Here is a 71,546-nt window from a genome sequence, read left to right as displayed (position 1 = left end):
CAAACTGTTCAAACTGTGAAACAATCATTTAATTAATATTAACTCAAACAGGGATCTACTTGCAGTGACGACTCTGGTATAATCTTTCAGCAGATTCATGAGATTTTTTTCTCAACTATAAACCACTAACATAATTCAAAAAGAAAAAAAAATGTTTTTAGATCAAAGTGTCTGGTTTAATTCCCATTTTGGACATAATCTCCAGTATATTTATGATTCACGTTGGGAGGTTCAGTTGTTTGTTTATATCTGTAAACAAATGCTTTTTCTCAAGAACAGAATATTCTGTGGCCTAAAGCCAACAAATATTCTCAATGGATCCTTGATGCCTCTAGATGTTCCCAACACATTTACATTCCAGTGGTCTATGGTAAATGGAAAAATGTCAATCCTGTGTTGGAAACTTATGAATGAAAGGATGCCGAAGCAATCAGAAGTTAGAAAGCAGGAATTTCACAATGCAGGTGCAAACTGTTTTAGATGAGGTGCAATTCACAAAAGCCTGTTTTGAGTGTTGTCCTACAGTAGGTACTGTATACTGTACGTACTCCACATAGGATTACGTCTGGATGCATGTTGTTACTTGTGTTTAAAAATTGCAGGGCTGCATGGACTGACAGCGACCTGTAACTGCTAAGCCACTTGGAGCAGCTCCAGTCTACATTGTTGAGTAACTCCACGCAAAGCCTTGAAATAACCTCAGGCATGCTTAGTGCCAGTGCAGAAGAAAGGAAGTTAACCTGTATCTTCATCCCATTTTGTAAAATAATCTATTTAGAACAAGGAGGAACTGGTCAGTATGTCCTGACAAGAATTATTAACGCTTCTGGAGCTAATGTAAGGTATCAGAAACTATACATTATACATACCCCTGTAATGTTACTGTAGCACAGAAGATGGGGTGGTTATTGTTGGGGACATTCTAAGCAACAGGTCTAGAGAAGCTGAAGATAAGCAGACAAAGCTAACTAATGGCCGTGCCCAAGTCAAGCAAAGCTACATAATTTGAAGAGCTCTAATTTTGGGGGAATAACTACAAAATAATTCCCATAGCAACGGTAATTCATTGTAATAAGCCAATCAGAAACACTGCATCTTGTCTAGAACAACACACATGAATTGCACAAATATGAGAATAAAACCTGCTTTGCACGTTTCAACATAAGTCTTCATGTGGCTGCAAAAACAAATGCCCTGTATGCAGAAAAGATCACACCTACAGATTGTTTAAATTGTCTGAACTTTTGTGAGTGAAAGCCACGTACTGTTCCTCCTCATCACTGTTTGGAATTCAAGAGTGTTCTACTTTAAACACAATAGCTACTATGACTATACAAAGCATGGTACATCATCCCTGGGAAAGCCTGCTCTTGCAGGTGCAGGAAGGGTCTCTTCCGCTGCCGAGGTACGAAACGAAAACATTTCAATTTCAAACAGGGATGAAGTACTGTCCCCAGACTGGTATCACATCCTCTTGTGTGTGAAAGCAAAACAGAGGTGCTGAGACATGATGTGAACATACCACTTTACAGTCCAGTGCATTTTGGAAATAACGGCTAATTCGTACACAACGCAAAATTATGCTACCCCAAATAAGAGCCCCAGCGATTACTCTGATCCCATGTGAGCCCAATTCAGTGCCATCTAGGATGAAAAACCACAATCATTCTGTCCAACCTGTACATTGCAATTCAGGCAATGTAACGCAAAAAAATCAGGGCAATGCTAAGAGCATCCATAATATGAACAAGGCCAAAATCTGCCCCTTGAGTGTTTCAACAATTAAAGACACATGGGCTCAACCAGTAAAGACGGTTACTTAGTGATCAGATGAATCCAGCTAGAGATCACATTCTCCAGCTGTCAAGTCACTAGCCAACTATAACCAGCTAGAGATACCAAGATTCTCCAAGGGGTGGGAAACAACTAGAAGAGAGCTGCTTGGGTAACTTGGCATTAGTCCACCAATGCTCTCACACCTTCTGGCACACAGCAGATCCTGAAGTGACCTCAGCAAGAGATGTGAACTAATCAGTGCCACCTGACCCATCGGGCACTGTGGAGTTTGCATGATTTTAAAGCAACATTTTGGAAGAGCATGTCCCATTGACTCCTGAGTGTTTGAGTCTCAGCAGGTGAGCCAAGTTTTAAAACAACTGTTAATTCCAAATTGGACATTGGGTAGATTCTTTCAACTATTTTTAGAAAGAATGAGCAGAATACGACATGAGATGAAAACAGAAACTAAATATTTCAGTATATAAAAAAGCACAGCCAACTGGTTTACTTTTGCACTGAGCAATGGTAAATGTCATTGTGTCAAGTAAAGGTGTAGTGTTTGAAATCAAGAGCACACATAAAGCAAGACACACTAGAAAGCATTGTCAGAAGTCTTGTAGACATACCACCAAGCAATCTGTGGTTTCCGTCCAAAACAAAGAATGCGCGCTTATCTTTTTCCATCAGCACTTCACACGAAAAAAAAAACCTTTTCACAGCTTCTTTAATTTGAATCTTCTATTACAACATCTTCTGTAAACTAGAAGCCAGGTCAGTGTCATGAAAAGCCCTATAGAAGTATCTATAACAATGCTTTTTAAAATTAGTCAACGTTCTCTCACCTTTGAATATAGTAGCCAACATATGAGAACCTCAGAACACCATGTACATGGTAGGAAATATTCAATGAACACATTTGTGCCAACCATACATCTAGCCTCTGCAAATAATGAGAAAACCTAGCGTATTAATTGTAGCAAAAAGCACTTAAAGCATCACTTAAACAAATAGGACGTCAATGTTTGTAAAACAACAGTTGTGTAACTGGTGTGCCTATTGCTCAAGACTACAAAGAACACCTGTACAGGTCTAGTTTATCTATTAATTTATCTTAACACTTTGTTACACTTGGACCACACAAGACTGAGGATTTATTTTACTGACATATTGAAAAAAATGAAACATTTGCAAGTTATGTCTTTCCACGTTTGTCGAGATGTTGACTAACATTAGAAAAAAAGAAAATGTTCCAGCAGATTCTATAAAAGCCTCTGGTGACAGAATAAGAGGAAAAAGGGGAAACTGATTTATATTTATAGAGAGAATTCTGTTAGACTGTGCATCACCTAAATTGAAAGTGGCTACTTGCAAGACCTTTTGACCCAACTGCTATCTCCATGACCTATCTGTGACCTGTCAAACTTGGTTCCCTGGATTTCCTGCTTTGATCATGTGACCAGTCATGTCAGAGAGCTGCATGTTCACTGCACTATAACAGGCAACCACACTCAGCTCTCCCCCCACCACCACAGCACAAGTGTTAACCACAAATTCCGCTCATCACCACACACTGGAAGGTTTCTCATGGGAAAATGTTAAACTCTTTACCCTGTCTTCTTGATAAACAGACTCTTTTTGAGAATGCATCTTCCGCGGTATAGATATAAGCAGTAGCGCAACCCTTACCTTCCTCCGCATGTAGTTAAAGGGTTTAAAGAATACAGCATGTGAATGAAAAGGCAGTCTGGCCATTACAGATGAAGGGGCCGATCTCTCATGATACTCAGAATAACACGGAAAGAAAACATTACATAACTAATTCGCTTCGGTCCCACTGATACCCGACTATGTAAAGCACTTAGCAATGACACACCCCAACAGAAGATGTTATATAAAAGAAAGTGATTAATACATGAATGGATTTAATTAATACATTTTTTTAAAAAAAAGAGCAGCCTCTGCCTTATTTCCGATATGCTTTCTTGAATACAAATCAAATTTTTGTATTTTCAAAATTAGATATACAGGCTGTCTTTTATGACCACAACTCGACCACCTGGCTGAGGAGAACACCCTGGACTGAGAAGGCCTGAACGAACAGCCTAGTGCTGTGTCCCAGCAACAAGGAGCTACACGACTGTCTGATACTGTAACAAACGCGCTGCCTCAGGGCTCACACTGGGACTCAATGAGATGGAGATTGGTCACCTTAACCTCTACAGATGCACCTCCTGTTGCTCAGCAACCAAAGACTGGCCACCTGTCAGAAGCTGTCTGGAACCTTTTACATAGTCCAGCATGCCCTAGTGTGCTGAAAGAGAAGTACTGCTGTACTTGAAGGCTTACTGTAGCATTTGTGGTAATATTATGAAAAAGAGTTATTAATTCAGTAACAGTCCCTTTTCAGACAATCCGTAAGGATCTTGGAGACTTGATGTCAGTGTTACTCTGAAGAGAGTTTTCACATTGGACCAATCACTGAGATAAAGCTGCAGAACCTTGTGATTGGTCACAGGACAGGCCCCTGTGGATACCTGTACAACAGTGTGCAGTCCGGGTCCAGCTGGCAGACAGCATCACGCAGTTCTCACATTTCAGAACAGACAACACTCCCCACAGAAAGGCTGCACTGTGCCAACACTGGCTCCATGATTTGAACAAGGACAGGTAAACTGAAAGGGATCCCCTTGCAACCGAATAGTGTCATAACAAACAAACAAAAAAGTGAAATGACTATAAATTCTTCCAGCATATAAATGACTTAACATTTAATGTTCACTGCTGCTATAACCAGATATACAATCACATTGAATGAAATGATCTTACATTACATGGTTTCAAACGAGGAATTCCATTTCTCTCAATATCTTTAAATTCCCATGCACAAGTGACTGTAGTTAGTACATTTCAGTCATGGTTTAATTGCTTTCTGTATTGCGTTTGTGCTGCTAAGTATGTGTTTTACATGTATTGAAATTGAAAATACCGTCAGTAGGGCAAAGTGACTGAGGCTGCAAGCAAACTTTGTAACTTAGAAGTTTTCCGCCATCTGAATCTGACTTGGATTTTAAAAGCTACTGTAATTCCAATTTTTATTGCAAAGAGCATGTTTTTTACATGATCATTAAGTGAAAGAATGAGTTATTATAGATTAAACTGTAAGTGTATACTACGAGACAATAAAAACAGAACAAACGAGTACAAGGACTGATATCATTTGTTGCGTTTTAATACATCTCATTATAGGACAGTAAATAATAATTAAAACAAAGGAAAATGTGAATATGAAATGCAAGTTATACATAACAGATTAATAGCTTTAGTGTAAAAACTAAATGTTACCTAATATAGTATCAGATAGACATACTAAAATCTCATTGGCTATCAGAAACACATCAGGCAACCAGTGCTGCACTATCTAAAGACTTGCATAAGTACAGGCAGTATTAGCATTGTGGAGATTAAAATATGTGGTGAATACTACAGGTCATGGGGAGGAAACCTCACATGGTAAGATCATACAAATCAAGCATTTAGAATGCAAGACTCCAGACGGGGTTCACAAAACCTGATACCGTGGAATAATAGAAAAATGTAAGGAAGAAACCAAACTGTCCAAAACCGATGTCAGCATCCTCAGCATAAATTGAATATGAGACAGGTGATGATCAAGTAGAGGGCTTGAGAATACCCTGTCGTAAGTACAGGGGGAGCGAAATACACATTAGCTCAAAATTGTCTTAGTGGTCTTTTCGATGCTCTGCTTCTAATGTTTGCTTAAACCTGGGATACAGAACACAGATGAAGAATTAAGACCACATTACATTAAATTTAGGTTTTCACGTTTATATAGGATGATTCAAAACTTAAAATAGGCCCTTTTTCCTCTTCATTGCTAAATATAATAATTTTAAATGCAAAAAAAATATTTAAATGCAGTCTTCAAGCGCCTCTATCATTTACACATAAACACTTGAACAACTGTCATAATAGGTGTCTAAATAACAAAAAAAAATGTTGGTAAAATTAAGCAGGGTGTTGAGAAAAGTGGTTTCACTTTCACAGCTTCTCGTCAGAAGGTGTTTAAAGTGGAATCGTGGAGTCCTGTTTTTACTCTGAATGAGTAGGAGTGAACGGTCTTTGAAGACATAAAAGGAACAGCAAAATTCATTAGAAAGACATGTCCCCAATGAGTCATCCCTGCAACTGGTACATCAAACCTGCGGGCAGATACCTTGGCAGAAGAATCAACAACAGCAATATCAAAGAACGGTGTGATGTCCCTGACATGATATGAAGCTCAATTTTATCAGCCCACTTAAGAGCGCTTAAAGTTCAGAACATAAAGGCTTCAAACAAGAATTGTTCTGTGAGAGTGGCGTTTCAGTGGCACCATTAAAACCTAGGCAATGAGCTTTGAGGACATGGCTGAGCAGCTGTTCCAACACCAACCAGCCTTTGTGCAAAGAAGTGTTTCCTTTTCTCTGTCTTACATAAACTCTCTCAGAATTTCCATTTGCATGTTTGGTTCTTCTAATCCATACAAATAACCCAGAAACATCTTTCTGCCCTGTGTAAGAGAATGAAGAGATTAGTTTCTTCTCAACTTCCTGTGTTCAGCATGCCTTTTAGGCCAGTAGTTAATCTCATTATTCTTCCTTACAGGGTCAAAGTATACTTTTTGCAAACTTTGAGCAAAAATAGCACATTACACAACATACTAAAGGAGGACTGGCTAACATCTTCATTCTATACATCGAACATAATTTCTTCATTTAAAAATGATACTTTTCATGACATATCCTAGAACTCTGACAACCTTTTTATGGTCAGAAGAACATTATGAGAAATGGAAAATCTTCTGTGCCACTGATTTTCATATCAGGTTTTATCTGCTGCAGGCTCTTAGATGCAACACCACTACAGTATGTATTTGGCATTTCAGGGTAGTTCCTTTGGGTCAGTATCTAGTACATTTTAAAAGACAAACATCTGCAGCCTGTAGCACATAAACCATGAAATGGATCAAACAAGTAAACAATGGTAGTCTTTTGTATATAACCTAACTAATTCCCCCTAAGTATACTATGTAAACCTAAAAACAAAGTATGTAGTGCTATTTACAGTATAAAATAAATTGTAACCTATGCTCTAAGGCACCTCTCTAGCTCCAGAAAATGTACATCATGCTGTATCTGTCAATATCTTCCTCTGAGATCAACTGAGTCAGGGATTCTGACTCTGTCACAGACAAGACTCTATGGGTGATGGAGCTTTATTGGATGTAGCGCCATATTATATATTGTATCATATGCCCAAGGCCATTAGGGGCTCTGGGTCTGTCCACACTCAAAATGTACTTTTTTCCACTAAAGCTTTTTATGCCTCATTTAGTTTTACTCCAGGTTTCACTAAATCAGCTTTCTGAGCTTTGTGGTTGTGTTGTCATTATATGTGTGTTATTGTACAGTGTTGCACTGTGTTCCTTGAAAAGCACTCAAAAGTTTTACCATCATTATCAGTGCCAGGACAGACTTCTGAACACATGCAACTACACTCAGTGGGATGGGACTGAATTGCTCTGCAAAAATGAGTCGTTCTTCAATGGGCTAGTTTTGCGAATACACTGTTAGGTAATATGATGTGTCAAAAGCACAGCCAGCTGTTACATGGCTTTGGAACAAGTGCAATAAAACTCGCAGAAAAGAAAATTCGAGCCATTTTAAAATTGTTTCTGCATGAGCATCAAGCGCCACCTAGTGTAAAAGATGTGACTCTTCAACCTTTCCTTTGAGCTTCTTGGGCTATATCAGCCTAGACTATCCATCCAGCTATTTTATACAGAAATGGGCTGTGGAAATCCAGAACCATACTCAGTGGGTAGAACACCAGTCCTTTCTGAGTGCACACACAAGCTCACAGGGGTACGCTAGAGACTTTAGAGTCTTTGGAAGGTGGAAGGACACCAGAGCACCTGGAGGAAACCCACATGAACATGTGGAGACCATGCGAACACCACACAAAAGGTGCCCCAATACGGAACCAGACCCAGGATCCAACAGCTGCGAGATAGCAACACTATCTGCTCTGCCAACATGCTGCCCACACACAGAAAAACAGGTTAGAATGGTAAATAATTGAGTAACTGCTGAAGCGTAGTTTTAAACGAAAGAAAATCCAGTGTGCTTCCAGTATCTTTCCAGTAGCCTAACAAATGAAAAGTCTGTTTTGCCCTGCACGTCTGTCTGTCAGTGTTGTTTTGTTCATTTTTTGAATCGGTGGTTCCAATTCATTCCCTATTGGGTCATTCCATCTAATATCAATCACCCAGTAACCTTACTCCCTTTAATATTAATAACAACATCCATAAATATTTGCCCATGAAACTGTTAGACTGTGATTTCTGGACCTGAATGACCATCCATTGAGGGAAACAAAGATTCTCAATGACAACTTTTAACCCTTAAACAATCTAAATCCTCATGACTGATCAAAATGACACTGCTGTGTTTATATTGTTTTAAATGTACAACAATGGCTGTTAAAACATTTTACAATCTGTGTCAACAAACGCAATTATGAAAAGTAATACTTTAGATCTATGTTTACATCTTATGATGTTTTCATGCTGTGCTCACCACTGGCTGTGTTACTGTTTTTGATTTTGTTAAAATGGTCAATATCTGATCACATTAACAAAATAACAAAAATACCCAAACACAAAGTTTGTAATTGGACAATGAGTCTACACCCTTGTTTTTGGAAGATTTTTAGGCAACATTTTTTTTTAAGTGAAAATTAAGGAATTGTAATTAACTCTTTTGTTTATAAACAGTGTTAGTATTAGACATTTTAGAATCTCAGGAAAATTGTTCGGTTTAGTGTTTTAGCCTTCATTTTCTGTAGTGTAGTTTTTTTTAAGGGGGAATAAGCGACTGGGGATTGCTTTTGATAATACAATTGTTTGGATTTATGATTTGTTGTAAAGTAAACACAATCTTCTATCTGTCTTATATATATTTTACACATGTATGAGAGTTGGTGTGTACCATATATAAACATACACATTTTTATAGTTTACAAGACAGGAGAGAATTCTCACTCTCTAGTTTTAAGATGGGTGGGTGAATGGATATAGTGCATAATCTAAACATTAGTAGTTAGTAGTTAGCAGTTCAATTATCCAAAAATCATCCAGCATTTTTTTTAATGAAGCTGAAGTATCGACTTCTCAATTACAGGTCTTGTTCCATACCTCCACAACCCTTTGGTTAAGGAAGTGTCTTCTGTTCTTGCTTTTAAATGTCTTGATTGTGATTACATGAGGAAGTACATGAGTGGATAGGTGGACTATAGTGTGAATACAGTGTGAATGCTTTTTGTAAAACAGAAAACTTTATCCTTCCAGCAGAGACAAAAATTGAGCTTCTACTGTAGAGGAAATTTCTTACATAATGCTTAATTCTAAATTATTGAATGTTCTGTACTGTACTGTGTGCGGTAGTCTTGCTTACTATATATGCTACCCATACTTATCTTGCCAATTGGGTAACCTTTAATATCAGAGTATTACACTGTAGGTAGGGGTTCACTATCTGAGACAGCACACTCTTGTCTTCCGACACTATTACAATAACAGAATTCAGCGATACCCTCGTCTCTTTATCCATGAGATTCTTTTAAACTGCAAGTCCTAGAAAAGTGGAACATATTTTAAACTGTAAACAAAACTCCCAAGAGTCAAATCCCCATGGAGAATTTTTTTTAAAGAGAATGTTTAGAGTTTTACAAAACTATTTTGCCTGGAAGGCATCTACATTTGGAGAACAAAGAGCTAGTAATGATTTAGTTCGCCTGGTCAGTACCTGGATGGGAGACCTCCTGGGAAAAACTAAGGTTGTTGCTGGAAAGGGTGTTAGTGGGGCCAGCAGGGGGCGCTCAACCTGTGGTCTGTGTGGGTCCTAAAGCCCCAGCATAGTGATGGGGACACTATACTGTAAAAAGGCACCGTCCTTTGGATGAGACATAAAACCGAGGTCCTGACTCTCTGTGGTTATTAAAAATCCCAGGGCGTTTCTCGAAAAGAGTAGGGGTGTAACCCCGGTGTCCTGGCCAAATTTCCCATTGGCCCTTACCAATCATGGCCTCCTAATAATCCCCCTCTATGAATTGGTTTCATTACTCTGCTCTCCTCCCCACTGATAGCTGATGTGTGGCGAGCGTTCTGGTGCACTAGGGCTGCCGTCGCATCATCCAGGGGGGCTGTGGAGTAAAGGAGTCCCCATTACCTGTAAAGCACTTTTAGTGGAGTGTCTATTAAAGCGCTGTATATTAGTGTAAGCCATTATTATTTATTTTTGAAAAGATGGCTGGTGCAATAAAAAGACACAGGAATATCAAAAATATCAATGGTGCCTTGAAGGAGTAGGTCAAATGCTTATGATAGGTGTTATTTCATTTTTTGCTTCATGTTGTTTTTTTTAAAACAAAAAGTACAATAATTGGTTGGTTGTGTTGATTGCAATTGGTAAAATAAGTTTTAAAAGTCAAAAGATCCAAAAAGCATATGTATATTTGTCTCATTTAATAGTGTTTTTGGGGATTGGAAAAAAATTCATTCGTGATTTAACAGACATTCGGCAATAACGGACACCCATACTCCCTTATTAGCCCGTTAAACCGTGGATTTACTGTACTTTTTGAAAACAGAGACTATACGATAAAACCACCCGATATTTGAAGAAAGTATATTGATAACGTCCACGAGGTGGCGCTAGAAGTACTTCTTTCCAGGGAGCAGATATCCATTCTTACATGATGAGAAGTTGTTAAGTACTCGAGAAAACCATTCTGTCCGTCTTTTTCATACGATTACTAGAAGCCTATTGATCCATGGTTATCATCCACCTGGTTCTTCACCTGAATCGATAGGAACATCGCGGGGCAGCCTGTTCCACACCCTCGACTCGTTTATCTGAGGAAACAGTCTGATTTCAGTCCTCGATGCATGTTCTCCTAAATCCTCAATGCTCGCTATACGAGCTGTACGTGATGCAAAATAGGAGCTGATAAGAAAATTAACAATGATTTTCCCATTCCTCTTGCAGAGCCTGTACAAGCATGTGCCAGTTGGCTGATCTCTGAGCCCACATGCTGTCCCAACTCATTCCATGAATTTCAATGGTTCTCATGTCAGGTGAGAAGGACGTCCACAACAAAACTTTAAGAGAATGCTCCACCCTGAAAGCCTTATATTTAAACAGAAAGGTTTAATTGATATGTTTTTTCATGTCAATTCTTAGATTAATATATGAATATATAGTACAGGAACTGATCCTAGTACTGTAATCCATGCATTTTTTAATCTGCTTAATCCAAAACAGGGTCATGGGGCATAGGGAGCCTCTCCTGCACAAGGGAGGATACACCAAGATGGGACGCCAGTCCATCACAGTCATATTATTGCAATGCGTTTATTAATTTTTCAGTCATTTTCCATGCAAGCACTTGTCAAGCAGCAAATATCTATTTGAGTCAAGTCGGAAGAAACTATGTGTTGGCTAGGCAGTGCAAACATACTGTACTTGTTCAGAAAACTTAGTGACCTTTGTCAGCCAGGAAACATCAGGCTGCTAGCCTGCTCTTCTGCAAAAGGCCATCAGGTGTCACTGTAGACTGATAAATGGAATTCACTGATTCACCTGCATCTTCTCACAATTCTTCTCATTCACATCTCATTCTTCTCATTCAATTTCATAGCAAAGAGCTCCACATATAGGAAAGGACCCAAATCAATTAACTCTCACCTGTCTACTTGGATTCCACACGTTTTTCTTTTCATGTTAATTCACACTTTACAATATCCCAACTCCTGTCTCCAGGAGGCCACCTGTTGTTCTTTCGAGCTACATTCTGAGGTGCCAATGGTGCCAATAACCTACTCAGAAGTATGCTAAATGCTAAAATGTAAGTTAACAATAAACCAAACCCCCACACCCAAAGAAGGCCCTAAAGCCGAAACTTTGCTTTTCTCTTCTTCCCTTTACAGCATGAAATAAACTTTTACTTGTTCCTTTGCAGCCTATGCATGCTGACGCAGCCACCTACTTGAACTACCTCAATATGTTATAATGCAATAATTCAATTAAAACCTCAATTATGAGCTCCACAAGTGTGAGTCTGGAGAACGAGTTGTCAAATTCCCCATTAAAGAAGTCAGGAACAGATGTCTTGTCCCTAAACAAGAGTTAGTAATTCTCTTGTCCTATTAATGTTTCTACTACACTTCTAACATCTTCCCACTCCCTGTCAATAATACAAAACCTTATCAACATGGAACCAGTCATTGGACATTTATCTCAGACGTGATCAGACAGCTCCCCCATTTCGCTCTTCATGTCTCAGCCTTAGTGCTGAAATACCCCTGTTTTGTAACAAATTCAGTGCATTAAGCAGTGGTCCACATGGTCTAATAAATCAATTAAGAAAAATATAAGGAGAAAGTAAGTCCTTTACAATAAGATTAAAAAAGAAGCATCAGTTAAAGAAAAATAAAATTGTGGGCATTTGTACAAAGGATATTAGAAATGCAAAGAAAAAAGATTACAATGAAATCTAAAAGAAATCAAAGGTTTCAAAACAAAATAACAGTAAAGGATATTACAGATAAGAATGGGAAGATTTTTAATATCTAAAGAAGATTAATATTTCACTTGGGAAGAATCTGACAACACTCTTCAGGTTGAACAATGAAACAGTAACAGCATCTAAAAGCACTAGAAGATAAAACTCTAGACTGAATAAGCTCACTGTACAAAAGAAAACAAGAGATATCATTCATAGACCAGTAACAAATTGTCTGTCACTCACGGCGGACGTAATACCCATTAACAGGGCAATTGCAATTATAGCACCCACCCAAAAAATTGTATAAGCCGAATCAGTAATTACAGACCAGTAAGTCTTACTTCTATTGCATGTAAGACGGTTATAGAGATGTTACTCTTGAAAAACTATTAAACAAATTAGTTAATTTTAGTAAACTTTGAGTAAGGAAAACAAAACAAAAGATTCCCAAGACTGGGAATAGTTCTTCAGTGTACTGCTAATGGAGTGCAACAAAATGATAGTATGCACACAAAACACTTGGCTTCAGTCTCCTTGGAAAACTTCTAAATGCGATGCAATTCAAACTCAGAAAGCTCTCCAGCTGTTTACTGAAATTATGTATGTATTCGGGAAGAACTCTGTGCCTTAATGAGAGCAGTGTGACATGCATACAAGATTGCAAAAATAAAATAATCTTTACAAGATTAAATTAAAGCAGAGTGCCCTTTCTAACACATCTCCCTACAGTCAAAACCTAGATTGAAAATTAAGTTATCACATTAATAACCAGACGCCATTGATAAGTGTTTTATCAGTAGTTCCAAAACGCCTGAAATAAAAAAATGCGTTACCTATACACGTCGTCAGAGCTATAAAGTAAAGAGCTATAATTTATGTTCTGAAAATGTTTGAAATTGATACACTTGACAGAGAGTAACTGCATTCCAATGAAAATCAAAAGTAGCATAAGCCAACCTGATTTAATTCCCAGAATCCTAATAATTCCAACGCGATGTCGTTTCCTGTCTCCTCCAATAAATACCGTAATGCCATCTCTCTAAACACTTTCCTGCACTTAACTCTTTAGTCTTCAGAGACGGTCTACTGTCCAATTCGACTCACGCTGAAGCAACACAGGTTGGTCCTCACCAATCGCTTACAGGTTTAGGAGCACGGACGCTGGATGTTTTTTTACAATCAATTTTTGTTACAATCAAAGCAATCCTTCAAAAGAAAACGGCCGCCAAAGCGTAAAGCACGACTCTTCGTTGTCCTACCTTTGATCCTTCGAATATTTCAGGGAAGTTCATAGAGGCTTGTCCGTACGATCCTCAGAATCAACCTTCTCCAGCGCAAAAGCACATTTTTTCACAGCTAACCCTGCATGACCTTACACTTGTTTCGGCAAGTCTGTAGCCTCGCCCCCTTCATTACTTCACAGCCAATAGGACAAGAAACAGTACTGGTCAGTTCTGACAGACCGTGTTGGACAGCAGTCCTACCGCCCAATAGCTGACTTTAGTCATTGTAGTAGACTGCGAATACTCCGAAACCAACTCACCGGGTCCCCCCGTGCAGACGGCCACATACTTTCACTGAGTGTGTAAGGCACTCCTGTCTGTGGGATTCTTTTTTGTAATTACGTGCTAGAGTTATCTGTACACAAATAGACCTCTTAAAAGCGGAAACAGTCTGCATCTGGTAAATTAAAGCTCTTCCATCACGGATAGCTTTCTGACCACCGGGGTATGCCTCCACCCGAAATCAACTTTGGCTCTAACTGATTGTTATCCCCATCTTTTGTTAGCTGTTTGTCCATTTGCAATTCTAGTTGGCAGCAAATTCAAGTTTTTTTTTTTCGAGGCAGATGAGAAGAGCGGATGTACTGTATGTTTCAAAGTTACCTTGTGCGTGTGTGAAAGAACAAAAATCGTGCAGTAGTTGTTTCCAATACTCATATGTCCCCCCAAACTGGGTCTCTAAACACACACAGCAGAAAAAGAAAATTCCCTGACCATGATCCCAGTTTCAGATTATCTGCAGTGTGACATTCTCATCTCCTATTGTTAGTGGGTTTTACTGTTAAAGACGCCAACCCCTCTACTGATCCAGTGTATTGATTAAAAGATAAGAGGGTATCCTGCAGCCGCGCCAGAAAGCACGCAGCTCGGGATGTCCGTGCACAATGTGAAACAATTGCTGAAATGCACCTTATTTAATCACGAAAAGCGTTCATTTTGTGTACTAAATTTTGATTTAAAAGGTGCACTTTAAAATTATCTGTATACAGTACGTGGTTTATATTTCAGGAACATGGAACAGCACTGACGGAGGCGATTATTTTTGCAAGGCTCTGTCGCAAAAGCAATATGTAAATGAATGGTTTTGTCAGTGAATGCATTTTGAAAGAGTACATTAAGTAAGATTGACATAGACTTGGGCGGTTGCTGTGTTTATTCAAATGTTTATTCCCCAAAGGAGACACGTGCGGAGTTTGTGGCTGAACTCTCTACGTGCGTTTTGACGGACGCTTCCTAGTGACGAGCCTCCTTGTACGTGATGGAGAGCACAGACAGCCCTGTGGCGCTGCATATCAATACTGCTCGAAACCTCAGCCTGGAGGTCGAGTTCTCTCGTTCTCTCTTTTACACACAATCGTCCCTCAGCGAAACAGGAAATTTTAAATTCTGACGTTCAAACGTTGATGACAAATGTGGATTTACTGTAAGTCGCACCAGCACCACACTATTTTCACACGTTTTAAAACTGGTCTTGGACTGGTTTTGAATGTTAACATTTAAAATGAAGGAATCTTAGTGGTAATGAAGGCTTTAATAACATTTGAGTGCTAATTAAACATTTTTTAGAACAAGGGATCTCCTGTACAGCTCACTTTGTGGTCTTCTGGGCCAGCCCGAGGAACAGAGACGGAGTCAGGAATGTTTTATGTTATATGTAATGTATGTAAAGGTCAATAATATGTCGGTACTGTCTGTAAATGTATTAATTGTATCTGCTTTGGTAATACTGTAATTCACCCGTCTGCAATAAAGCTGGTAATTTGAATTTGAATGCGATTAGTACATTGCAAAAATGAATATTTCACATGTATAAAAGTTGTCTTCTCCAGACTGATTTACAGTCTTTCTTTTGACTGTTATCATCACAATATTGCTGGCATAGATGTGTGCTTAGTTCTACTGATGCAGAGCTGTGCCTTTACTTAGAAATACAGGGGATATTTGACACCCTCAGACGCTCTCTTTGGCTGCATGTGCATTGAGGTGACTCTAGGTCATACTGTGCCCTAAAACTGCGGTTGTGGTTCTCTGACTTAGTCCCACACAGCATTGGCTAATCGCATCAATTACATGACCTAGCAGTCTCCTGTATCGGTCAGCAACATTTGGCAGGGGTAGATTCTTAGTGCAATGGATGTGTCTTGACAACAACTTATTGTTAGATAGCCAGGCTAGTAAAAAGACCAGTCTTAGTCATGGTATTTATCATGTCTTCTGAGTTTTTTTTCTTACTTCATTGGGTATCAAGAAAAGGCAGGTACTGAAATTTGAGAGCCTTTCTAAAAAAAGTGCACACACATTTTAAATAGAAAGGCTCCAGTAGACTTGTCTCCATTCATTTTGTTTGTGACCATGAAAATGAAACACTACCACTATGAAGCAATATACAGCACTTGTGTTATAATAAAGATTCCTTGCATGCTGGTCTCTTAGTTTCCATCATTGATCACCCAGTTCAGTGCAAAGATAGCCACAAGAGCTCATTTAACAGCACGGACAACAAACAGCTGTATTTCTAGGCTTTTTATACATAAAGTGCATTGCAGAACAAAGAGGGAAGAAAGAGACAGATTCCTAATGTTGATATGTCATGGGGTTACAGAAGTGGGAGTTGGGCAGTGGCTTGGGAGCTATATTTACTTGGGTTTTTGCATAGGATGGCTGTTGCGTATGTTAGGTTGGCTGTTTTTTTCTTTTTTGTGTCTGTTTTCCTCTTCTCCCAGTAGTTATTTTTATTTGTAGATAATGTATTGTGGTCGCTAGAGAAATAAAATCTGCAGTTATGTCATGTGCCTGTCTTGTGTGCTGGTCTGTGTGTGCGCTTATGGTTCAGTGGAATATGACAGCTTGTGTGGAGAGAAGGCGCGCCCTTTAAATTGGCAGACATAACCTGCGTGGTGGTGTCAACCAATATAGATTACTTTATTTTATATAGCGCCTTAGAAGATGGAAAAAACACAATGAGAGGAGAAAGTAGATTGGGGTATTGAACACAATAGGAGCATAGGGGTCCTTCTTCTAAAGAAGAAGGTTTTGAGTCTAGATTTGAAAGAGTTTATAATTAGGGATAGAGGTTCAGAGTTTTGGGGCATAACAGGAGAAGGTCCTGCCACTCATAGAGTGTAGATGGGGTTGGGGGACAGATAGGAGTCCAGAATTAGAAGAGCGAAGGTTGTGAGGTGGGGAGTAGGACAATAATAGCTCAGACAGGTACTGAGGTGTGAAGCCATGCAGAGCCTTATAGGTGAGCATGAGGATTTTAAAGTCAATACAAAACCTGCCAGGAAGCCAGTGCGAGGACTCTAGGATAGGAGTCATGTCTAATTTTGGACATACTGGAATTTGTTCAATATGGATTAAGATTTAGAAGCGCCAGCAAGTAGAGCTTTTACAAAGTTTATGGGGAGTCCCCATAAGCATCACTTCAGTCTTGTTACAGTTCAGACTAAGGACATTTTGAGTCATCCGTGTTTTTATATCAGAGATGCAATTAGAGAGAATAGAGACAGCCACATCAGTACACTTTGGGGACTTCAGAATGTCTTCAGCTCAATCCTGTTCAGTGTAATAAAAAAACCTTTATTCTGTTAAATGACACCAGAACATTTTCTATAGTAACCACAGGAGCACAGATTCCTATGAAATGTCAGAAAACCGCAACTCTTATTCTTTTTATTTTTATTTAGGAGCTGCTTACGATTGACATAAAATTTTTGTGTGGCCAAGAACCTTTAAGAGGCTAAGAAATTAGCAGTTGTTCATTCACTTTAGCATTATATGTTTAACCTGAAATATAACCTGAAACATTCAAATAAAATAATTATACAAACTTAATGACAATGATATACAGTACAGATTACAGTAAATGCATCTAGAAAACAGGGGACTATCATCGCCACCTTGTGGTTACATAAATATTGAAATTTCCCTCTCTGCCATACAGAGTACAAACTCAGTGTTTGAGTGGATTTACAATAGCCAAAACAACAAATTAAGAATTGAAATGTATAGCAGTTCAAACGACACTAATGTAATAAGACACACCCATCTTGCCATGACCAGCCTTGACTCCTGACAAGGACACATGTGGGACCACCTTGGCATTGGAGAAGGGCAACCGGACTGCAGCTCTGCAAGAAGAGTGACAGAATACTGCACAGCACGGGTTCGTACCCATTACCCAGGAAAGTCAGCCTTTCATATTTTTCATATACATATTTTTGTTCATATTTTCTGAAATAATGGTTTCCTTTCTAAAATTACAAAAAGGTGTGGTGTCCCTCATAATGCTGTGCAATTTGGTACTTCTGTTTTACAGTTATTGTCCAGACGTGTTCATTAAGAGTGAGTGCAAGCTATTAATATTGCTCTAATAATGGGTCTGTGTCATTAGAGTGCCATGTGTTTCTAATTACAGGCACTATTGTGCTGTGAAACACAGTCTAATGAGCTCCCCTCTATCAGGCACACCCGAATGCACCCCAGAGGCTGTCTCCAGGGACAGCTTTCTTCCCCTCTCCCTCATCCGTTTCTCACCGGTAACCACCTTCACCACCTGACGCAGTGTTGCTGGACAGCACCAGGGCGGGTAACAGACAAAGGGGAATGTCAGGCTTCTTTTATTCACTATTAGATCCTCTCCCTATATATACAGTACTTATACCGAACAGTGAATCAACTCCTCATTTATAATTGCAGAAATTCACAAAGGTTTTAAGAGGGAAATTATCATAAATTTTGTTGTAGCAGAAGTATTGATATGTTATTAAAAAGACATGGACAAGTAACATTTGCTGATTCTGCTGATTAACATTGGCTGTCAAAGGGGTGGATCTGCTGTGAAACTCACCGGACAGTAGTGTGTGTGGCCACCGCTGGAAACAATACATTCATACAATCTGGGGCTTCTGCTTTCCACCAAGCTGCAGGTTCTGTCTTGTGGGGATCTACCCCATTGATCACACAGAGCCTGCAGAAACATGTGCCTGTTCTCTGGTCTCTTAGCCCTGGGTGCTACTCGTCATCCCAAAAAAGTTCAGAAAGGTTCAAATCTGGTGAGTGGGACATCAAAGTCATAGCTATCACATTCTCATTTTCCAAGAAAGCCTGTGTTACATAAGCAGTGTGAGGGCAGATGTTGTCCTGCTAGAATGATGTCCCATCAGGATGAGCCTGCAGGAAGGGCAACAAGTGAAGTCCCTGGACTTGATCAATGCAGCAGTCCAATTGTCATCATTCACTGCATATGGAGTTCTGTGGTGACCAGGCCCTGCTGCCCTGCCAACACCATTACACTGCGTTCGCATTACCAGTATAGCAAGACTTAGTGAAATCAAAGAAGCCTAAAGGTAAAAAAAGCCAAACAAAGATCCAAACTACATGTGTGCCTGGTTGGGATGAAGTTACACAGTACAATATTTAAAGAACTAAATAACTGCTTTGGTAATGCTATGAATAGCTTTTGGCTTTGGTTTCAAGAGGAACATTTTTTTAGTGCCTACTTCAGGGTTGCTGCACTCGAAAGTAAGTCTAATAATTCTTCAATGGATCTCTTGGTTGCCAAGGAAACAATAATGTTTGAGTGGGAAGAAGCGACTGAATTGAAGATAGTAGGGCCCTGGGAATGCTGACAGACAGCTCTAGCAGATGAAAGAGAGAGATCTCAGTGCATGTCACCATAAAGCTGTAGAAGGAGATTCATCAAGAGTATCAGGTTTGACCCGTGAAGCATGACTAAGCATGGCTACCACTAAAAACTTCCCTCAACTGCTTCTTCTTCTGCTTTCGTTAATTGCAAATTCTAAATGTGCATTTTAAAATCTCGGAGGAAAGCACACAAGGTTCATGAAAGGAGTGAGGGATATTGAAATAAATAACAAAGACATAGCTCTCAAGAACTAGACCGCCCACCAACTTAAACTGCTACAGCTGGAGTGCAGCAATGAGAAAATAATAGGTTACATTTCACATATGGAATACATTAGAACCTAAAAATGAGAAATGTAGAAGTTTGTTTTACTTTTAGATCACAGATGCAAAGCTTTAGATTTCTTGGAAATGTTCCCACATAGGTTTTGAAATGCACGAAGCATACAGTGTCTATTTCAATAGATTTCTTATTTTCGACCTTAAACTTGTGAAACCACCTTCAAGTTTTGACTTGCAAGCACTGCACAAATGAATAGCCCAAGATGAGCGGGGCCTATTTTTTTCTATTTTTTCCAAAAGGACAGAATCAGTCCATTGTTATGTTGTCTTTGCTTTCTTGTTTATGACTGAACCAGCTTGAACACATATAGTCTCAAAGTGTCCTTTTTGCTGACTGAATTAGACTACATGATCTTTACCCACTGTCATACCAACTGCAACATACTCACACCTTTTACAGCAATTCCAAATTGTATAATTTCCTAGATCCCCTCTTTTCACATCTGTTATGTTCGACAGTTTCTAGACCCTGATCAACTCCTTTTATGGGATTCTGGGAATCTATGTTCTGGGAAACATATTTGTGGCCACCATACTGTCACCACAATGATCTCATGCCACTCCTGAGATGAACAAAGTTGTTTAACTGTCATCCAGCCTAATTAACCTTCCCCACTTCTGACAATTCTCAATCTGAGGAGATTGTCTGTTACAGATATTAAATATAATTGCTTCATATAAAAAATAGGCACTTTCTTAAAGCATTTTCAGGAGTAAATGATGATTGGTTTTGTTTATGACTCCTTAACTCAATTGTGGAACTTTAAGAAATGTAATACAGTTAGTGAAATATATTATTTGTATCCTTCATATATCAGATGATTTTACTTACAGTAACATGAAGAAAGTCTATCTTATAGTGATCAGGAATAATGTGAGAAGTCATAAGACTTGTTCCTTTTTTAAGGCTTCAGAAGTCCCCTGAATTTGCCAATAATACAATCACATGTGAGTGGTATCACATCACTACACAGAGGAAGTAAAGAAAATAACACGTAACCTTTTCCATGATTTTCTCCAAACTGAATACCTCTATAAATTTTGCTGTCATTTTAAAATAAATAATTGTATTGTGCTCTTGTTGAACGTAGCTTGAATTAAACATTTTTTCCTGAGGCTGGCTGCATTTATCACGAGTCATTATTTCATGTAAACAATAGTAGCATATGAGTGACTCCTGACCTGGAATTTTCTCTGTCCACCGCCGGCAGATCGCCCTGGGAGATTCTGAGTCATTCGGGCTTGCTCTTGCCACAGGATAAAAAACACTTGAGAATGGGGTGCTGGATAGGATGAGAGAAGACCTGCTTACAATAATCACGCCTAGTGTCTTCCATCTCCTCAAACCAACCATACACTTGGTTGCACTCTGAACTACTCCTACTTTTTCTCTTCAAAAAGCTAATAACCTGCTCCTCAGCAGAAACCAAGCACCATATCTCTGAGCTCTCTCTAACTGAGCAGCAGAGTACAGTTTGATCAGGGGCTGTTCAGTATTCATGTCACAGGTGTCACAGGGCTTAGTCTTTGGCTGCTGATGCAGAAACCACATCTTCTTAGCAATAGGAAGCCACCTGAGAACAACTAGCAGCAGTGTTTGCAGTGTGGTTTTTGCATTTGCCTCTCCTTGATATTAAAATTGCTGATATAAAAAGTGTTTACATAAATAAAGTCCGTACAGCACATGTCTGTGTATTCCTGTAATGCATTTCACCATATTTGTTGGTGCATCAACTCAAGGCTTGTGTACGCTAAACACAAATACGGTCAACCGCTTTGGTAAACTCTTTGACTGTATGAATTCCAGAAATGATAATGATGCAAATAATACATTTTCATTTCCATCTTTACATATTTGAGTTTTTAAAGTTTTAAATGACAATACTTATACTGTATATGATGTATCTATAAAATAGAATTCAAAGTGTTTACTCACTCAAAGGACCATACTACCAACATCAGCAGGTGATGCTTGAAAGTCTTCAGAATCCTTAAATGAAGATGACATTTTACAAAAGGTAAAGACATAAAAGTGTTGCTTGGGGAAAATGTTTTTAAAAAGGGTTCGAGACAAATTAAATCTGGCTTTAACTTTTCTTTCGTTAAACTTTATCTTTAAACTAAATGGGCTACCACTGCACATTTCTGAGCTACTAAGTATTTCTGCAGGGGCACTGAGGGCAGCATTAAGATTAAAGCCCTGGGAAAGTACAAGGTCAGCTCGCTAACGTTTTGGATCTTTGCCACAGCACATTCACCTTATTTCATAAGCACTGGACTTAGTTTTTTGTGACCCCGAGCAACTCCAATTTCCACCCTCTGTGCCTCCGCTTCTTAGCAGCTCAGCACTTTGCTCTGCTAATATTGTTTCACATCACCTCTTTGAAATGTGTATGTCTGAGACTAAGGAAACTTGACAAGTGTCCATCAGCAGAAGAAAGCATGGCGTCTCCATAAAGCAAATCTGGGGGAAAGCTCTGGACTGAGATTTAATTGAGGTGAGGATCAATCTGACACTTCTGGTGCTAATGCAGTGAGGGGTGAGAATTGACCTTCTAGTGCTGAAACAAGATCACCCACAGAAACCGAAGGCATAGAAATCATCCAGAGCATAAAGAGTTGGATTTTTAAAGAATTCTGCTTAGGAAGCAGCTTTTACACCAAAATAATTTCCTCAGTTTAGCCCAGGAGGTGATCTGTACAGAAAGCCAATAAACAAAATGTGAACAGAGCAAAATGGAGTTTGCTTGTGTTGCCTAGATTAACCAGTATGCAAACAATCTCTTTCCGTCTGTCTTGAAGTCCTCGCACTGGCATCCTATCAGATTTTGAGTTGACTTCAAATCCTCATGCTCACCTACTGTATAAGGCTCTACATGGCCTGGCACCTCTGTATCTATGTGATTTAATATCTGTCTACTCTCCACCTTGTAGCCTTTGTTCGTCTAACTCCAGTCTTCTATACTGTATGTCTCCCAAACTCACTTACATTCTGTAGGTGACAAGGCCTTCTCTTGCTACACCCCAGAGCTCTGGAATGAGAGAGTCACCCTGAGTGCATTTAAATCTAAACTCAAAACCTTTATTTTCGGAAAGGCTTTTACTGAATTAGTGTCGGAGTCTGCTCCATTTTCTAATGACCATATATCTTCTGCTGCACTTCTAACCCTCTGAGTTCCTTATATGAACTTACTTTGTAATTTTTTTCATTTGTTTTATCTGTTTTTTTATACCTACCGTAAAGCTTGTTGAGATGCTACTTTAAAAAGCGCTATATAAAATAAAGAAATATTATGACGACTCAGCTCTGTAACATACCCACTTGCTTGTCTTCTGCTATCGGGGAATGAATACCTCTTAAAAGTAATAAAAATTGTGCATGCGATCAAAAAGCACATGGAAGTGGGTCTTCAATTAAACTTCGCCACTTGTTCATTATCTGGTTTGGTTAAATTATGGGCCTTATTTTTAGCACGGGGTGCTCTTCAATTTGAACATCACACAACAACCAGGAAGCAGCTGAGCACAATGATTGATCTGCCTCTGCTTTCCCAAAGCCATGTCTTTGCACCCTTTCTCTCATAAAAGAATCCAGAGATGAAGGACATAGACATAGGCCATAGGGGCTGTGTATCACAAATATAGAAGATGTGGCAAATCTTGAAGGTGGGTTAAAGTTATTTTTTTCCCCATGTGGGGAAGGAATTCATGTTTTATTCAGGGAATGATGAGCCTCTGCAATGTTTGTTCACCTTGTTTGTAGATCAATCCCGATGACACAGGCCACATCGGTATTCTTCTTGTGAAGACTCCACAGCACAAAGCACTAGGGCCCCCTCTGTAAAAATGGAAACAAGGTCTCTGACAGCAATTAATGCTGCTTCTGCATTGTGCTGGAATAAAACCCTATGATAACAAAGTGACAGTGTCTTATTGCCACAAGAGTATCAGATAGAGCTTGTAAATACTGAGCTCATTCCTCACAAATCTCTAGGTTTGTGTGCCTTAGAAACAGAATGAATAGGCAATACCAACTAAGACTTTGCTTGACTAACGCTAATCCAAACTGAATTCGAATTTTTCAATTTTGCATGATTGGCACAAGTGTGTCGCATTAAATTTGCTACTTGTGGTGAAAACTGCTCTTAACGTCAACATATACAACGATAGCCCCCAGGAAATGTTTTGGAGTGCTGTTTTTGTTCCCAGAGTTTCCTCACATACTGCCAGATAAACAATATAATCCTAATTGATCATGATAGTTGTCAGAAATCACTGATCCCAACAACAGTCTCTTTCGGCACAGTTATGGAGAGACAGAGCACAGATATGGAGCACAGTCACAAGACAATCATCCTTGGATGTATATCTGAGCAAACACTCAGACACTTCAATTTCGGAATTCCAGACCAGTAATATCAGGATCAAGATACTCTTGCAGCAACTTATTTCAACGCAACAGTGTCGGAGTAACAGAGCATGTTCTCCTTGCCTTCAAATCAACAGCTTCCAGTGCCCCTGTCAGTTCACAGAGGACATCAGAGGCCCTGCCTGAACTCCCTGACACCGGATGCGTGTTTTGTGCTTTGTCAATGTGGTGAATCCCGGGCGGCAGCATGTTTCAATTTGTGTGGCAGAGTCTTTGGCCCGGTCAAACAATTGATGAGTTTATCAGTGCAGTTGACATACGTCTGCCACTGCCAAACAACCGCAATACAAGAGTAGAAATGATGTCCTGTTGATGTGTTTTTTCATTCCTACATGGTGGTGTTCAGCTCTCGCAAACAATTTGATCACTTCTCTGCTCTTTGAGAAATCATATATAAATGCAATTCCAGAACACCAAAATTCGAGTGTGTAGAGGCTTTAAACCAATTATATGACTTTCTACGAAAGTGCTATTTTGGAAATGCCTTATTTATTTTGCAACTTTCGTTGCCATAAATCACTAGCTCGACCACAAGGGAAAAGTTAGTGGTCCTATAATTCATGGGCTTCATCTTTAAAAGAGATTAAATCTGAAATAGACTGGCGATAGGAGATATCTTATGTCAAAAAATACAGCGAGCTCTTATTCTGACTAATTTTAACTTCGGTCTTTAAAGAGAATTTGCTTCTAGAAATACACTTGCACCGTAAATAGCGGAGACCGCGGTATCGGTTATTTCAATCCTGGTAGATACTGTACACATTTCCCATCCGTGCTCGCTTGCAGTTGTTCCAGCCTGGCGTGCTGAGTGAGCTACTGTACAACCGGGACTTCAGAATCTCAGCGATACGCTCGGCAGGTAGAGAGAAAAGTATGAGGTCATTGTTTAATCACGTGACTGCTGCAGCATCTGTCAAAAGTGATACCATTACTAAAACATAACAGCGCGTCCCCAGCCAGCTTACCAGCTCTGGGGAGCTCTGCCCACTCCCAGCTGATTAGGTTTCCATCAGCCTTTTAGGGACCATCGACAAAGTTTACAGCAAACGCGTACAGTGCGTCTTCTCTTTATTTTTTTCATCGTGTAATTGAGCAAACATTTTTCAAATTAATTTCTCGAACTTGTGTGCTTATGCCTTACTGGTGTGGTCATTTGCAGCTGACAGAACTATATCTGCATACAATGCTTGGCAATTGCCTGCATAGTCAATGAAAAGATTTTATTACCCCTGTGCAATACAGACCTTGAGTTAAAAACCTTAAATATACTGTAGCCCTAACCACTGAATGTAAACAGATTAGTAACCAGATCTGATATGACCTGGGCAAGGCCTCACCTAAAGTTTAGTCAGTCAGCCTCTGTTGTCATATTTTATCTAGCACATATAAAACACAACAGAGCACAGCAAACGTGCTGTACAGAAAAGAAAAGAGTATGAACCCGCTTTAATGGTTAATAATTACAACAAGACCACAAATGCAAGTTTTTGCATTAAACTGCAAAACAAATTGACTGCATTTTTAATCTGCTTCCCTGTGCTGACAGTCCTGTGACCCTGCAGGGGTGAGGTCAGACCTCTGCAGCAGGTGAGCTAATGAGGACACATGCAGCTGTGCCTCCCTCTGTACTGGCTATCCTGGTTTGGAGTCAGAACTTTGAACTGTTATATCTCATTCTGCAGTGCAGCAGGGAAGCAGAGAAAACCTCATTATTATCATCATGACTCAGGACTTTCCTTTTTGACCGGGACCAACATCTTGACAGGCACTGCCGAAGAACAAGACTCAATACTTCCCAAAGCGCAGGGCCTGTCTGACACCCCCACTGGAGCTGGCCTGCCCTGGTGTATTTTAATGGCATTGACTGGGCCAGCCAGACACTGAACAGTTCTCTGACTTTCAAAACAAGGACCTGCAAAGTGGGGTCGCAAGGGGGGGCTGCAGTCCATGCTCCAGGCTGGATATACAGGGGTGTCCTGTGTACAGCTCTTGCCTGACACCAAGCTGCCTGTTGCCTTGTCTGAAACAGGGGCTAAGAGCCCTCATCTACCCAGACTGGACCAGCCCCAGGTGAGATACTTGTGCAGGAAGCATGCCAGCAATTAGTACAAATAATAAAATTAAGTTTGCAATAATTTACACTGCTAATTTTATTATACAATGTAAATGGCATAATTCACTGCATACTGTAGCCCTTTCATTTTCATGGTATGGGTCCCTGGGAATTAGACCTTACCATGAGAAGATTTGATACTGTAGGTCTACAAAATATAAGCATGCTTGTGGACTAAGAATTGGTACACAATAGCTCCTCATAAATTATTAAATCACACCACTGTGTCCATTCTAGTTCAGTTTTCGGAAGGGACTGGCCTCAGGGAAACATCGTCTAGCAGCTAGGAAAGGTTATAAATGATAAATGGCCAATTAGTCGGTTGTGCTTGAAGGTTTGAATGTCTGTGGAAGCATGTAAAACGAGGACACAGACAAGAGCAGGAGCCCCGCCAGTCTGCCTCCAGCACACCTACATACAGTACAGTATCAGCCAGAAAATATTGGCGAGGTAACAGCTCACGCTGTTCGCTGAACTACAACCGAGTCACTTTTGACAGAGTCCCTGAGCTCGGACTCTTACTCCGCCTCTGTCGCAAGCCTTCTCGAGTTGGCATCATAGCCCTTACAAGTGAGACTGGAGAAAAGAGTGGGATAAGTGGACTAATCGAGCGACAGGCGAATCAGAGTTTGTCATGCGGGGACAGGAGCTTTAGTTATGTTTGGACCCGTTAGAAGGAAGCCTATGCATTGCATATTGGAACTTTACAGCGGGGCTTGCTGAAACGCCCGGAGGAGCGTGCTCAGCGTGTGTCTCTCCTCCGTGAATGTGCTGGCTCAGAAAGAGGAAGGAAAGCCCTTAACTGCCAAATTTGGCAGCCGGGGAGGAGAAATGCCATTTTCAGTTATTTTGCTAGGGAGCGCAGGCAGACGAGACTGGGAGTAATATTTGCCCGGCAGGACGTTGCCTTTTAACCGATGAAAACCGGGGCGGTTAAAATGTTGATTTTCTGCGAATTATGGCAAATGGAACAGGCACGATTATGCTGAAATGTGTGGTTGTTGGAGACGGCGCTGTCGGCAAAACTTGCCTTCTGATGAGCTATGCCAACGACGCTTTTCCAGAGGAGTATGTTCCTACTGTCTTTGACCATTACGCAGGTAGGCGACTTTTCTTACAGCACCAGAGACATTTCATTGTTCAGTAAGCTGGAGTGCAACAGAACCACAACCGCGCTGTACCAGTGATACACACAGAGCTGGAGACTGTAATGCAAGACGGCTCTGTTAATATAAATCAAAGATGGATGTTTAAATGCCGCGGCTATTAATAAAATAACTTATTGTCTCGAAATGTAATTGAAAGAATCCGTACGTTCTGACGTTAGTTACTGTACATAAAATCCGCCGCGCAATAAACAGCTCAATGTATTTGTACGTATTTATGCTTTTAAATAAATTAATTTATATAGGAGCTTGTTATTGTACAAAGGATTCGTAAAAACTGAAATATAAACTTTTCTCCCCCCCCCCCCCCCCGCTCTTAGTCTAGTTTGCCGCTATTCCCAGACGCATAGATGGTGGCCTTGCAGTGGAATCTTGTTATTCTAATTAAAACCACTTGCTTTGCTTTCTACAGTGTCTCCTTTCTTTCTCTGTCTCTCTACAGCGATGATTGTTTCTTCTTTCTTACAGTTAGCGTTACGGTCGGAGGAAAACAGTACTTGCTGGGACTGTATGACACCGCCGGCCAGGTACGGTACTCTTCTGTCTCTGCAGATACAGATGTACAGTTTACCAAGACCACAAGAGAATAATCAAGAACATATGCTTTTAGAGATTTTTTTCTCGTTGGTGCTTTTGTCATAGTACAGATATATTGCTTTTACATTCATGCATGTTGTAAAGGACTGGAAGGCAGTCCTACTTAAATCTTAGATCTCGATGTCTGATGAGTATCACCCTTTATAAAAACTGAATACTTCACTTAGATTAGTTTTGTGACTTTAAAGGAGCATAGAAAATCCAGTGTCTTAAGTATTGGATAACTTTCATTTCAATCGGAAATGCATTTAAACACAGCTGTAAATCATTTCGACATGTTATGTGGCCAGTCTGAATTGCTGTTTGAATTCTTCCCTTTTTTCAGTCTTGAGGACAGAAGAAATTTCTTTTCTGTCCAGTGAGTCACCGTGTGCCCTAAGTGCAGAGACCTCTCCAGCCTTCCTCCTGCAGTTCTAGAATTGTGAAGTCTTTTTTTTTAGCTTGCCCTCTAGACAGGAATAACTGATCTCTGCTGGGTTACTCAAATAACTAACAAAAATAGCACTGTGGAGAAAAGAGTGAATTGACAATGCACTGAACCCAGGCGTACAGTACCATGATAGGTGTGATTGTTTTTGTGTCCTGTTTTACTCTCACACAGACATGGGACCCAGTTATGTTCCATTTTTGCATGCTGTTCACTTCAAAGTTAGGACCAGTCACTTAGTCATTTTGCAGTCAAGGCTTTAGTGAAATCAGGAATAATCCGTATAGATTTTAAGGATTTAGCATGGAAGCTGGTCGGATGAGAAGGATATCGCCTGTCCATAGTGTAGCAAGTCGCAATTCCCACATGTCCAGTAGCTGTATCTGCACTGACAGTGCTTTGCCACCCCAGTGCCTCCCTGCACCTCTCAGTGCTCATTCCCCTCGGCTTCCCATTGCAAAGGCTGGACTGACAGTAAAGACAGGGCTTGACTCTGTCATCACCAGCTGTGGAAGAAAACGCCATGCACAGGCCAGCACACACATTTTACATGATACCCTTCTAAAACGAGAGCTTTTTTTTTGTTCCTAAGCAGCTGTGCAGCTGTTATCTGGCTTCCACACTTGTGGCAGGAGGTCATGTGGTTGCTTGGAAAGTTTTCTGTGGGTCTTTTGAAAGATTTTGTGTCAAATCTTTTGGTGCCTGGAGCTCGAGGTTTAGTAACTAAGAAACACAAATACTATACAATCAGAGAAAATTGGTAGTATAACTTATACTAGTATTTACAGTTTAGCAAAATCAAGTGACAGTAGTGCGCTTATTGCTATTTTACTGTCTGTTTCGGAGGCAGAATTGGTCAAAGACCACATTTTAGCTGAATCAGTTTATTTGAGAATGGAGAAGTTCAGCAGATGCTGAGTCTTAAGAGCTGTGGCAGCCTTATTGTATGGCCAAAGAGAGTTCCTTTTCTTCAAAAGAAACGGAAGTTCAAATGCCTACTGTAACTCCTCATCTCCCAAGTACAGCTAACCAGCTATTAGCACTTATAAATTAAAAGAACTGGCTGATTTGTAACTGTGTGTTTGAAACAAGTAGGTCTGATCAGTTAAAGGGTGTGCTTTTGTCAGCTCCGTTGAGTATGAGAATCCGGAATAGGGCTTTACGTCTTCTTTTTCTCGCAGGAATAAAAAACGTTGCAATAATAAAACCTCCCATAATTAGAGGCAGCATGTAGCAGTTCCTAGGCACAGTCTTGAGAATCCCAAGGCCAGCAGCCCAGTTCTCCAATCTTTCCAGGAGATAGAGTTAATAATTTTGCCCCATGTGCAACCTTACTGTATATAGAATGCTTATTTACCTGTCATTAAAGGACAAACCTCACAGCTAGCGCTTTTCTGGAATCACTTTGCTCTTTGAAGTTTCATGGGAAGCATCATAGTTGATGTGTATGTGACTGTGCAGCTGAAACATCTTAACATCTTGATTGGTTTTATGTAAATTAAAATTGTGTCGTACTGACATGTGAAGCCTTCCCATTCAGTGTGCTTGTTTCTAAATGATAGTGAGAATACCATTGGACGGAATGTACACAATGTTCAGTGTCACACTTATGAAGTAATGTAAGAGTTATCATCTGCAGTGTGTAATGTTAGGTTTGTCCCTGTGGTTTATTGTCACTTTTAATGATATAGTACAAAGAGTTACCATTTAGTGTCTGTTTGTTGCCATTGAAGGAAAAAGGCTGCACAGTCATGCAATGTTGTCCAGACAGAGAAGGACATTGTGAAACCTCCATGTGTTTTGGAGAACTGAGCCGGGGGTTTGGAAATGTGGCCAAAGCCTTCTCAGCCAGAGTCCTGCTGCATTCTTCCCATTACAGCCTTCACTGGTGTACTAAACTCCAAGCAAGCCATGGAGTCGACATCCATGCTAATCAGTAATTTCATATTCTCTGTGGCACACTGGTGCTTAAAGAAACAAAAGATCTGGAAAACACATGTTCTGGTGTATGTGTCCATGTTTCTGCTGCTCTGGTTTCCAGCACTGTTCCAGCTTGCACTAATGGAATTTTGGTACACCAGGCTTCAACATTACTTAAGACTGAGAAACTTTTGAAACTGTCGAAAATCTCCACGCCATATTTCCTAAATGGTTTTAATTAAATTTTGAGAGCCCAGCCTACAGTATGTTCTCCTTAGATGTTTATCACAGCTGCACAGTCAGATGAATTGCCAAGACAAAATGCTAAGAGAGAATTAAAGAGGCCTAGTTGGAATACCAAGCTTTCACCTTTTCTCACAATGAAAACAAACATGGTATTAGATTATTATGCCTTTAACTTCTTACTTAGCTCAGTGTCCTGCTGCAGACATTTTAAAGTACACATTTTTAGAGTCTCTAACCAGGTCTGCACTATGTTAAGTGCAGACTCAGCTCATATCCTCCTTAGATTGTATAAGATATAATCCTTATGTGTTAACACATTTTTAACACAAGTTGTAGCAATAAAAAGCTGAGTAATTAACTCTTTTCTTTTGGTTTAGATAAAGCCAAGTACACACACTTTCCATGCCAGTGGGAATTCCCAGACACCCACACTGTTCCCACTAAAAAAGATCCAGTGTTTGTACTGTACATCATACATGAAATTCTCGTGTTAGGTGTTTGGGATATGTTTAAAACATATTAAGGACATAGTTCCTATGGCCTTGCTCCCTTTGCAACCAAGGAATTTTGCTGTCTACTCTGTATAGAATATGGGCCCTCAGAGAAATGCAGCTGCAAGGATCAGTTCTGTTCAAAATATTATGTGGAGTCATAAATACTTTTGTTGCACTGCACTTGCTTTAAAAAAAAATCTTCTAGAGCGAGGAATCCCATAGATGTCATCTTTGTTTGCTGAGTACCAGATGAAGGCTCTGGCTGGAAGTATCCTTTCAAGTGCTCCACCAAGCCAGGTTTCCCCAACACGACAGCACAGAAGGAGACCGATCCTGACAGTGCAGCTCTGTAATGCCAGCTGACACTTGGTGGCTCCCTCATTCTCACCCAGCAAAGTCAAACATTCCATTTTGATATTTTTATTTAGTTTTCTTTATGTAACACAAAGGAGCTTGACGTATCTCTGACAAGCCATGATTACTGTCACTTTTCTGTCTGTTAACGGCGCACAGCAAAAATTGGATATAGAGGTGAAGAGTCCTTACTGATGCCTTTCTGTGTGTTTATTCTGCTTTCCTCTGATAAAGCTCAGATTTGTCTTGGCTGATCTGATTTGCTTTCCATTAGCTGTAATTCCTGTGTACAGATGGAATCACAGCTATGTTTTTGTAAGGAGAATTATTTTTATTTTTATAATTTACTATATCAAATTCTGAAAATCTAGAATGCTACACTAAGCTGATTTGGTTTTCCTTTGCTTGAGCCTATATGAATAGTGTGAGCATGGAGAGTCTGTGTTGGTCTTAGTTATTTATTCACTTTTCTACACTGCTCTCTGCAGTAGTAGGATTGCAGTATTTTAAGGGACGACTGGCTGTTGAAGTAGAATCGGAAAGAGGGTTTTAAGTGCATTTGCCATTGGCAAAGCACTGCTGTTTCCTGTCATTATGATGTCTCCTGTAACCCTTTCAGAACACTTTAAAAAATTGAGAGCGAATTAGTTATGTGGTTAGGTTGGCTTTTGTCACAGTGTGGAATAGTAGAATTTTCACCTGATGTTTGTAACCAGCAGTAAGTGTTGTTATGATTTGTTCCAGGGGTTTCAGAAACAAAGCTGCTAGTGCTTGTACCGTTAAATTGTTGATTCTAATTTTCTTTTAATACAGATTGAAAGGACAGGGAAAAGTTAATAACCACATGGAATAGGTACAATCTGTGCTGTACTGAAAATGAATTGTTCCCAAAGTCAAGTGTTTTCTCAGTAAGCTTCTTCTTGTTGGAAAACATGGTACAGTATACACCTTAAACAACGAAATCACCCGCACAGTTCTCTGTACTCAGTCTCGGCCTGCTGAATGATGGACTTGGTCTATCACACATTGTTTCAAAATACCTGCCTCTTTGGGCCTCTTAATGGGATCCTCATGTAGGCCACACTCTGACAAATGTAGTCCCAAATAATGCAACAACATGTTTCTGGAAAGCTGAGTAATGGTGAGATGCTGTGTGTATGTCTGGGGGGGTGTTGTAGAGGCCACTTTCAGTAAGAAAGCAGAATGAAACTCGGAGTCCCTGTGTCCCAGAGACAGGGCTGGGCATTGCTGCTTCCAGCTCATCCTCTCTCTCTCCTTCATCAGGGCAGCTGGGCTGCTGTGCAGAATTCCTCCAGGAATCTGGCCTAGTGGAAATCTATTTTTGGTTTCCTGAGTAAAAGGCACAGGGTTCTGATTGAGCGCCTCCTCTCAAGATTGTAGCTATGAGCACGAAGGCAACAGATGGTCAATTATTCAGTGATCACAAACTGGTGGTTGTCAACTTGCATTTAAACTCCGAGCTGGTGGTGTTTGTTCCTCTCTGGTCATTCCTGCTAACCACTCTCATAGACTCAGTTGTGATCTTTGACCCCTTCTCTTAAGTTAGGGCATGAATATCTTACAGAAAAGAACTTAGTAAAGCAACATACAGTACCTAAAGTTAAAGACATTTCTCCCAGGGATCCAATATGGTTTATATTATGTAAGTCTTTGAGCGTCTACTGTCTTTATTATAAAGCTTCAAAGCGGCAATAAGTAATTAAACTGCTCAACATCAGTATTTTTTGAAGCAACAGGCTTTAAGATATTACAGTCTTTTTAACCACTGCTATTCTGTCTGGGATTGACTATGGAGAGCCAGTACTGAGTAATGGGAGTAAAATATAGGTACACGTTTAGGAATGTAAGTGTTTTTTGGTGTGTTAAACTCTGACAACTTGACAGTTGTGAATATGACAGAGACTCATTCAGATTGTGGCCTGTAGAGGAAGGCTGATCCATGTCTGTTCTTGACAAACCAATGATCCTTCAGGGAAATTGTTACTGGTGACACATTTGGCATGTGAGATTGAAACAGTATTCTAAGGCAGCTTCCAGATCGGTATTATTAGTCAGAAATAACAAAGCAGCAGTATCGCTGTGCATGGAATGGCTACTGCCAGGCTGATCTTCTTCAAAGATATGATTGCATGGTCTTTAAAGGACATCTTATAATTTGAATCTGTATGTTGCCTGTGGCTGAAGCTTGCATATCTAGCCTTTTCCAAAAGCTGAAATAGCAGCCTTTATGCAATTCATGTTACACAAATTCAAACCTCATAGGTACAGTAGCTATCAGTGTGAAGTGTGAATTATTTAAAAAGTTTTCCTGAGAGTTATCCACCAGTTTGCAGATATTCTTAGTAACAAATTGAGGAAATCGAACATGCTGTTTATTAGGACCTGATATCAAAATGGTAGATAAAAGAGGGAGAAAGGAAATGGCACACTTTTCAAATCTAGAGGAGTCCTTCCAGTGATCAGGCTGACGTTTTCATAGGCATGCTTTAATATTCAGTGGATGAATAAGGGCTGCAATGAATTATTCTCAAAAGAAAGTACAAACACATCTTTATTTCAACTTCCCACTCTATCTAGTTATATAAGAGACTAGATATGACTTGGATAAAAAGACTTAGTGGCAAAATGACCCATTTATCGCACTACAGCACTAGAACACAGCATGCTCAGGAAAACTACCTGTAAAGTGAAAAGAACGAATCTCATGAGCAGTGTAGAAAAAGACAAGAAACTTGTCTTCTGAGCAAGGAGGAAGTTGTATAACAGTGCAGAAATATGCAGATATTTGGAACAAGGGCCTACATTGGGCAAATATTGGGATGTCTGTCATTTGGATATCTCTTTCTATACTACAGCACAAATTTGTCTTGCTCTCTTTTTTGGGGCTATAAAATGTCACAGGCTATAAAACAGCCCACGAAATCTCATGGTTTTCTGTTTTAGGGGGTGAAAGCGTGTTAATTCTGGGATTCTTATTTTCCATGATGCCTTCTCTGGTTGCCCGTACGTTTGAATGACAGGACATGCTTCTCTTTTCAGTGGAACTCCTAACTCCATAAGGCTGTTTATCACACATCTCAAAACAGAGTCAAAAACAATCATTTTGTGTCCCTCTGTGTTGTTTAATGTATTATTTTCTGTAAATATCCTGTAGACATTTAAGGTAAGGTTCTCTTCCTTTTGAAAAATGTTAGCAAGTTTATTTTTCTTTTATGCCAGTATTTTCTTTTATTTTTAAGTTATCAAAAAAGACAAGGCAGTTTGTTAGAATTCTAAGTAAAAACAGATGAAGTGGTGTGGTAATTAGCACTGCTGCCACAGAGCTCTTGTTCTCAAAGCACCGTGTTTGATTCTGGGGTGGGACACCTGTCTGTGCAGAGTTTCCTCCTCTCAAAGATGGCCTGAGAGATAAAATGTTATGGAATAGGCAATGTAGTTTGAGAAATGGGATTTGGGCAACCTCCTCACTGAACATCAGGAGCTTCTCTGCTACAGTGCCAGCCCCAGAATAACTAGGATAAGGCTTAGATGAAGAAGAGGGACTGGCGGCTAACTGATGGAATTGTGCATCTAAGATGGGAAGTTGACACCTCACCACAGTGTCCAGTATTCCGAATTTATTAAGCCATCCATATGTTATCAGAAGCTGTTTATTCCTGATTAGGGCTGCGGCAACCCACAGCCTGTCCCAGGAGCACAGGACAAAAGACAGGACTGCAACTTGAACGGGATGCCAGGATACAAATACAACTGCATACAAGGATAATTAACTGGCACCAATTAACATACCTCACATGTCTTTTCTCACTTGAGGCAGGAAAGTGTAGCACCTGGAAGAAACTCACATTTACCTGGGGAGTCCATGCAAACTTCACACGTAGGGCACCCCAGTTTGCAATCTAACCCAGGGCATAAGAGCCATGAGACAGCAGCACGAAGCACCATGCTCACATGCCTGCCCATTCAAAAGTCAGTCAGACTGTAATGCGTTGTTGAAAGGCTTTTGATTTTTTTTCTAAGCGATTTGCTTCAAAATTGCCAAAGCATCTCAGTGTGACATGTTTGAGAATGCCATGCACGGCACAGTAATTCACAGCAGACACTCCGACTAATAAAGAGCCTGCCTCGAGCCTCTCTCCCTGCTGTGGGTATTTCCCTGAAACACAGGAAGCGTCTTTTCCAGGCTCAGGCAGTCAGAAATACCTCAAGCCTCAAATGCATGGAGCGGTCTGATCACTGTAAAATGTGCAGTTAATGTTTCATTATTGTAGCTGCATAAATATCCCATCTGATAAGGAAGACTTGGCATATCTCTAAAAAGCTACGGGAGAAGCAATCCAGAAGGGAAAAGAAGGTGACATTTATTGTCCTCTGTACTTCAGGTCGCTTGGTATGAAATGTAAATTGATCGCTGGTGCATTTCCTTGTGCCTTTGAGTGGAAACACTATAATTGTGTTTCATAAAACAGGGAAAGTAAATATTTAATATTGTATGTAGACCTACAGTATCTCTTATGTTATGTGACTGAGTTGTGTAACACCAAGCATATTGTGATTGCAAATGAAGATAATATAACTGTGCTGCTTTTTTTCTAGACCGTCACTGCAGATCTCCTTGTGAATTATGTTAAAAAAATTGCAATGAGTTTTTACTTTTAAGCTCATGCATGTGTGAAATGCCACAGGCTGCATGCAAATCCACCAGTTGTTAAGAAGTCTCTTTTATCATAAGATGTTCTAAAATAATTGAGCTAATACAGTTATCTGTATTCCTCTAATAATGAAAGTCATTCTGCCTGCTACAGATTTTCTCTGGGTTACACCATTAGCCTCTTAACTCTATTTGTTCCAATCCATTTACTTGGCCTTTTAGAGATTGTCCTTAGTGCATATGTGATTCTGGATTTGCATTGTCGCATCCAAGCAGAATATAGGGTGCTCTCTGATGTCAACATTATTCACATGCACATATTTTTCTAACTCCCCTAAATTGTCCTTCAAAGGTGTGTCATTAGAAACTGCTTCCTGATGGTAAATGAAAGGGCCATCACATCTGTTTTAAACAGAATTAATCTAGCTGTGACTGTTCTTTTGATTTTACCCCTGTATTCATGCATATTCTAGGAGACATGTGCTTCATTGCAGCAATAGGAGTTTAATTGGGCTGTAGCACGTTGAGTCAGTATTATTCACCCAGTCCACCATAGTTATTCCCATCTCTGTTGGCTAGCTTCAACATTGTTACCAAAGATTTTGCATGCTTTGTAAAGTGTCCTCCTTAAACCATGTCAGTGGAATGAATGTCAGGACTGTTTTGCACACCTGAGCTCATCATGTTTTTTAATATTTATAATAATCTTTATTATCAGCACCGAAAACACCATGAATCAATTAAGAATTAGCAAGACATCATTGAATGAGATACAAAATGGTATTAAACAAAAATATGTAACCTATCTATAGCTACAGTATTTATGTGCTGATAAATACTGTAGCTATAGATATTCAGGAGAATTAGGAAATTCAGAAGAAACAAGAAAATGAAAATAGGCTTTCTGACAGTCATTGGATCCAATTTAAAAGTGTTAATAAGGACCATTTGTGACTGTTTTTATGGGCCTACAGTACTCACGTTTTTGCTTAGGTACAGTATAATATTTCATAGACTTGGTGTATATCAAGAGACAGAACAGTCATCACAATCTGACATTCTAAATTGGGAATAGTTAGAAAACTAGTTATGGAAATGAGTAAAAGTGTAAAATGGATATGAGGAAAAGTGTAAAATTGGGGCAGATTACTTGGTATACTGGAGTCTAAAATGTGGGCAAGAAAGTTCTAAAACTGTCTTCAATGCCTGAATTCCACAGCAAACAAGTGTAGTGATGCTGGAACAGGTGAGACAAGCTGCTTTGTTAGAGAAGACAAGGCATTGAACAGAGAAAGGGAAAAATTGTTGATTTAGATTTGACATCCTGAAACCCGGTTGAGAATTCCAGACGTCAAGCTCCTTAGTTTGATTTCCATATGCTGTGGAATTAACCAAACCACAGCATACGTAGGACTTTCTTCTGGGTCATGTGGGTCCTGGACCAGTGCCGGCCTTGACCCCATTTTGAAGAAGCAACATGTCTGATTCATTAAACATTAATCCCCTGTGCGAGGAGGGAAGAAGCTCATTTGAAACGTGTAGAAAAAAAGGCTCTTAGTCTTGTCATCTCAACATCTACTGGTGAATCTCTGGCCCAACTGCACAAGGTGTCAAAAGACGATCAACACTGATGTAAAAGGTGTGGAAGAAAAACAGATTACATAGAAAATGTGTATTGAGTATTTTGTAAATCTTTTGGTTTACTCAGCCAAAACACTTCATGCTAGATTCAGTAAAACATATTGGATTTTTAGTTGTTCATTTTTTACAATTATGACAGGCTTTTTAATTTAACAGCTTTAATTTAGATTGTTTCACAACTTCTGGAGGGCTACAGTCCAACAGGATTTGTAAGTCTTAAATCTTTACCTGGGAAGTGACATTTTCAGCTAACAATGAGGTCAATTAATTAATCAATGAACATTGTTGTGTGCAGGAGACAGTTTGCAGCAGATTCTTTTGCCTATTGACCAAGGAACATATGCAGTAGATAATTCTCTAGAAGAGACTGAAGGAGAGACTCTACCTCACCCCTGTTCACGGCCTGTTACAAACTGGCAATTCACAAGATTGTCTTTATCCTATATGCTGGTTTAAAGTTTGTTATTGATTAAAATCAATACAAATTTAATCAATTCTAAAGCACCACTTCTAAACCTTATGTGAGATATCTACAGGAACACCACCAGCCCCCCCAGCCCCAAAGGCAGTCAGGCTCTTGAGAGAAAGGAGGAAGCATAAAAGTCTTGAAGTAGAATTGTAGTTGATTTGTGATATGGCTTTTAAATACAAAAGAGGAGAACATAGCCGCTGCAGAATCAGCCTCCCATCTTATTTAAAATGTGCAAATTGAGACCAAATTATTAAAGATGCCTCATCAAAATAGATACAGTCACTGCTAGTTCTGAGCCAGTCTGCTTTTTGTCACAAGGGGAATTCTTAGTTGTGCTTCGTTTACAAAGGAGAGAGGAGCTTCCTTCAGTGCCCCCTCAATTCAGGCCCTACTGCTAGCTGGATGTAGTCATATCCATGTACTAATGTTACAGGACACAGCTGATATATGGCGTTCTCTTGTTTTAAGTAGAGCCAGCTGTAGTATTTGATCTCTTTATAGATACTGTAAGTTGGTAAAATTAGAAGGCCTCCTCAGCTGAGGGAAATTTGAAGAACAAGTCTCTTAGTAATAAAGAATAAAGGTCTTCTGGAACAGAGCAAAGACACATGCTGCTGCAATGTGTGTCAGGGATACTCTGCATGAGGAGACTCTCTCGGCTGGCTGCACATGAAAGAAATGAAACTCCCTTTAATCATGTCAGTTTTCCAGGTGAAAAAGAGACTGGGCTAGACTTAGACATGCCTTATAGTTTCTTGGCTATTTAAGACCTAATTTAAGTGTGCTTTGCAGCCGGAGGCCAGTAATTATGACTTCCTGTTACATTGTAATCAAAGTGCAGGTCTTGAGCTCTCCTTGGGTAAGTAATAAAATCAGATAACGCTTACAGACTGTGTGTATTGAATTCAGAGGTGGGCTGTTCAGTAGACTATCTTCTGTACTGCCTCATAAGCCTTTCATGGATATAGACTGAAGTCAACCTCAAGCATCAGTAAGGACATAGTATTATTATTGTTGTTAAGAGTAGTGGTAGTAGTTGCAGAAATAGTAATAGTTATAGTCCTCCAAATATCTATAATTACAGGTTTCCAACATGATCACCAATGTTTCACTCTAATTTGTGGTGCTCTACCTACCAGACACCCATGTAGGAATCCCACATTTCCGCTGTGCAAAGGGAACTGTATTGTTCCTTGGGGAGTTCTCTGAATCTGTCAGTATCTGAGTGCTCTGTGTGAGAGATCTTTGCTTCTGTCCATAGATCATGAGAGGATATCCATGTCTGGCGCCATAGGTGACATAAACGTTTTATACAAACCTAGCCTAGCAGTACACTGAAATGGTTCATTTAGGATGAGAGAATGTTTGTATTATATATGTACAAATAGCTTATTTCTGTCTTTGATTCCAAGCTCCACTGTTGGCCATTAAAGGACATCCAGCTGCGTATGACCTACAACTCTTCCTTTAATAAAACTTCACAACTTACAAAGACATATCAGGAGTACTGGAAATACATCCCGTAAAACAGCCCATTCTCTGTCTTCCATTATGCCCTGGAGTGGTTTACAATATTAAATAAACATAAATGGTTTAAAATGCTCTGAGCACTAAAATAGCAGTGTGTATTTTCAGAGTTATTCAAAAGTGGTCACAAAATGATAAACCTTCATCTGGCTGACAGACATACTGTACAATTGCTAGCAAAATAGGAAGAGCAATTGTGTGAACTGTGTTCAGGGTACTTATAAAATGTTAGCTGGCCTACTCAAACAACTATTATCAGAGACCAGTTTTGTGGCCTATGCAGTTTTATACAAAAACAAGGACAACATACAACACATTGTCCATTGACAAAAGAGGGTTCTATATCAGCTTCATGTGGTAATCATTTATATTTATTCACAGACGTACATGGTACAAAGATGCACTAAGCTGCCCTTGCCTATGAGAAATGAGCCCCCATGGTCCCACTTGTACAAATGTAAGAAATATGACCCAATACCCAATGTTCTTGCTCCTTGATGCAGTGTTCACAACTGTCTGAGAAAGGACCTTTTACAATATTACTGTATGAATGCACAAAATAATTATTAGAAGCTGCTTCTTTCTTAATTATTGTTTGACTTATAATTGCTTGCATTGTCATCCACCAATTAAATGCAGCACCGATCTTGGTGACACACAGCAATGGTAATACGCCAACAGACCCCTTGCACAGGAGTTCAGATAGAAAAATAGTTAATTACTTAATTTGAATTATGGTTTTTTAGGTAGATACAAAGTGGGATTTGGGCAGAACTTCAGGGTTAACATCCCTACTCTTCCAGACTGTGTTGTGAGAACTGTAATGACCAAGCAGTCCTGTGGCACGTTATCAGCAGCACACCAGGGTGGTGCGCTAATATTGATTAATGTCATCCCAGGTGCAGAGTTTATAACATAAATATAAATCATTAACAATTTCACAGTGAAATCACATCTAAAGTGTTTTAGCATTGCTAAACTTCACATAAAGACATCTACCCTCTTGTTCTTTGTGCTACCCTCTTCTGCTCAAAATGACTATGAACTTAAGGAAGTGAGGTTTTAATTTGTTGTCTACTTTCTCATTTTTGGAGCACAATTCGAGTGAAGGAAATTCAAAGAAGTGCTGTGAGATTTAGTGCCATGAAAATTCAAACTTATGTCTCATTATTTCAAGCGATAGATATGTGGATGGTAAAGCAGCACGTAGTCACTCAGAAATGCAAGGTATCGTTTTATTTCCCCAAACAACATTGCATTGAAAAGTTTAGGATAGTTATTACGGAGGAGATGCTGTGTGCTGATGTTGCTTTGTTTCCACCTTCCCAGGAAGACTACGACCGTCTGAGGCCTTTATCTTACCCGATGACGGATGTCTTTCTCATCTGCTTCTCGGTGGTGAACCCAGCCTCCTTCCAGAATGTACGGGAGGAGTGGGTGCCCGAACTGCGGGAGTACGCGCCCAGCGTGCCCTTCCTGCTCATCGGCACTCAGGTGGGAGAGCCAACCCCCAGCTCCAAAATAACCCAGTGCTTTGCTTTTTCCCCAGAGCACCTTCAACAGTACTGCTTGGTTGCAGAGCTTAAGGGCTGCAGTCTTAAAGTAATTTTAACTCTTCAACCAACCTAGACTCAGCGGCTCTTATCCAGATTTCTCAAAACAAATTAGATAGAAATCCTATAATGGCAGTAATTATCATGAGCACAATATATGCATCGTCATTAAAGCAGTTAAGTCAGGCTTCAAAATATAGAAATCCGTAATCTTCCTATTTTTAACACAAATTGAGTGTAGGCGTCACTGTGTTCCTCAGCAACACAATTTCACAGACCACCAAAATAGGCAGAGAGGGCTCACAGATCCATTGCGTTGCTAGATGTTCATGGCTGTTTTGCGAGAATGATCTAAAATTACTCTGCTGTCACTCTGAATACCGATGTAATGGCAATCATTTGGAAATGCCATGCTGATCACAGTTTTCAGACCCAATCAGAAAGCAACATGAGCCCGCGGAGCCTGTCTGACTGCCAGCGCAGGAACTCTAAATATATTATGACTGGACGTCAGAATACACCCTTGGTCCTTTTGATTCATTAGACGCCCCAAACATTTGATACTGCAGGCTTAAAAGCTATTTATTTAAGTGACAAACCCAGAAGAAAAATGGCTTACAGTTTCGAAGACCAAAACTCTGCTGAGCAGCTCCAGACTGAATTGGTCAAACATCAAGGGGAGGAATTTTAATTGGTAACAGAGGTGGTTGTGAGGGTAGGATGACAGTGGCTGTTGAAATCCTCCCAGTCAGCTGTAAACCAAGCAGTAGGGGGAACTGTCACTCAAGATAGAGGGAGGGGGTGCAGCCAGCAGGGTGTCTGTTTGTACAGCAAAGTCCCGTGTTGTTTTTAACCCTTAACATTCCATACCTGCCTTTCCCCTGCAGGAAAATCTCAACAAATAGAATGTAAAGGTTGTATGTGCCCATGCACTTTTTCATTGACATTCAAAATGTGATTTTTTCAGGCCTCTGCATCTTCAGGACCAAAAAGCACAACCAAGTCGGCCAGCAGACAGGAATGACGCCAAGTTTTTTTAAATTTAAAAATCCAGAAGGGTAAATGTTAGAGGGATTTAAGCACAGTGGTGAATTTTGGAGAGTATTTTGACAGCAAGTAGAATTCAAATTTTAGATATTCAAATCTGAGGCTGCTAACCATGCACATTAAACAGTAATTTTTCTCATAGGTTTCAGACTGTTTCCCGTTCATGTTTCAGATTGATCTTCGAGATGACCCCAAGACCATAGCAAAGCTGAATGACATGAAGGAGAAGCCCATAGCCACTGAGCAGGGACAGAAACTGGCCAAGGAGGTAGGGCCACTGTAGGGGTCTATGACTCAAACTGTACCAATGAATAGGGATTCTGCAATGCATGTTACAGGTAATGAATTAATAGAACCCCATAATCATAACCTGGTTTAGACCAGAGCTTCTCAACTCTGGTTCTGAAGGTCTGCTGTATTTGTGGTTTTTCATTCCAATTAGTACTTAATCACTGTTTGCTTGCTTTGATTTATTCCTGCATTCAGTCTTTATTTGCAACAACTTCAGCACAACTATATGCAGAATTTGCTTCCATATTTCTGACTAAAGCTCTTACCGTGATCAATTGATGACGAACAGACACAGGACGGAATGACGCTGTATCAGACACTCACAGTGAGTCAGTATTTTTCCATCTGTTCAAATCCATTTGGTTAGATTTCAGCTAACCCGAAACTCGCTAATTTCCACAGGGTTTTCACCAATTGCTAATGTCATTCAGCTTTTTACCTTCTGAAAGAAAATTAAAAAAAAACAGACACTAACAGAAATTAACCTGTGATTAAGAACTTGGCGGTATCAGAAAACAGAAGGTGCAGTGATGCCCCAGGACTGGGCTTGAGATCTGGTCTAGAGTAGCAAACTAGAACCCTGCTTCTGGAGAGTCACAGTCTAGCATGTTAACTTCTCCAAGTTAGCAACTGGCTGATGCAATGAACAGATCATCAGCTCATCTGGAAAATTACGCCACTGTGTCTGGGCAACCCCAGGGCTGCAGAATCCTAGTCTAGCTCAGGTGTCCACCATTGTGGTCTTGAGGCTTCACACACCTGCTGGGGGTCTTCATTTAAATAAATCCTTAACAGAAGCAATAGCTTGACCGACTGGTGTTGACCAAAACAGAGAACAGAAAGCATTCAGTGAATATTGGAAATGAGGAATTTTAATATAGAAAAGAAGCAATAAAAAAATAGCTACAAATAACCAGGTGTATCTTACGTGCACAGATTACAACAAAATTGAAATGTGTTGCACTTGTAACAGAAACAATGTTCTGCAGAGAAGCAGAAGAATCTGCTCAGGATGCTTCCCCCATAAATCCATAGTGATTAAACATAAAAAGGAGAAAGCAAAACAGTGTGAAAGTCAATGGCCCTTGAAGAGACGGTGGTGGTGCCGTGCTATTTAATGGCTGCGGAGCTGAAGCACTGCAGCACCCTGCGAGCATGCAGTGTCCCATTTGCCAACACTTATTAAAATCTCATGGCTTAATAGTTCTGAGGGAGGGTGGAAAGGTGGAGCTGCCTATGTAGTGAAATATATGTCTGCTCTCACAGAATTAATTGTTAATTAATGGAAGCTTTCAGCCTGAATCAGACTGGAACAAAGGTCTGTAATGAGGAATTACAGGAGGACTGAGGTGGGCAAAGGCGGGTCATTAATTGGTGACCTCTCTGATCATTTTTAGACCTCACTATCATACATGAAAAGCAGCCTGTCCATAGTCTCCCCTTTGGGAGATTATGGAGCTCATTCGCAGACAGTGGGCACCACTGACCCAACACTTACTGGCTGTTTTAATACTGGGGTGCTCTAGACTTCTAGACTCTCTAATCATTACCTGGAAAACAGGCAGAAAATGATGACAGCACTTACACTATTCAAGTGAGGTTTCTAAGGAAACATGAGCGTTAATTCATACTAATGAAGGCACAAGAGAAACTATAGTAAGCCACATTTCTGGCAGTGCATGTCTAAGACGTTTTTGTAAAAAAACACTGTGAATCATTAGGGCAGAATGTATCACTGTTAGGCTGATGAGCTTGATAGGGCTGTGGTGGGTGTGAAGTGTGCAATGGGGGCTGTGCTGAAAGTGAGATTCGCTGAAGCTCCAGGCCTACAGTGTGTGATGCATACTGGTGTGCTAAAGGAGTTGTTCACACGTTTACTGTAAGGTAACTGGAAGGTTTTGCTACCCTATGACAGCATAAAAAATGTTCCTAAACTGAGTGATACAGAGTCAAAAATGTGTCCCATGCATGTATGTGTTCATAGTATATATATCTGCCTTCTGTATGACCATCTTTCTCTGGCCTTTCTGGATGCACGAGGCTAAGTGCCAGATGTGAATGTTTCTGTCAGTGCTGAGTTATTTTAATGTGGCAGGGTTCTGTAATAATTTCATTAGAACGCTGTTTTGATAAATTTGTTCCAAACTGGATGCAAATTCATCTTCAGCTGATATTGAACAATGTGTAATAGCAGGAAATGAAACCCACATCACAACCCTTGCTTTGTGGTTAAAAGAGGGGACTAGGTGTGAAGAGTTGCCCTGTAGCAGCTTTTAGAAACTGTTTTTTTTTCTTCTGAACTATTCACTTTTCTTGCAGATTGGTGCCTGCTGCTATGTGGAGTGCTCCGCTTTAACGCAGAAAGGGCTAAAGACTGTCTTTGACGAAGCCATAATCGCTATCTTAACCCCAAAGAAAAATGCTCTGAAAAGAAGATTGGGCTCCCGATGCATTAACTGCTGCCTCATTACGTGAGAGAGGGAAGGAGGAAAGAAAATGGAAGTGACAGAAAAGAGGAAGAGAAAAACTGGATACACCTTACAAGGTCTCCCAGAAAGACTGATCCACAGTACAAATGGACAGAGCTACTGAAAACAAGCCAGTGTGCTCTGCACAGCTCTTCATCAGAATCCGCACAGGAGACTAACATTTTCTTTTAAAGGAGAAAACAAGGGAAACATTAACCAAAGCTGCATAAACTTTTATTTTCCTTACAAATTAAACTGTTACCAGTCAATTCCATCAAAAATACATACAAATCCAACAAAATTAGCAGCTCAGAATCCCCTCCCATCCAGTCCCAAATCTAGCTTTTAAATACATTTGTCATTCGGATGAACTTGTCAATGGCTTTTATAAAACTCTTGCCACTTGATATGCTGCTTCAAAAGTAGTACAAAAACAAACAAGAGCTGGCTTTAATCCATCTTTAGTTTTATAGGAGATGATTTAAGGAAACCATTTTGCCAATCCATGCCAATCTGGCACAGCCCACGGGCATCAAGACATTGCTTGCATCTCCGTTAGCCCACCTTGCCATCTACTTGCTCTTGTACGTCAGCTGCTTCCTGTGCCAGTGTATCCACAAGGGAGCAACGACCAGGCCGGTCAAGAAGCCAAATGTAGCTCCTAGTGTGCAGGAGACTGGCCACACCTGTGTCGAGAGGATACAGAGACACCGCCCCCGTCGGGGGAAAATGAGCACAACCCGTCACTGGACACAACGCAGTCCTCTGTTCTTTTATTATGGAACTTCAATTTTAACAGCCCTCCTCCAGATCCCTCCCACCAACTTCAGCTGCAGCAGTGTTTTGACACTATAGACAACTTTTTAAATTCAAAGCTGCAGAAGTCTCTGCCTGGTTTTTGTTTAGTTTTTGACTTGTGTGTTTTTGTGATGGAGGCCTTGAGTGTCTGCCTGTGATAATTGTCCTGCAGTAGACTGTGTTGGATGTCTGTTGTCACTGCGAGTTCAGCCAGCCTTTTCTCTCAAGCCAGACTTTGCTGCGTCACAGCAGGCCTGAAGGAAGATGGGTTAAGAGCTGTAATCTGCCTTTTTATTCAGTTCCAAACTGCTTATGAAGTGCACAGAGTAACCATTTAAACACTAATTGCTGTACTTTCTTCTTTTTTATCTGATTGCACATTGAATGCAATTAAAGAGTGGTTACACAGTTTTAGCAGCACATTAAAAATAATCATGAACTTGTGTTTTTCCTAGGAAGCATACAACCCACATAAAGCTGTATGTCATTTTAAAACCTGTTTCAGTCTTCATAAACAAAGATCCTACTGGCTAAATAGATAATACATAAAGGAAAGGGCAGTTGTCATGACTCACGCTAAATAATTCAAAGACCTGCTCACTGTGCCTTCCCGTTCCATGCTACACCTGGAGCTAAGATGCATGGGAAGAGTCATAACAGCATGATGTGCTTTAGGGGGCAGCGTTGTGGCAGTTCCTTGGACAGGAAAGGCTTTTAATGGTGTTTATGTAAAAAAAAAAGTATTTTTCAATTGGTTTTGTTATGGTTTATATATAAACACAATTTCTTTTTACATGTACAACTTGAACTGAAGTCAAATCACTTTTTGTGGTGATATAAGTAGCTTTTTATAAGACAATACCAACCATGCAACAAATCCTGGGAACAAAATATCTCTAAATACAGTTTATTAAGAAGACTAAGACCAACTATTAAACGTTTTCTCTCTTCGCAACTTGGTAACATTTTGCATAGTACCAAATCAGAATGGAGTTAAGCAACATTTATATTTCACTCTCTAATCAGACTTTCTTAGGGCAAACTACAGTATAAAACTGCTCTAACACCCTCAGCTTATACTACAGCTACAAGAGAAACAATACTATCACAGTTGTAGGCCTTTAATCTTTGTGGTGGTAGTGCCCTTCAGTATAACAGACATGCTTGGAGAGGATACAGTATTGCAGATCCTGCTTGATTTTATCCCTTAACATCTTTGATGTGCTCAGTGACTGTCCACTTACCTTGCATGAGGGTCTGACTTTGTGTATACACTCGGTGCGGAATTAAATGTATTTCACCTCAGCTAAAAGCCCGCAGCGTTAACTAATGTAAAAGAACAGATTTCAGATCAAGCAGGGCCTTATCTAATGTTTTTCTCTCCACATAGAGTGAGACTCATGCTGTTCAGCGCAGCTCTGTTGTGCTGGCTGCCAGCGAGCTGAAAACTGGTTTATCTGCAGGAGCTGAGGTGGCTCAGACATGCTATAAAATGGCAGGTCTTCTGTCTATGGTGCCATAAATGAGAAATTAAACCAAGTCCTGCCACTTCACACCAACGTCCTCCTATTCTGATGTTCAAAGTCTTTCATTAGAAAGTCTAGTGCAAGATATTTTTTTTAATTCTACAACATATAAAGTTTTGTTGTATCTATGCTGAAGCTGGGTGCTTATTTTTTTGGAAGAAGGAAAGATTGCAGAGCCATGCCTTAAATGTACACTGCTGTGCTTGTTTTTCTCCCTCCTCATTTACATTTCACCCTTCAATCAGTGCTGTTTTATTACTCATTAAGCGCTCATTAAAATGCGGGGAGGCAGAGGGAGGGGAAGCACACCAGAGTGCAGCTCAATAGATCAGCCTCATGTACTGTCACAGGCTTCTACATCTCCATACAAACGTAGTGTCAGTTAACAGAAATACATTGCAATCTTAAAATCGCCTAAACTTCTTGTGGTCAAAACCCATATCCTCATAGCTGGAGATCATATCTGTTCTAAAGCATGAGCTGCATATTAAATTGTGCAAACTCTGCAGAGGAATTGTGCAATACTCTATAATATTGCTATATCTGATAAATTAAGCTTGTGGAAACTTCATTATGCAGCAACTATTTTGACAATATTGTTGCATAAAACACAGATAGGCTAAAAAAGAGACCTATTTGACTTACTGTAAGGTTACTGAGTATTCTGATCACCACTCAGTTCAGTGCAGATAAAGGAGAGCTGTAAGTGGCTGTACAGTGGGCTGCACATACTGAACCTAAACCTTCTTTTGAGTGAGAAGAATGAATAGGCAGAAATGTGTAAAAGGTGTCCTAATACAGTATTGAAATTGAAAGGCGGCAAATGGCTAGTCTAGACCAAGTCTCATTTTATCCTTTTCATCCCTTTATATGAACAGCTTTGCATTTCCTCAAAAGAATATTTCTCCTTCAGACAATGTTTGGATCTGTTTGTCATGGAGAGACCAGGCTAGCCTAGTCTCAGTTCTGTTAAAGACTGAGCCTAGGTACTCATACAGACATACTGTGTTAATAACAATGAATGTGTTTTGTGTCTTTACATTGTCTTTTCTATTACTCTGAAACTGCTCAGTGCCAGGAACAAAGATGCCACATGGCATTTTTTGACTAGTGTGGTGTTTTGTTGTTCATACATTTGCCTGCTAGGCAAGGTGGCATCAGTACCTGATTTTTAGAAATATGACCTTTATTCATCCCAAGATGAGCCACCCCGATCTGTAACTACAGGTAGAACAACAAGTGTTACTTACTGCATTCACGCCCCTTTGTAAATAAACTACATTCTCCCAAGATAGCTGTCTGAGAACGATTCATATTCCACAGAGAAATGACTACTCCATTTTTGTGTTCCCTGGGGAGCCTGCTGTCACCAAAAACTGTGCAGTTTTCAAATCTATCTGTATAGATTTTCAGGAGCAAACACTGCATTTATCTTACACATACTGCACTTCTAACAAAGGCACTTACAATTGTACATATCTACGCACACTTAGTTTTGCACACCTGCCCCTTCTCCACAATGAACAAATATTTCAATGAGTGCTAAACAGAGGTTTGTATAGGCTGTCAGTTTAATCACCTCAGGTGATTAAATTCGAACACACATGCTCCTGTAATGCACTGTCCGGTGCACTGTGTACTGAGAAGTAGAAGAGAGGAGAGCCCCAGGGTGTGTAACATACTGACCTGCCAGGGCCGGTCCCAGTCCAGGGGGATAGGAAATGCTCCCAGCCAAGCTCCAATCATACTGCAGGCTGTGGTGATCTGCAGACTGGTGTCCCACACTGACATGGCCCTGCAAGCACAAGTCAACAGTCGATCCACTTCACGTGAACTGGGGACCTATTGCAAAGCAGTTCCTCGCAAAACAAAGAAATAGAAACCTGAATGTACAAAAGAACAGACAGCTTCACCTCCCCAAGGGATAATTAATTAAGGCAGGTAACATTTAAATTTTACTCATTTAAATCAGATCTGTATTCACAACTATACATTCAGATGGAGCAGTGAACACAAAACATTAATAGAGTCATCTCTTCCCTGAGCTGGCAGAGGTGTCAGTGGAAAACGCTGGAGCTTTTTGACAAGTACTTGACAGACACCCTATAACAGAAGGGCACATTCAGAATTAACCTCTCTTTCAAGTGCCACTTGAGACATGAGCACCACTGTACCCGTGTCAACGAGTCTCTGCTACTGAACATAAAGAGGTGCTTACTCCCACACATTCCAGTTACGAGCCCCATTCTTCCTCATTAAACTGTTTTGTCTTATCAAGTGATAAAAAGGTGTTGTTTGCCTTAATATATATTTTTCCCATATACAAATTGCACTTCTCCACTCCATTCAAACAATAAGCACAGCTGTGCTATGAGTGTCCTTGCGGGTCTGTGTCTGTAGGTTGGTGTTTGTCTGCTTCTGCGTCTCAGTCTTTATCTGGTGGTAAAGTCAAATCAGGAAGGAGACTGTGAACCAGATCTGTCAGGTGACCACAGCCATCTGGGATGAGAGGGAGGAAACTGCAAAGTCAAGGACAACTAGAACCCTTTCCAGAAAGTGCGGTAAACAGCAGGCAACACACTGGGCCAGAGCTGCCCCAGCTTCCCCTCAACACGTTCTTAACTGTTCACACCACTTCAGCTGGAGTCATCCAACCCGCCCTTTACAGAAGCTCTCGGCGGGTGAGAGTAATTATTCACATACTTATGTAAAAGTGAAATTTTGGAGTAGTAAGAAAATTGTGCTTCAAAGCTGATCTGTGCTGAGAAAATAAATGTTAAATAGCATCAAAATATGTTTTGAGCAGAGTAGAAATGCGGTAAATCCAGGAAAGAGGAGTGAAGACGGACCTCTTCTCTACTGCCTGCTGCAGCTTTCCCTGAAACCTCACAACAAGGAGAAATTAAAGTCAAGCAGCGGTGCTTCACTTTGAAGTACTCAATCAGCCAATCAGTACATCTCTGCTTCTCTCCATTCTAGCTAAAGAATCAGTTTAAGTAGCTCTGACTGGCAGCTAGGCCTAACCGGACAAAAAATACCACACTGCCGTCAGCAGCTTGATAAGTAGCTCTATTGATTTTTAAACTTCAGCTTTTAAGATTTGGAGCACCTAAAGCCTAAGTTCAAATTAATACATTTTAATGATGTTTCCTTAGTCTTAAGCCCCTTTTGAAAAAATGCAGAAAAAATAAAAAGTTTTAAAAAAAGATAAGGATACAGAAAATTAAACAAAATCCTAAACTACAATATTGTGTATTGTGTATTGTGCCTTTCATCTCAAACCAACCTTACTGAACTATATGATATACCATCCTCTCAGAAAACCATTGCCTTAAATAATGCAGAACTATTCCTTAAAAAGCTCTTGTCTGAGTGGGGAAATGGTAGTCATGACATTTTGTATTCTCCTTCCCCAAAACCATTTTCCACAGAAACCACTGAAACAAATTTACAAGTGCCAGCGCTTCACTTGCAGTAAGATCCCAAACAGGTTCTTGATAACCATTTCCTCTTACTAGGACAAGTGGCATTTCAACACAACCCCACACTGCTTTCCAGTCTTGCCTGTTATGCAATCAATCTAGTTTTTCATTGTTCTCATTTACGCTAAGTCATCTAAGAAAATTCTGTGAAACTGTTATCTTCAGGTTTTAGAGGAAGAAAATAATCAAGTTAATGGACTTAGGGTAAAGAAACAATCGTGGCATTAGAATTCCCCCTAGTGGTAGATTTAAAAATGACACACAGCCACACTACTTTTTGCAAAATATTAATTTCTTATTTCACATTGATGAGATAAATGAAAAACACACTACAGTCTTATATTATAATACTAAAATGAGTATGTACTCATCACATATGTCAATCCAGGAACTAAGCTTATCTGCACACCACTTCACAGTAGGCCATGTTCTGTAAGTATTAATGTCAGCACTCCAGCAGTCCCATGCAGAGAGGCTATATGGACTCTTCCTGAATGATATATACCGTGCATACGTCATTCGTGTTACAAAGCCGTCAGTACTGAAGGTAAAAAGAAAACACGACGAGGATTCCTCCCTTCATTAGCTCCTGCACACCAACAAGAAACTGCCAGTGACATTACACTCAGAAAGAAATGGACTCTTCTCGCCCTGTGGATAGGTTTTGTTGTATTCTACAGAAGGTAGGACACTAAAGGTCCTACAGTTACAGTAAATTGTACTGTTTACTATATATAAGCCCAATGACTTATATAAAAACACTTAATATTATTCTGAAAAATACTTCATAGAAATTCTGACATGCTCATGCAAGTTCAGCCTATTTATGCACATAAGCTCCTCCACTTCTAAGCTCTCAAACTGATTTATCTGATTGTGAGTAACAAAAGGGACTGCTTTCTGCATACTCCGGAAAACGGTACTTCCCCTGCAGAAACAGGCGGTGCGAAAGTCAGAATAAGAGACGCACCCATCCCGACTGAAAACACGAATCCAGGCCTGGACGTTAGGCCCCAGGATGCAGAGACAGCGCAGGGTGGTGAATGTGGACAGCAGGACAGCAAAGGAAAAGGTTTCAAGCGCAGACCTGGAAAAGAGAACACATATCCTAGCAAGGCACACCCTGTCCTTGCAAGAAAATAGGTCTTTATTTCACTTATGCAAAGTGCTATGATTTGTGGGTAAAACACCCTGCTCTTGGTCCAGGAATGTGTGTCAATTCAGTCAGGAATATTACACCCGCTGCTCAGACAATATTTAAGACACTCTAAAAGGGTTTGGATTAGTTTCAAGCTGGGATCCGGTGGGGCACTTCAGACCTCAGCAATTACTTTTCCTAAACAAATCTCAGTCACACCAGCAGGATGCAATGAAACAAGAGAAAGACTTTCAAAAACATCACTGACTATTTGACTCATATGTCCTGATGTGAAACATGAACAGGCAGAGCATTTTAGTAACAGGACAAACTATTCCTAGTGACTTGTTGTTAAGTACTTACTCCAGCAAAGGTGCTCCATACAGGACAACAACTGTGTGGAACAGGAAGCAGGATAATATGAAATACAGGCAGGACCTGAAGGCTTTAGACACCTATGGATAAGACCAAACAGGTTTAATAATTACCCACTATATCTTTATAGTGTTTGCTGGCTCGGTTACCACAAAATGATATATGTGGAGACCAATGCAATTCAATGGACAAGCATACAGAAAACCACTCAAAGCTTCTAGTCCCTATATCAACTATAAGTGCAGAGTATTTTTATTCATATAGTTAATCTCTAGATTCATATATACCAGTTATTCTAGTGTTACTTCCATTTTAAAATTAAACTGCATTAACTGAATTAAAGGTACTTTAAAAAGATAACTGAAAACATTTAAAAGTTGTATTGGGTTGTGCAATACCTGTGAAAGCAGGCTGATTCTGCAAAGAGAAGAAAGTCTCCCTCAGACCTCACCTTGTAACTCAGAGTATTCTTCTTAGATGGTGGACTGATGCCCAGCAGCCAATAGACAGTGATGTTAACAGCAGCCACAGCTCCAGAGACAGAATACAGCCACACAAGGTGTGTGCCATAGACTGAAAACCCATCCACAAACAGAAGGGGCAGTACTGTGGCCATCAGGACAGAAGCTGCCATGATGGTATGGGCAGAAATCATTCCCTTGATCTCAATATCCTTCATGGTGATCCTAGGTGATTCCAGGCTGGAAAACAAGCACGCAATACTACCAACTTCAGGATACTTAAATCAGTTCAGGTCTGGGGAATATCAGGAGTTTAAGACTGCTTGCTAAGGTACAACACTCAATAGTAACATCCAAAAACAGCTGACAAAGGCCTCTGTATAGTGTTGGCTATCTGTACTCAAGAAGACACGTGGTCACCTGATTTCAGTTCCATCTGTGTTCTCAATTTTGTCAGAAATTATTATTTCCTTAAAACTCTAATACAGCTGCGTAAAGAAAACTTCCAGTGCAGAGGACACAAACTCAACTTGGGTTTTCGGAGCTGCGAATTCTTACTGTATACAAGCAATCACCAGGTTCTGTATATTAGCTAAGTGTTTGTACCTTAGTTTATCTAAATCTGCGTAGAAAAGGTAAAAATATTTAAATGTCGTTGGTACAAAAGATCGGACATTTTCAAAATCAATTTTAATGTAAAAAAGAATAAAACTGCTTTACACCACGTCTATATCCGTTGAGGGATTTGTGATCAGCCAAGAGTAGCTGAAGACGGGCGGCCAAGGCAAACCTGACTACAAGTTTCTGTCTCAAACCGTCACAGTGTTCAGAAACTTAACATACACGGGGAACCCTTTTGTAGAGGTCTGGCGTCTCCTACAGGAGCTGCAACTTTTCAAAAGTTATATTTCATCTTTAGCATTCTTCCAAGCCCCGGTAAATCATCAAGTATCAAATCTCTACCGTTCCAATTAAACTTAAAACTGCAAAAAACTATGCACTGCGTAAGAAACTGCAGACATTATGCCTATAAAACTGAATAATCAACAAGAGAAAATAGGATCGTAATTATATTTTAAGAAATGGCTTACCCTCTAGATGGACGGATTGTTGCTATATAATATCATTCAACGTTGGAAAAAAATAATAAACTACTATATACATCAAGCGAATGAAAAAAATCTGAATTATTCTCAAGAACACGTAGCCTCTAAAAGGTGTTTTTCCATTTTTTTAGTCGTGGTGCACAAATGCACGACAATAGCCCACAACAGTATCATTCATACCTGATTTCCGTATGAAATATATTCTGCGCAAGGTCAGTACAGCGTAAACAAGGACGTGGGGGGTGTCACGGCGTGTTTTGCTTGACGTACATTTTGCCCAATCAAACAGTTGCTTCATACCGATTCCCAATCGCCATCCGAGTGGGCGGGGATAAAGTCTAAGGTCACTACCCACAAACCCTGGGAAAATGCAAAATATTACGGCAGACTAGCCGGAAGGAGTAAATTCTTTTTGAGACGCATAAACACCCATATATTTTATGTGTTTACTATAATATGTAGAGTTCAGTAGTTTATTTCTGCCATGTCAGTGGACGTCGTAAAGCCGGTGGTACAGGAATGACGCAAAGAGGGGGTTAATTACAGTCGAGGTGCATTTATTTAGTTTGAAGTATACAGTACGCACTCTTTCTGAACGGAAGGACGAGACGGGAAGTTGTCACACGGCTCTGGCACCGGCAGAGCAGATAGTTTGTTTTCCTTTTCTCCGCTGTAGGTGGATTGATTTTCTTTTTTTCTCGTTTTAAGAGAGGAGAAAGATGGTTTGTGAGAAGTGTAAGTGGTTTCGTGACTTTGTTATAGTTGTCTCTGAATACAGGTCGCACTGATCATCTCTCCGTGATAATCGTAATAATCGCCAACACTGGGACGTTGCTTCGCTGTTTACAATTTGTGCCGCAGTGGAAATGCTAGAAAAAATAGTCACATAACCAGTATATCCATTCATTTTTAATGTGAGGCAATTGCGATTGTATACTATTTTCTTCATTTCTTTTAGTTTCCTTTGTACTAGGCGTTTGTAGGTATTACTGGCAGACGTCCTGTCGTGTGATCTTAAACGAAGAGACGGCGACTCCGCTGTTCATCTCTGGCTGAAACTCTTTGTAATTTGCAGGTGAAAAGAAACTCGGCCGTGTCATCACTCCGGATACATGGAAAGATGGAGCCAGAAACACAACAGGTACCCTAACTAATGCACTACGCTACACGTAAGCAAATAAGAAACGGAGATTTGAAGTGCAGCCTTTGAACTCAGATACGCAGTTAACAGAGATCCTTTTCCAACACTGATCAATTTCTGGATCTGGATGTGTCCGTTCCCCTTCTTGAACTCGGATACATTCTGAGTACTGCCAGATCTAGGTTTTCGGTCACTTTCTAAGGGTTTTCAAGACGTAGATCACTTTTGCAGTTGATAATGGAGTGTTCAGCATCTTCTGGAACAAGATGTGTGCTCCACGAATAATGGGGAGTAGCCTAAAACATCATTACATTAGAAAGGTTGGGCATTAATCAACCCACCTTTGTTTCTTACAATTGCAGAAAGTGGTGGCCGCAAGCTGAATGAAAACAAGGCGCTTACTTCTAAAAAAGGAAGGTAGGTGCATCTTTTCATTAAAAAAAATGGTTCACATTTGTATTTTCTATGGAAATGTACATAGTGCTTTTCATTCCAAAATTTGTCACATATAGAAGGTGACCCACTTGATTTACTGCTGAAGTGCAGCACCCCGGGTAAAATGCAGCTACCATTATGTGCGCCAATAATATCAATAGTCTTGCTGACACCAGTGGAGAAACCATCAAGATAGCTTGTCTCATAAAACTGTGTGCTCAGGATTCTTTGAGTCTTTAGCACAGAACTACTAAATCCAGACTTTCATTGTTGGCATATGTGCTGTTTATTTGTAGATTTACCTTAGTAGTATACAAGCTAACCTTATGTGTCTTTATCATGTTTTCCTATCTTTTGTTTTAGGTTTGACCCCTATGGAAAGTCCAGATTTGCGATCTGCAGGATTTGTAAAAGCTCAGTCCACCAGCCTGGTTCAAACTATTGTCAAGGGTGTGCCTACAAAAAAGGTAAGAATCCAGCTACTTATCTGGGCATTGTAGTAATTTAGGAATGAAGCAGGTATGCAAGTCATCCTAGTAAATGTTTGTTGTGGAAGTGTGAAAACCTGTGGATTCTAATAAGTCTCTTGTTTTCCTAGGCATCTGTGCAATGTGTGGCAAGAAGGTTTTGGAAACCAAAAACTACAAGCAGACCTCAGTGTAGTCAATCCATCAAATTGTTTATGAAAGGAGTTACGGGGACTGCACTGGTCCAGCACTGGTTATTCTAGAGACAGAGCTGCATTGAGCTGGTTCTTGCATGCTGGGCTTGCTCATGGAAAACAGACGCTCAAAGCCATGAAGAACCACTACAGACAAAGCTGTCTCCGCAGTGTATTTTTTAAAGCCTTGTTTCTATATTCAAAGGTAGTTCTCTTCTGCTCTTTGAATCCAAATGTTAAATTAGCTTTACTTTAGGCCATACTTAAATATATCCTGTAAAACAGCAATATACACAAGTTGATGACAGCGGCTCTCTAGTGGGTGGGATGGTATCCTTTCATATCTGTAATAGTGATCATGCTTTATTCATTACAAATTACATATTGACGTTTTTGTTTTATTACAGTTAAGTGTAATGGTTACAATTGCAATGTAACTGGGTTTCTATAAATATTTTTTGCTATCTGTAGTTCTGTAATTTTTTAGTGATTACTGACTTACAAGACTGTTAATGTATAAGGACTTATCAGTTTACGTTGTGCTACTAAGATAAAAACTCGTTTGTAATAAAAGCTTTTAAAGGGAAGATAGTTGATCTGGAAAATAAAATAATTTAACTTAAAAGTTGTATTTTTTCAAATTCTCAGGATTTGTTATTTGAATTTTCTTTCCTGCACGCAGACATGGGTTTCCATTCTAGCCTCTAGATGGTGCTATTTCCGTGCTGAAACTTTGGCATCTCCAGAGCTTTAACTTTTAGTTGGAAATATATAGTGACAAGGTCAGTGTACCTTGGTGAATCACGCTAAAGGTATACATGTTGACATTTAAATACTTTTTTTGCCCTTAAGGTACATTTTCCTACACAATATTTCCATGAATTGACTTCTTGCTCCTCATATTTTAGTCCTACGCAATAACTTAAGGGTGTGGAACAGAACATCATGTTGATTACAAACCCCTTTACCTCATATTAAGCTTCTTATACAGCTATGACTCCCTTCATGTTATGGAAATTAAAACTTTGCTATTTGTTGCAAACCCCGGTCCCTGCTTCAGGCGAGGGCAAGAGCTCCCACGTACTGTGATATGATGTGGCCCTTCCTGCTCTCTAGTCACTGGAAAGCCTAATGTAATGTGAAGTACAAGCCAATATGTACAGGTTGTGTAGCAGACATTTCATCGCAGAAATGTTCCAATGTGATGTGCATGCAGGGCATTGCTTAAAAAGAAATGTGTTCACAAGCCTGTTTTTTTACAATGTAATAAGGCTGACTCATGTTACCAGACGTTTTGTTGCCTTGTTCTGAATTGTAGAATGGCACTGCATACCTGGAAATTTTGTCTATTGTGTGATGTAAATGGGTGGTTTTACATGATAGTGTGTGCATTGTACTTTTGTTGTGGTTTGAACTGGATTTATCCATGCTGATAAATGATGCTAACCCAGAAATATAAAAATAGCATTGTGGTTCCCCTTTAATATGACGAGGGATCATGGCATTGACCTGCGATTGAATAACCCATGAAATATTTTGTTTTGAGGAACTGAATACTGGAAAGATAAGAATATGACCAGTTTTCTGAAGCTGCAGGTAGCACTGTGGTTTGTGAAATGCAGTGGCTCTTCAACAATAGGGCTGTCCATATCCTTTATTCCCTGTCTTGCTGTCTTTGCTGTCTTACCTGTACAAGATTAGTGGCAGCTTTTCTTAATCTGGCTGCTGTCCAGGTATAGCATGTATCCCACTTTCACCTTGAGAGGTCACTAGACTGCACCAGCAGGGCGTTTAATTTGCTGCTTGTCATTCTAATTCTCACCCCCACAATGGATATAGCCTATGTTGTACAACATATCAGAACATTAAATAATAAAACTTTAATATTATTACTAACCACTCCACTTATTAATATAATAATAATAATAATTGCTTATACTTATATAGAACTTTTCTGGACACTCCACTCAAAGCGCTTTACAGGTAATGGGGACTCCCCTCCACCACCACCAATGTGCAGCTTCACCTGGATGATGCAACAGCAGCCATAGCGCACCAGTACACTCACCACACATCAGCTATCAGTGGGGAGGAGAGTAGAGTAATGAAGCCAATTCATAGATGGGGATTATTCGGAGGCCATGATTGGTAAGGGCCAATGGGAAATTTGGCCAGGACACCGGGGTTACACCTATATTCTTTACGAGAAACACCCTGGGATTTTTAATGACCATAGAGAGTCAGGACCTTGGTTTTACATCTCATCCGAAGGACGGCGCCTGTTTACAGTATAGTGTCCCCGTCACTATACTGGGGTGTTAGGACCCAGAGAAGAGTATTGCCTTGATTACACTAATGTACAGTATACTGTGTGTGCATTGTGGGGAGCCGCTCTTGAAAGGAGAGAGTAATGAGGTGGTTTCTGGGGATCAAACTCTCAGATGAGCATCGCGGATAGCTAAATGGAGTTCTAACAAAAGTGTGGTAGGGATGATGTCAGACAGACTAATTAAGCTCAGCTCTCGCAACCAGCAACTAATCCTAATGTAATTGCTCAGATTCCCATACTGTATATACCCCACATTACTCTCTCCTCATCCTTGCTCGTTTTGCTTCCCTCATCCACCCCATTTCTACCTTTGCAGCTTTTGCGCCTTTGAGATCATTAAGAATCAAAATCTTGTGATCTTTCTAGTCATCAAGGGTCAGAGTTGAAGACATGTCTTTATTGGTCAATAACTTTAAATATGCTCCTGGTCTTTAGCAACATGGTTTAGGATATTCTATCAAACATACTGTACTAGGGGCTATCTAGTTCTAATCCATTTGTCTAAATCAATTTTTTATCCATAGAAATGTTTGATTTATACATTTTAATTACGGTACTATTCTAGGGAAGGCTGTCCAACAATCCAGAAATTTTACAACTTACTATGTGTAACAGCAGAACCCATTTCTAGTATGGCACGGCCAACCAGTATAAAAGCAAAAAAACACATGATGCTTAAAAAACATAATTTGCTGTGCAAAAGGCTGTTCACACTTTTCTTTGGGCTGACACCACGGCTGTAGTGATATCCATCTACGAGGAACAGTACAATACAGCCTTTTGTGGACAATTACTGTAACAGCTACCATGGGCGTGATATAATCTGGTCTCTAAGGCACCACGAGTTAAAAGCTGATGAAACCCCTTTACTTGTTCTGCATTTTATGAATGTTAATTAAACAATTTTGGTTACCAATGTGAGGCATAGTGGAGTGTTATTGCTGCCAACGTACACCTCCTGGGTCTTCAGCTGGATTCCAGACTAGGCACCTTATGTTTGGGGTTTCTATGTTCTCCCATCATGCTGGCTAGGTTAACCTGTGTCTCTAAATTATAGGTGTGACCTGACATCTCATCCAAGGTATAGTCCTGCCATGCTGGGTAAGCTTCCCGATTGGGCTCCAGGTTGCAGTGTCTCCTACCAGCAATTGGCTGATTTCCAGCAATGGTTGTAGGGATGTTCTGAATTATCCAAGAAATGTATCTGAATAAGTTTTAATGCTGATTTATTCTATTCTTAAAATGTTTTAAGCATATAAAACATGAAGCGTTGCCACCTCCCTAGAGCATAGTTTAGTTAAATAGGAATACTAACAGCATTATCTTGAGGAGGGCTACAAGATTTAATGTAAGGAGTGAGAAAGAGATGGTGAAATCTGTAGTCTACAGTCATGCCAAAACGGCAGATTAAGCAAAGAGCTGCCTCTGTAGAGCTGATCCTAGTAATCAGTTTATGTGGTGAGAGTTGGATAACAGTGGCATGTCAGAGCCAGTTTAGCAGGGCACAATAGACTGTCACACTGGTGGTTGCTGTGGAGTTGAATTAGAATAAATTCTCATACTGGCTGATATATACTGGATGACCGCTGATCACAGCAAGTCCTAGACACAGCCGCATGAATACGCCCATATGAACTCAGTGTGTGGATCATTTGCTGTACCTTTTCCTTCATTGCCCATCCCGTTGTTGATAGAAGTGTTACAGTATGTAAAGTAGTTCACCACATGTGCTGCCTGCATGAAAACATAGATAAGAGGTTGCAAATGGGAGGAAGTTTGTCTCTCTCATTTGGCACTTTAGTATTTAAGTAAATCGCGAGTTTTATGTAGGCACTTACTGAAAGAACACAACATTGTAAATGAGTTATTATTTATGTAAAAACCCAAGAATACCTTCCCATGATTTGAATTTCAAACATTTGCCTAATTACTCTGCCATTCTATTTACTGTCTGTTGCTTCCATACATTATCATGATGAGCACTTAAAAAATACCAATAATAATCAGATCCTTTCCTCATCTTCAAAAGGACTAAATACCACTTGTTTGCAGACCTTCTTATGTCCACTGTCTCCTGGTGTTCAGAATGGCCTGTGGGATATGTATATTGTGTATTCTTACTTCCTGTCTGTAGTACTTGTCATTAAATTTGATTTGGATTGAGTGTCTGCTCAAACCATGATTTTGTCATAAGTCATTTACTGTTTGTACTGAAAGTCCTTGCGACTGGTTGTGTTTTCCATATTCCATATTTCTATCATTGAACTAAAAATTGGAAATGTACCCGAATGTAAATCCTTTATACGGATCAGGGAGAGCAACAGACCTAAACTGAACTGCTCTAGTGCTTAGTATATCACTGCTTACATCTGCCCAATTAGAGGTTATGGACCTGAAGATGACTCACTGTTTTATATTACGGTGACTAAATTTGGTACCAAGCCTCCCTCTGTGTGTCAGTAAAGGATGTTCATGCTGCTTTGTGCAACACATAAGAAGTCATCCATAAAACCAGTCACATGATACTTTGAGATTTTATGTTTAAAGCTGCCTACTATGTATAGTGGAGATGTTTTGCTTATTTTCATGTGTTGTTTTTGAATTCATTGTTTAGTGTGAATATCCAGAAGAAACGCCTGTGAGTCATTTGACTTGGGCTCAAACATCTACAGTGCTTTTTGTGAAGGGCTATCAAACACATCCAAACACGAAGAATGACTTCAATGTCATCAATGCTGAGCCTGATGAACTGGTGCTGCAATTTTAAATAACAAAAAAACTTCTGAAAATCCTCAACTCGCTACAGTCTGATAGATATTCTCTGAAAATTTCCATGTAATGACAAAGATCAATCCTCTGCCCTCTCTGCTGAAATCAAGGAATGTAACTGCTGTCATAGTAGGGTCATACAGCAGGTGCTTCCCACATACACTGTATTTCCTTCATTGTACAGTACTTCAATATATGGAGAGTGATCATTATAAATACAGTTCCCATTTGTACAGCATGCTGCATATTTTGAAGATATTGCACAATATGTTGCATGCTTGTTTTCATGGCCTGTTATTTAATGTTGCTGATATTATTTTTCTGAAAAAGAGGTTAAAACAGTTTATGCTGACTTACAGTCTAAAGCCGGAGATTTAGTAAAACAAGACAAACTTTGATGTTTTGACAGTTATGGCAAAGGAGAGTCATTTATTTTTTAAATACAGCATAACATTTCCACAAAGCACACTCCTAGATGTAAACATGTGAATTACAGTCACACAAAGGTAGCAGTTAACATTAGAATTATGTGTATCATTCAGAAAAAACAAGTTTACAAAAAACAGTATTAAAATCAAAGATTTAGTTAATGCCGTAAGGACCTCACGTTACATCAGAGCTAAATTAACCAATGCCATTCCTTGAATACAATAAAAATATATGTAGAGAGAGTCATAGAAACACACACACGTACAGCACATACAGCTATAGTGAAATATAACCGTGTAAGGTCCCAGTAATGATGCAGATTTTAAATCAATACTGGGTGACAGATGTAGTACTTTTACCTCAGAAATACTTATAGCTGTCCCTGGCAATATAGTAGGTGTCCCCTCAGTATAACTGCTAGGGAGCTGCTCAGTAACCCGGGAAATTGATAGGTTTGGATTTAGAAATGTCCTCTTGTGAATGTTACTGTGTTTCAAGTTCATTAATGGAGTATTTCTAGGCTAGTTCTACTGACCGTATATGGCCCTGTATAGAGTGGTTTTGTCCTGTAGGAATCAGTGCTAAACATATTTTCAAAAGGTTTCACTCCAAATCCCAACCATTTGCCATCTGTTAAGATGAGAGTTCCCTTCAGCTCCTTCACAGCAGGGACTCAGATTTGAACATTTCAATAAACACTCAGATAACACTAATTGTTTTTAAAAAAAGTCACACTGAAAAGTTCAGTCTACTGCAGCAGAGTCATTTGTGCATCGGCTCAAAATAAGAAAAAATAAGAATAATAAGAATAACTCAGCTTAAAGCAGTTTTACTCCACACGTTCACATTTGGAATATTACTGAGAAACTGTACACGATTGATGTCCAATTATTTGCATGTTTCCTCCTAAACTGTGTTCTTTATGTGAACAGGTCCTACAGAAACATTATGCAAAATAAATAACTACTTAATCTCGTTGATTCGCAGAGGAACAGGAGCAGTTTTGTTTCTCAGGAGTAGAAAATCATCTTAATTACCTGAACTTCTCTACATAGTACATTTGAAGAAGTGTTTCTGTTAGGTATGAAACAAGTATCAAAATATTAGATTTGTGCAATAAAAAATCTTATTTGATCTCTTTCCTCAAATATTTATATATTATGTACAACATGTGTTTTCTGGTGTCATAGATATTGCACAGAAGATGTCAAGGCACAGATTTCGATAGGATAAAAGCATCTACATACAGTATCTTAGTTTCACATTGAATGTTTTTTCTTTCACTGTTGTTGCTCAAAAGAAAATTAGTAAAGAACCACTAAACTAAATATACTGCCTATGTTAAGTTTAATTCATATAAGGGATATAAATGCTCGGGAGTGGTTTCAAAGGCTTTAATTTAAATCAGTCTTGAGTTTGCCTAACAAAATCAACACGAGGTAATCAAAGAGTAATTCTAATGAGGATCTATTGCTATGTACTGAGATTGAAAACATTAACATGTTTTCTTATAGTCTTTGACCAAGGTTGAGGCAATTGTGGAACAACAAATAAAGTTACAGTACTGGAATATAATTTCCAATATATAAAAGAAATACATATTTTTAGTTGAAAACCATCCCTGATCCCACTGAGAGAAATAGCTCTCTGGCAGCTTACAGTACATGACATGGAGTCTTTCTGAAAAGTACTGATGGCAGAAGTGTGCTTGGGAGATTTGGGTGAGATACATCACCCACTAATCCAGTCAGGACCCCCCTCTGCGAATGAAGGTTGTTGCTGTACTGATGAGAGAAATCTGGAAAAGGCTGGAATGCTACTAAGCCAGTGATGAGGATGATGAACCTGACTGGGGCCAGCCTCCTTTTCTCCTATGCTAATTGGCAGGAAACCCGCATGGCACTGATATGTAGAGCAGCTCTAGTTGCTAGAGATCAGAGGATCTGGTCATGTAATGCTCAGGGCTGAGAAAACCTTAGATGTGCTGACCCAGTTCTTAGCTACTCAAGTTGGGTTTCCCATAACTAAAGAGATCACAGAGAGCACTAACAACATAAAGCAACGTGTTGCCTATTCACCAGACATTAACAAATAGAAAAGCTTTTTGGAAAAGCGTATTGTTGCAGAGAGACGGAGAGAGCCCAGTGGATGAGTCTGTGTTGTGTGGACAGTGTTTGAGGGATGGCCGTCTGGGTCAGAGGTTCATTAGCTTTTAATCAGGGACAGGAACTCCTCACGGGTCTTGGGGTCCTCCCTGAACACCCCCAGCATGGTGCTGGTCACAGTGCGGCTATTCATCTTCTGTACACCTCGCATCACCATGCACATGTGCCTGGAACACAACAGCACAAGATATATCAGCTTGCAGTCTCAGAGTCGGTAGTAACCAGCCATACTAACTGTGCTCAAATCACATCTAATGCAATCACCTGCAGCAAAGAGTTTTAAACCCCAAAATTCATTGCAGTGTGTCCTTTTAATTATGCCTTAAGGCAACTAAACGTTTATTGTACATTTTCCATGCACTCATGATGATCACAGGATGGTAAGCCACAAGTTAAAGGCCAAAGCAAAATATTTCAAGCATGAATTATCAAATTGATTTTCTCTCCAAATGTTATCTATTTTTATGTCTTCAAAAAACGGTTTGACCTATTCATTTAGGGTTTTTTTTCTGTTGTGAAACAGGCACGATGGCGAACCGGCTGTTTTGTAACTTTAACTCAGCCTGGCTTCTGGATGCTCAACGATTTCAAGGGCGTGTGAGCCAATGAGGAGATAGCGCCAGCTGAGCTGTAGGCAAACACTCACGCGGCCTCGATGACAACAGCGACCCCTGCAGGCTTCAGCGCCTCCGAAATGGCGACAGCAATCTGCTTCGTCAGGCGCTCCTGAACTGCACAGAGACCCCAAGCAATAACACTGTCAGCATTGCTCGCACACAAACCACACACTGACACAACAATCACCACCGCAGGTCACCATAAAAACATACCAGTACCTGCTGATAGGAACAGCAATATACTAGAGGAACATAAAACAGTTGGAAAACTAGAGGAGACAATTTGGCGCTTCTAACTCAATTGTTTTTTAGTAGCTAATTGCTCCTGGGATCCAGGCAAGCCATTTCATGACACACTCTTTGATTTAAATTCTGTGCCTTTATCTGGATCTCCTAAAATTCTGTTTGTTTTTTATATTGGTTCTTCACGCAGTCTAGAACATTGAAATGATCTGTCAGCATAAGCCTAAGTTTTTTACATAAATATCTTCTTCACAGCATTTACAATCTTAAGATTTGTGGTTTATGTTATCTGCGTGTAACACTAATATACATTAAATTACATCTGCCAAGAGTCTGACTAATTTTGAATTGTCTGCAATTAAGTCACATATTGTTTTGTATATGTACAGTATATGGACCTTTTGTTTGTGTACATGAGCAAAACAAATGATAATCATCTTTATCTGTACATGCAACTTGATACACAGAACTGCTGCCCTTGATTTGCATTAATGTTGGACCAAACATACCTTGAAGTCTTCGGCTGTAGATTTCAACAATCCTGAAAAAAGGAGAAAGGCATACAGTTATGCAATTTCAAAACCATGTAAAGTGGACAGGACATTCAAATAACACAAAAAACAGCTCTAAACTTGCTGTAAGATAATGTTACTGGTGGTAGTATTGGCATTGTACCCCATGAACTTAATCAGTAATAAATTACTGACCATCAGTGCCAATTCGGTGAATCCAGTGAACAAGAAAAAGGTGAAATGCTCTTTGTCCCCTTAGGTTTCTGCTTGTGTGTCACTAAAATGGCAGCGCTCTTTTTGTCCAGCAGTGTGACCAGACTAAGCAAATGGATGAGAGCCAAGGTCTTATAAATCATAAAGGTGCACTTTTACCCTCCGGCTGCAGACTAGCTTTCTGTTATTTTTTAATTGTATAACTCAGGCACTGCCTTTACTATAATAATTAAAGAAAAACAACAGGTATCTGGGATCTGTGTAAAACTGTACTATACTGTATACTGTATGTGATTTTGTGCATTGTAATTTAAATAGTTCTAATGTTTGAACGATTCATTTAATGAAGATTCACTGTTGGCAGAAAGTCTGCAACTATATTCTAGCACCACTTACAGAGAGTTATTTTAAGGTCCATGAGACTGTGGTCTCTATAAGTGGCATCCATGTTTGGTGTCTATGCACTGTTCCCTAAGAATGGAAAGGCTGTTTTCCCCAGGGTTTAAAATTATTTTATCAATTTCTACAAATTACATTCCCAGAGCAGCAGAACTGAGATGAGCGAGTACAATTCTACTCTGAACATTGATGGAATCATTTTTAAAAGATGCCTGGGGTGATTCTGACAAATTCTGAAAATAAATGACTATCACATGTTATTGTTAAAGCGCCTACTGCTCACTCAGCAACATTCTAAACATTCTTCCGAAGGGATATATGACTTAACATAATCACTGTAAACGACATTTACTACCATTGATTTGCTCAAAAACATACTCAGGGCTGAATGGAACAGCACTAATGCTAGGAAAATCCCTGGTGTCCCTGCTAGCCCAGGGATTCTTTCCCTGATGTGAACATGTGACATTCTTTATTGTCCCAAGGCTGAGTCTTGTGTACATCCATACAGAAATAAATGATACCCAGTAGGGTTTACTTAGCTGCTAAGTCAACGGCTTGAAATAACAGAAGAACGCAGCCAGTCGTAATTAATGGGTCTACTGCAGTCTTCGATTCTCATGGGTGAAATCAACTGTTCATTCATAGGACAGTCTGATTGACTGGGAGACAGACTATCAACACTAAACTTGGTCTTTTATACAGTATAGACACACTCTTGCCAACCCTGCAGACAAGAGAGACATTATCCATGTCTCTGTCTCATGACAAAACACAGAGGATAACAGGACTCAAAAACCCATTCAATTGCACTATATACAATGCTAAGCTTTTTATTTACTATTCAGCAAACACTTGCCATATGCACAAAAAAAAGAGAAAGGCTGAATATTTTAACAAATCTGTATTATATATATATGAATTTAAAATATGCTATTGGAAACCTTAGAGTTTGACGGCATTCTACGACAAATATTAAGAAACTGTAGAAAAATAAATTGTAAGCACAAAAAGGTTTAATAATTTGATATGTAGTATTATGTGGATTGGTTTTATCTAAAGTAAGGCTTGCAGGAAAACAGAGATGTAATTTGCACAGGTTTTCATTACAGGATACATGACTGACTCAAAAGCAATAGCTGGTGAATGGAAATGCTTAAAGAATGTATCAAGAGCCCTGCTAAATTAACAGGTCTTTTAACATAGTGCTAATTACAATTAATTTCCTTTGAATATCACATTGCTGTGTTCTTTCTGAACCTGTAGCCGCCCTCAGGGCTCTGTGCTGTGCGGAGCAGTTCCCCGTGCTTTTCAGTGTTTGTTCTTACCTTGCCAGCTTGCTCAGCCCGACAACTTTTTTGCTTGGCAGATAGCCTATGTGAACCTAAAAATTGAATGGGATATGACATAAGGGAAGAGGAAAATGTTATACATAGACATACAGATCTTAGCTATACTTTAATATTTTAATTACATTTTGAATTTGTCATTGGAGGTTGATATTTTTCATATATGCAATGTAAAAAACCCTCAAAAGATCACTTATCACTCAGATTCACTACTAAAAGTGTAAAATAAGTTCTTGATTATTTGTATACATAGTTCTAATAGTCTCTGATCATGCTGCATTACATATTGCAGTTCAAACGTAACAAATGACTATGGTAAACTGAGTGGGCATTAAAGAGTTCCCCTGTAGGTTTTCTCAGATCTAGGACAACAGACCTCACCGAGATTAGCTCCCATTCATATTTCTCAATGCTGCAATGTGTTTATGTAAATGTGCGTAATGTTAATTAAGAATTAGATTAATGGATTTAAGGACTAAATCCAGTTTTTTTCCTTTAGCAAATTACTTGTTTAGATTACAGAAAACAATTCAAATGAATTGCAATATTGTTCTCTAGGTCTATCTTCCATTTTCAGTCATCAAAGCACAGAATGTGCACTGAATGAAGGTGATGGCTATCATCTGATTTCAAAGTGTGTAAATATTTCAGAGTTAAAAGTGTTGCATTAAATTTATTAGTCTGTATAACTTTGGTTTGGCTCTTTACCTTTTTTTGATGCAGAATGCAAGCCTAATTTGTGATGGTGGCTGGAATCTTATACCAGCAGTAAATTCATACTTGGTTTAGTTGCTATAAATGCAAACTACTGATAACCCCTTTCTGTGAAGGATTCTCTTGCTCAATCTTCACTGATTTCTGGTTTATTTCATTCTGAACTAAAGAATACATACAAAAGGCTATCCAAACAAATTTGATAAGCCAGTGCTTCTGTCCCAGGTCATGTTTGTTCAGCACTAGCAGAACTCATTAACAGAGTTTTCAGATATGAGCTGCAGTTGTAATATTTTTATGCAACCTGAATAAACAAATAGTGTTCTTTTGTATAGCTAACAGATGTACTCAAAGATCTGTAGAACTACAGCCTACAGATGTTTGCAGGCAGGTCCACCAGCAGAGCTTTTGCATCATTTACAGTACATGATCAGGAGTCCTAGGGAGTTTCTCAGGTGTGCCCATTTAGCCCCTGTGTTTGCCACAGCAGAATTTTCAATATTGTTAATGGATTTGTAATGCAAAACTTGAAACATCTTGAGAGATTTAGAGAGATGTTTCAATCTCTCTTGAAACTTGAAACATCTTGAGAGATTTTTTCACCACTCTGTGGTGAAAGTTGAGGTGCAGTGCCAGACATACCCTGCCAAAGAAAGGCACCAGATGATGTTCACAGAGTGAAAACATGTCGATGTCCTTCACAATCACCATTTCATCATGGTCTTCATCAAAGATGGCATCATTCAGGATTTCTGAAACAAGGGACACTAGTTTAATTATGATTAATAGCTGTGACAAAACGAAGGAATGAACAGTTTGTTTCTGATACTGTCGGATCAGGTGAATGTTATGTGATTTTTAAAGTCCTGTGGGAAACCAAGAACAGCCTAATTCATGAATGTGCCCAGGGTTTTAATGTAATATGGTCCTGACCTCCGCCACCATTATTAATCGGTAATAATCCTCGCTGCAGTTGAAACACATGTTCACAACATATTGTTCTTGTAACCATTATTCCTCCACAAATCATCCAATTCATACCACCAGGCAAATAGTCAGCTGTTGGATTATGAGAAACTTATTCTTTTCTTAAAGCAGGTTTGAGTTTACCTGGAATGTATGGCAAATTACTAGTCTTATATTCACTGTGAAAATAGATCTAAGAGATTTCTATTAGGGCAAACTGTAGTCATCAACAAAATATAAAGAAGCAGGAAACAGCATAATGTTCTCATTTTGAATACATTTTATATAGAACAGTTATTGTACAAATTGCGGAAGGAAATGAGTCTGCAATATACAGAGGCTCTTTTACATTTACTACGCTGTCAAGGCAAAAGTAGAAATCCTGAGAATTCATCTTATTATTTTGCCAAATTCTTTATCCCTTATACTCCCTCACATGGGCTTGAGTACATACAGTAGTATCATAACCTTCATGAGAAAGGTCCCATTAATCTTTTGCCAGTGACTTTCCAAGTCTTAAACATCGAATAGCCTCACAAACTGTAATCTTTTCATTCAGAAAATGTTAGGTCTCTTTAAACAAAAACGTCTTTTTTGCAATAGCAGGTTGTCCTCTGGCTTTAGAAATTCATCTTCACAGTCAGTGTTCCACTTGCACTACAAAGCTACACAAAACGCAAGTTAAAGAAGAGCACTCAGATATTTTTTTAACATATATTGCCTCTAGGTCAAAAACTGAATAAACACGTTTTTTGTGTAGAATTATAGAACTGTAAAATTGCAGATTATTGAGCTTTATTGAAATTTTTAATTGAGTGGAATGTATGTGTAATGTGTTATGCAGCGTTTCAATCAACTGTGACAGACTTACAGCATGTGGTCAGCCATGGCTTTTATAAAAAAAGGATATAATCTTTTTACATGCATTATAAAATGTAATTTTATTGTATACTATACAAAGGGAATGAATTGCTTTACAGAACAGAATATATGATCTGTTGATAATAAGACTTATTGTGGGAGTGGTTCAGGTCATAATTATAATGCATTATGCATGTTATGACCTACTGTGATAGATTTATGTACAATTTTAAGAATTCAAAACAGTTTTTTCTAAACTGGTTGTTTATTACATTATCTATCCCTCCATCTACTAACCACTTCATCCAATTCAGGGTCTGGGGAGCCTATCCCAGTAACAGAGAAAGTAACAGGAGCAAGGCAGTATACACCCTAGACTGGACACCAGTCCATCACAAGGCACACACAAACACAGACGTGCACGCACTCACACCGGGACCCATTTTCCCTGAAGCCAATTAACTTATTGTGAAGGCTTTGGATTGTGGGAGGAAACTTGAGCACCTGACAAAACAGGGAGCACATACTGTATAAACTCCACTCCGATAGCACTCCCTGAATTGAACCCGGGACATCCGCACTGCAAGGCAGCAATGCTAACCAAGGTGCAGATTTATCCTACAGTATCTGTTGCACTTTGTTCAAGCTTGGGAATGGAGTTTAATGACACGTTTTTGAGTTCAAGGACGATCTTTGCAACACTTAATGCTTGGGAAACACACTTATCATCAGCCCACAGTAATACTGTAAGTTCTTTTGTCAATATCACTGTCTAAATCTATAATCTTTTCTAAAATTCAGTTGAAAACATTTACAAAACAGAATACTGTATGTATAGGTCAAATTAAACGATTAAAGTTTAAAATATTAACCCTATAAAACATGGGATGGGATGTATAACCTTGCAGTGTCATTTAAGGTTACCTACTGAAGAAGAAAACGAGCTCTTAATAAAGCACCACACACAATACCCTTCAATATGCTGGAAATTGGAAGAAAAACCCAATGAATTTTTCTACATACAGTATGTTGCTTTCCTGTCTTCCAGTAGGTTAAGTTCGTGGCTTCTCCTTTATATGCCTGGCTGAACAATCACTAGCCACATGTACAGTACAGTGTTACTCACTATATTTTCTAATGCCCATATTGTATTGTATATAATACACTCCCGTCACTTTTCACTCTTCTCTAATACCCCATTATTAATGAACGCACAAGACGACTACCAACGCTTGATAATAGCCCATTGGCAATTGGTACCTAATGCAAGAGCTCACGCGTCCACTTACCGTAGATGGTTTCGTGGTACCCTTTGGTAAGGAACTGCATCGCTTTGGCCGCTCTGCGCGGCGTCATCAGCAGACCCTGGCGGTCGGTGTTCTCCCCCAGACCCTGGAGGATGGTGGTGTACGCATCCTCTAGCGCCTGCAGATTTGACTCATCCTCACATTTCTTGCGGGACTTGTCGTGCTTGCACTGCACTGCTGCTTTCTTCGCCTCTATTGCTAGCTCGCTAAACCCGTTGCGGCAATTGAACTCTGTGACAATCTTTCCGTTGCAAACCCCGTTCATTTCTGTAGCTGCCTTATGCAATTCCATTTTAGACACTATTTTGCCTTGTGCTTGAAAAATGTTAAAGGAGAAACAATGTTTCTGTTTGGAAAGTATCAGGTTTTCAGTAACTTTCTAAACCTGACTGTAACAGCTGCCTCGGTGACGAGTTTTTATTTCTGTAGTTTACCTGGAGAGGTCTGCACGCACAGA

General features: G+C 39.6%; 4 protein-coding genes and 1 long non-coding RNA gene across 7 annotated transcripts in view; 2 read left to right on the top strand and 3 right to left on the bottom strand.

The window, feature by feature from the left end:
• Positions 1-20,829: 20,829 nt before the first annotated feature.
• On the bottom strand, positions 20,830-23,510 carry LOC138223880 (uncharacterized). The gene is made up of 3 exons (XR_011182269.1): positions 23,429-23,510; positions 21,613-21,666; positions 20,830-20,959 (listed from the first exon to the last, which is right to left on the bottom strand). It is a non-coding gene; the product is annotated as an uncharacterized lncRNA (long non-coding RNA).
• A 3,241-nt stretch (positions 23,511-26,751) lies between these two features.
• Positions 26,752-48,707, top strand: rhoq (ras homolog family member Q). The gene is made up of 5 exons (XM_006638636.3): positions 26,752-27,318; positions 27,853-27,911; positions 41,064-41,228; positions 42,507-42,602; positions 44,945-48,707. Exons 1-5 carry the CDS (start codon positions 27,177-27,179, stop codon positions 45,098-45,100), a joined length of 618 nt encoding a protein of 205 aa, XP_006638699.1. The 5' UTR covers positions 26,752-27,176; the 3' UTR covers positions 45,101-48,707.
• pigf (phosphatidylinositol glycan anchor biosynthesis, class F) lies at positions 45,311-54,241 on the bottom strand. 3 transcript variants are annotated; one of them, XM_015363005.2, is made up of 7 exons: positions 54,160-54,241; positions 52,864-53,113; positions 52,401-52,492; positions 51,870-51,986; positions 49,104-49,212; positions 48,582-48,638; positions 45,311-45,779 (listed from the first exon to the last, which is right to left on the bottom strand). In XM_015363005.2, exons 2-7 carry the CDS (start codon positions 53,089-53,091, stop codon positions 45,666-45,668), a joined length of 717 nt encoding a protein of 238 aa, XP_015218491.1. In that variant the 5' UTR covers positions 53,092-53,113; positions 54,160-54,241; the 3' UTR covers positions 45,311-45,665. The 3 variants fall into 3 exon arrangements, with proteins under 3 accessions (XP_015218491.1, XP_015218490.1, XP_006638698.1); XM_015363004.2 differs by lacking the exon at positions 54,160-54,241 and adding an exon at positions 53,965-54,153; XM_006638635.3 differs by lacking the exons at positions 48,582-48,638; positions 54,160-54,241 and adding an exon at positions 53,965-54,153.
• Positions 54,242-54,341: 100 nt separating this feature from the next.
• cript (cysteine-rich PDZ-binding protein) lies at positions 54,342-56,841 on the top strand. The gene is made up of 5 exons (XM_006638634.3): positions 54,342-54,714; positions 55,055-55,120; positions 55,483-55,537; positions 55,919-56,022; positions 56,154-56,841. The coding sequence occupies exons 1-5, from the start codon at positions 54,699-54,701 to the stop codon at positions 56,216-56,218; spliced, it is 306 nt and encodes a 101-aa protein (XP_006638697.1). The 5' UTR covers positions 54,342-54,698; the 3' UTR covers positions 56,219-56,841.
• Positions 56,842-61,723: 4,882 nt separating this feature from the next.
• Positions 61,724-71,546, bottom strand: part of gch2 (GTP cyclohydrolase 2) — a 9,973-nt gene continuing 150 nt past the window's right edge. Inside the window, exons 1-6 of the mRNA XM_006638633.3 lie at positions 71,072-71,546; positions 68,598-68,707; positions 67,221-67,276; positions 65,278-65,309; positions 64,555-64,639; positions 61,724-64,075 (exon numbers count right to left, since the gene is read on the bottom strand). The exon at positions 71,072-71,546 is cut by the window's right edge and continues 150 nt beyond it. Of these exons, the coding sequence (XP_006638696.1) occupies positions 63,949-64,075; positions 64,555-64,639; positions 65,278-65,309; positions 67,221-67,276; positions 68,598-68,707; positions 71,072-71,381 (720 nt within the window). The 5' untranslated portion in view covers positions 71,382-71,546 and the 3' untranslated portion in view covers positions 61,724-63,948. The remainder of the gene's footprint in view (positions 64,076-64,554; positions 64,640-65,277; positions 65,310-67,220; positions 67,277-68,597; positions 68,708-71,071) is intronic.

This window comes from Lepisosteus oculatus, chromosome 17, assembly GCF_040954835.1.
Source record: "Lepisosteus oculatus isolate fLepOcu1 chromosome 17, fLepOcu1.hap2, whole genome shotgun sequence".
NCBI lineage: Eukaryota > Metazoa > Chordata > Actinopteri > Semionotiformes > Lepisosteidae > Lepisosteus > Lepisosteus oculatus.
The sequence above is the reverse complement of the archived record's forward strand: the minus strand, read 5'-3'. Positions and strand labels throughout refer to the sequence as shown.

Excerpts from the sequence above, each read along its gene's own strand:
- rhoq (XM_006638636.3), top strand. The coding sequence starts at position 27,177 with ATGGCAAATGGAACAGGCACGATTATGCTGAAATGTGTGGTTGTTGGA. Across the intron at positions 27,319-27,852 it reads TGTCTTTGACCATTACGCAG|TTAGCGTTACGGTCGGAGGA; the intron begins GTAGGCGACTTT and ends TCTTTCTTACAG. Across the intron at positions 27,912-41,063 it reads TGTATGACACCGCCGGCCAG|GAAGACTACGACCGTCTGAG; the intron begins GTACGGTACTCT and ends CCACCTTCCCAG.
- pigf (XM_015363005.2), bottom strand. The coding sequence starts at position 53,091 with ATGAAGGATATTGAGATCAAGGGAATGATTTCTGCCCATACCATCATG. Across the intron at positions 51,987-52,400 it reads TATGGAGCACCTTTGCTGGA|GTCTGCGCTTGAAACCTTTT; the intron begins GTAAGTACTTAA and ends TCTCTTTTCCAG. Across the intron at positions 45,780-48,581 it reads GTCATATTTCTAAAAATCAG|GTGTGGCCAGTCTCCTGCAC; the intron begins GTACTGATGCCA and ends CTCTCGACACAG.
- cript (XM_006638634.3), top strand. Across the intron at positions 55,121-55,482 it reads TGGAGCCAGAAACACAACAG|AAAGTGGTGGCCGCAAGCTG; the intron begins GTACCCTAACTA and ends TTACAATTGCAG. Across the intron at positions 56,023-56,153 it reads AGGGTGTGCCTACAAAAAAG|GCATCTGTGCAATGTGTGGC; the intron begins GTAAGAATCCAG and ends TTGTTTTCCTAG.